Source organism: Pseudophryne corroboree, chromosome 3 (assembly GCF_028390025.1).
Source record: "Pseudophryne corroboree isolate aPseCor3 chromosome 3, aPseCor3.hap2, whole genome shotgun sequence".
Lineage (NCBI taxonomy): Eukaryota > Metazoa > Chordata > Amphibia > Anura > Myobatrachidae > Pseudophryne > Pseudophryne corroboree.
In genome coordinates this window covers 9,762,727-9,834,815 of record NC_086446.1, presented here as the reverse complement: position 1 = coordinate 9,834,815, position 72,089 = coordinate 9,762,727, and the positions used below count along the sequence as shown (strand labels likewise).

The 72,089-nt window shown below is 52.0% G+C and overlaps 1 protein-coding gene across 2 annotated transcripts; it reads left to right on the top strand.

Annotated features, from left to right (window-relative positions):
• The first annotated feature begins 15,604 nt into the window (after positions 1-15,604).
• Positions 15,605-67,727, top strand: LOC135056988 (oocyte zinc finger protein XlCOF22-like). 2 transcript variants are annotated; one of them, XM_063962819.1, is made up of 5 exons: positions 15,605-15,687; positions 41,040-41,118; positions 41,237-41,334; positions 41,470-42,241; positions 63,633-67,727. In XM_063962819.1, exons 2-5 carry the CDS (start codon positions 41,085-41,087, stop codon positions 64,709-64,711), a joined length of 1,983 nt encoding a protein of 660 aa, XP_063818889.1. In that variant the 5' UTR covers positions 15,605-15,687; positions 41,040-41,084; the 3' UTR covers positions 64,712-67,727. The 2 variants fall into 2 exon arrangements, with proteins under 2 accessions (XP_063818889.1, XP_063818888.1); XM_063962818.1 differs by having other exon boundaries at positions 63,630-67,727.
• Positions 67,728-72,089: the final 4,362 nt, after the last annotated feature.

Below are 72,089 nucleotides of genomic sequence, written 5' to 3'. Positions count from 1 at the left end.
ATCCATGCCTTAACGGATCATGGCTGTTTTGGTGACACGAGAGGGACTTACCCAATATTAGGCATAGGGTTTTAATGTTATGGCTGATCGGTGTATATATATGTAAGGGCTAAATAAGTACAATGGTTTCACTTAAAATTGATTTTGTTTGAACAGTATACCGAAAGCCTACATGAGAGGTGTCTGAGGCTACTTTCATCATCACAGCTGTATAGAATTAAACGCTAAGAGAAGACCTTTCAGTTATTTACACCTCACCCTTTACTTCACATACAGTATATCACCTTGAAAAAGACTCTGACATAGTAGACACGTGTTGGTGAATGCTGAGTGTGGATACCTATCTCCTACTGCCCCTGGGTCTTGGACATATGTGTCTAATGCATGGCTGCTGTTCCCACAGAGCCCTAACACACAGCATTTTATTTATGTGTCTCTTTCCTGTAATAAGTTATCATTGCTCACCTGTGCTGATATCTGTAGGGATTTCCTCCTCCTTACACTGCTGATCACCCCTCACATACGTCTCTTCTTCTCCCTCTATATCTTCTGCCTTCATATCAGTCACATACGTCTCTTCTTCTCCCTCTGTATCTTCTGCCTTCATATCAGTCACATACGTCTCTTCTTCTCCCTCTATATCTTCTGCCTTCATATCAGTCACATACGTCTCTTCTTCTCCCTCTATATCTTCTGCCTTTATATCAGTCACATACGTCTCTTCTTCTCCCTCTATATCTTCTTCCTTCACATCAGTCACATACGTCTCTTCTACTCCCGCTGTATCTTCTGTCTTCATATCAGTCACATACGTCTCTTCTTCTCCCTCTGCATCTTCTACCTTTATATCAGTCACATACGTCTCTTCTTCTCCCTCTATATCTTCTGCCTTCATATTATTCAAATCGTCTTCACCCTATACAAAGCAGCAATAGATGAAGACATTAATAATAGAGATTCCTTTAATGTATTCAAAGTATGTGTGAGAAAAACAAGACATGACATAATACCTCTGGTAAATGATACAGTACCCGGTGTATCCGGTGTATGACAAAGACAGCACAAACGTTACATGGGCAACTGCAGGATTGCGGCTGAAGAGAATCCAGGCCAGGTGTTACTGTTGGCCAGGGTTGAGAAGCAGCTGATTGCAGGCACCTGTCAGTTTGTGCTAAAAGGGTTTCAGACACAAGAAGCCATGCTCCTGATGGTGGACAAGCTGCCCAGGTGATAGGCCAGTCTCACAACTGAGTGTAGGGTTTGGCTTGGGAAGGCGTTGTTGACCTTTAACCAGGTTTTACGCATGCAACTTGAATTTAGGCAGGTATAACATGAGCAATAGCTTTATTAAACTGGAACAGTGGATCACTGCTGATGCTGTAAGAAAAAACGGATTGGTGACCAGAATGCAACTGGGATGTTGCCCAGAATGGAACTGGAAGAATAATCGGAATGGATCCGGAACAGTGACCGGAAAGCAACCAGAATACTGACCAGAATGGAACCGGAATGGACTGAAGTGCTGACTGGGCTGGGTTCGGAATGATGACACTGGAGAGTTCTTGGAAGATGCAGATGTACTTGCAGAGAATGGAGAACGCCATGGAACTGGAATGAACTGAAGTGCTGATTGGGCTGGATCCGGAATGATGACACTGAAGGTCCTAGAGAGATGGAGATGTGGTCGCAAATATACTTGGACTTAACAATCACCAGGCTGTAACTGGATTAGAGCAAAAAAACGAGTATGTAAGAGTTCAGCACAGAGCTGTTACTTCCTGAGAAGAGACTGTTGTACTGACTGCCTGATGTCAGCAGGAAATCACCTTTATACCCAATGGTGCTCAAGGACTGGATGCTGCAATCACCTGGCTGGAAGAGGCTCCAGGATTGGACAATGAAGGATCAGCTGACAGAATCCAAGTTGATAGCGCCCAGGTCCAGTTTTGGAGGGAACTCTGGATTAAGTCCAAACACCAGGAAGCAGACATCATGCAGGATAATGCTGTGACGGTGGGCAGCGGCAGCAGACACAGTGCAGAGACTGCGGCAGCCGCTGGTACTTCACCCCTTCCTAAACCAGAAGCGATGCATGGAAGCAGTGCGACCAGCCCTCTGTGCCAATCAGGACAGACATTGCAAAGGCAAGAAAGTTTTAGTACTCTGAAGAGTAACAGCCCCCCCCCCCCACACACACACACACCCTTTATACGTGGCCGCAGGACACCTTTATGGCTTTCATGGAAACTTGGAATGAAAGTCCTGGATCAACTTTGGTGGAAAAATGTCTGTAGCATCTGTCCAAGAGCACTCTTCTGGACTGTAACCTTTCTAATCAAGCAGACATTGGAGTTTTCCAAAATAAATGAGGGCGTCCAGAACTTTGGAAACCTCATATTCAACACCATGTTGGTTTTGGACCAGTTAGGAATGAGAGGTTTGAGTAACAAGATATGGAATGCATTGAAAATCTTTAGAAATGGAGGCAACTTGAGCTTGTGTGAGACTGGAATAGGAAAAAAGGCACCATATAACGAGGTGCAAACTTCACTGATGGAACTTTAAGCCTTACATTCTTTGTAGAGGGCAATACTCGATCACCAGGCTTACTAGGGATCACTCGTCTCTTCTTGTCAGCAAATGTTTTTTTGTTTTTTTTGTAAACATTTTTATTGACAGGAAAATTGTAAACAGTGAACAATTCACACATTTTCAAGACAGATATCAAATAAAATCAGCTTACAGACAAAAAACATATTCGGGGGTTACCATTGAGAGGCAAGGAAGTACAATATCAAAGATATAGCTGTTGGGTGAGAGTGGAAACAATAAGTTCCCAGGTTAGATCTAAAAGGGGTGGCCAGAGTCTAATATTGTCATGTTATACCACGTGGTAAGTTGGAAGCTTTGTAGTAAAAGTGTCTTAGTCTCGGGGGGTAATGTTGTGATATAAGGTAACCAGATGTAAAAAAAAACAGCAGTACGTTTTTCTTTCTGTAAAGAAACTTCCGACCAATCTGCTGTAAACAAGTAGGATAATCTAGGGTATAAAAGAGTGATAGGTACCGGGTCGGGGGATATCCATTGGGATAATATCGTCTTTTTGGCTGTGGTAGCCAGCTTGTTGAGTAATTTTAGGTTGCCACTGGACAAACCACTGCTAGAGACAGTAGGGACTATACCCCAGAATACCTATGTGTCGCTAAAGGTACAGGGTAGATGTAGGTCATGATTAATATAACTGTGAAAGGCAGTCCACAGGGAGTGAACTAGGGGACATGACCACAGACAGTGCACTATATCGGCATCCAGGGTACCACACTTAAAACAGGCAGACGTGTCTGCCTGTCCTATTAAAAATTTGAGCTTGGGGGTGAAGTTTGACTACGTCAATTGTAAGATCCAGTCAAATATGCTGAGCATGATGTACAACCTATAGCACTGTTTGGTGACTGTTTCCTGATTTGTGCCAGTTATATCAGTATCTAGAAGACTGGTTCCTGGGCATTAATACCAAAGATATTCCTAATATGTGTCAGAGTCACGTTATGATGTGGAATGAGGATGCAATATAACCAAATGGTCATTATATCCAACCAGCTAGTTCTTCTTCTCATTACCTTTTATCTGTAGATTCACATCCACAAATTACAAGCATATTTCTTTTCTTTACTTCCCACTGCTAACTTATTCTGTGGACTCTCATCTATGATTCAGAGGGGTAACCCTGTGCCTAACATAGACAGCAGATCCACAATCTATTTCTATCTCTTGAACCCTCTATAATAGGTGCACTCTCATTGGTGAGTCGGCTATTTTGTGTATAACAGCTTTTACTATTATACCTCACCGCATGAGCCCAATCTCGTCCGATCTTGGAAGCAAAACGGTGTTGGGCTGGGTCAGTACCTGAAGGGGAGACCCTCAGAGAATATCCCGGTGCAGTAACTCTGTTGCCTACTACGACTTTTAACACCAACAGCAGGATCACCACTTTTTCTTCCTTCCTAAATTTTCTAGAAATTTCTCTGACATCATAAAATAGCCCGTGGAGGTAGGAACCAGTCACAGAGAGGTACAAACAGGATATATGTATATTGTTTTGAATACATGTGCATGAGGTACTCCTGATACTAAGATCTGACCTATTAGGACCTTATTAGGACCAATTAACACAAGCTCTGCTTGTGCTGGTATGGCATGGTTTAGAGGATGAACCAGTGTCCACAACTCCCTGCCAGTCTATTTCCGGAATAGACGAACCAGAACACACTCTCATTTTATATACAATTTTTTTTATGTATGTCTGTATTCTTGTTTTGTGTACATTAATCAGATGATGGATCAATGAAGTTTAAATGAGTATTAAATATGATTATTAAAGGTTATGTTTTAAACTTATTTCTTCAATTTAACACAAATAAGAGTGCACCCACACAAGAGTCTTCTGTAATTAATTCCTATCACCACTCTTTCTCTCGACTCCGGGTGCACCACCAGGTGTCTCATCAGAGATCTACTCTTTATATAGATACAACTCTGGTACAAAAGTATTATTTGAATTTAATAGGACTGGTGCGGAATCACACTCTTTCACATGATAAGAAGCTGTGTATGTGTCAGTAAGGTAAATGTTTCTAGTTGCAGGAATTGGAATATATAACAGTGTCCATTTTTATGCCAATCCCTAAAAATCGTGGATGTGAGGTGAGGGTGAAAGTTGGGATTACCCCACAATGGCAGAAATATGGATTGGTAACGTAGTAATTTCAGTCTAGGGCACAATGTGTGCCAGGCGACACAGGCCGAGTTAATTAAGCATTTGTTTTTAATTGCGGGTAGGAGAGTCTGGGGTGGAGAATGCAATAAAACAACTAGATTCCAGCCAGGTGTAAAAGCTTGGTCTAGGTGGCTGTTTGAATATGTTTGGGTGCCACTAATCCAGTCAGAGGCTACTCTGTAATTAGCCACCAATGCATAAGATTGTTGGCAAATTAAGTCCCCCTAGTTCACGTTTCTTTTGCAGTTTAAATAGGGATATCCTGGGGTGTTTGTTTGCCCAAATGAATTTGGAGAGAGCCTTATTTAAAATTGACATCATACATTTGGACGGGTACTGTATATAGGTAAAGTTTGGAGGACATATAAAAATCAGGGGAAACAGATCATTTTAAAGAGATGGCAGCGCCCAATATATGTCAAGGGAAGGTGAGCCCATTTTGAAAAGTCTAATAGAGCTCTTTGAATAAGTGGGTTATAATTACAATCATGTAGTAGGGACGGGTGTCGTGGTATTTGTATACCTAAGTAGGTGAGACAATTATTCTAGGCCCATCGAAATGGGAAGGTGCCATACCATCCTCGCTGCCCTTCTGGAAAAAAGGCCAACGCTTCCGTCTTAAGATAATTTATTTTAAATCCCGAGACCATTTCAAAATCTGTCAATAAAGCAAGGACTCTTCGGATTGCTGTTTTGGGCTTTGAGAAGTAGAGGAGAACGTCAAGTCAGCAAATGTTTTATACCTGACAGAAGCTTTGAGCAGAGAAGAGCGAACATCTTTCCAGATTTTTTTAAACTGCAACAATGTTTGATCAGCCGCTGGAATTTGACATGCTGGAAGAGGCTGGAAATCTGGAACTCTTGGATGAAGTCCATAGTTGGCAAAGAAGGGTGTAGTTCCTGAAGATGAATGATATTGATTGTTATGGCAGAATTCTGCCCAAGGAAACAATTCAGCCCAGTTGTCTTGCGAAGAAGATACATACAAGCGAAGAATTTATTCCAAATACTGGTTGACTCTTTCTGTTTGACCGTTGGTTTGAGGGTGGTATGCAGAAGAAAACTTGAGCTGTACCTGCAAAACGGCACACAAAGAGCGCCAGAACTTGGTAATAAATTGGACTCCCCGGTCAGAGATGATTTTACTGGAAGACCATGAAGACAAAAGATTTCTTGAATAAAAAGTTGATCAAGTTTTGACGAAGGAAGGCTGGTGAGAGGAACGAAGTGGGCCATCTTGGTGAACCGGTCAACAACCACCCAGATGGTGTTGAATTTGTTCAAGAGAGGCAAGTCTGTGATAAAGTCATAGATAAATGGGACCACAGTTGATGTGGTACTGACAAAGGGATTAACTGCCCAGCAGGAGTTTTAAGATTAATCTTGTGCTGGGCATACTTGGAACATGAAGAAACGAGTCTTGGACGTCCTTCTTTAAAAAGGGCCGACAGTAGGATCTAGTAAAGAACTCTTTTGCACTCCTGCATGACCTGCAAAACGGGAAGAGTGAGCCCAACGTAACAACATTTTGCGTAACCTAGGCTTGACAAAAGTTTTCCCTGCAGAATTTGTGGGAATTCCGACTGCAGAAAACACCACAGGATCAATAATTAAGTGTGTTTCACTAGAGGTAACCTCATTTTCCTGCTCCATGCAATGAGAGAGAGCGTCAGCTTTCAGATTCTGTACTCCAGGACGAAAAGACAACTTGAAATGAAAACATGAGAAGAAAAGCGCATATCTGGCTTGCCTTGGGTTTAAACAGTGGGCTAACAGATTATTATGATCAGTCAGAAAGGAAAATATAATTTTGGTTACCTACCGGTAAATACTTTTCTTGTAGTCAGTAGAGGATGCTGGGGTCCACATTAGTACCATGGGATATAGCCGGGTACACCAGGAGCCATTGGCACTTTAAGAGTTTGAGAGTGAGGGCTGGCTCCTCCCTCTATGCCCCTCCTACCAGACTCAGTTTAGAAAATGTGCCCAGAGGAGCCGGTCACAGCTAGGGGAGCTCTCCAGAGTTTCTCTAGTAAAGTTTATTTTAGAGTTTATTATTTTACAGGGAGGCTGCTGGCAACAGCCTCCCTGCTTCCTGGGACTAAGGGGGGGGAGTAATGTCTGCCCCGCGGGGTCTGAGCAACTATCTCTGCCGACAGGACACTGAGCTCCTGAGGGGATAGATCGTTCCCTGCCACAGGGGATCGCTCACCCCAACAGCATGCCACCACCCCCTTACAGAGCTGAAGACCAGTGGCGAATGAGTCACCGACCCCCCAAGCAAGCGGGGGGCCGGTGTGAAGATGGCGGCATCAGGGTAGGAGCGCAGTATTAACTGCGCTGCGGAGGCTCAGTGGTGCATAGTGCGGAGCTGTGAGGGGAGCCCTGAGCCAGCACCTACACCATACACTGGTCACACAGCCTGTCGGGGTCCCGGGATCTCAGCCAGCATAATCCTTGGAAGAGCGGGAAGACAGTGCCATTTTGGGGGCGGAGCTTCTCCTCAGAGCGGACCCAGCAGCGTTCAGCACCATTTTCCTGCCTGCACAACGCTGTCAGTGAAGAGCAACTCCAGCTATCTCTCACGGTACCAGGGGGTTGTAGAAGGGGGGGTAGGCTGCAAAACGACTGTGTAACCTATTAAGGTGCACAGTCAGCGCTGATAGGGGGTCTCCCTTTATATTAAAAGCACTGTGTGTGGGTTAGCGCCATTCTTCCAGAGCCAACTTTATATCGAGAATTATTGATCTCCGATGGAGTATTTAAACTCTGCTGGTAGGACCTTGCAGGAGAAGAAACCACAAGTGTGAAGATGGCCAACTTGAGATCACTGGGAGAGTACTGCACCAACACCTACAGAGGAAGAGTCTACTTCAAAATGAATGGTTAGAAGACAACAGGTTGGCGTAATACAGGAGCAGTGATGAATTTAAGTATTTGAAAAGCTTTTTTTTGCATCATCTGACCAGCAAATGGATTAGCACTCTTCTAAATGAGAGCGGTAATGGGTGCCGTGATAGTAGAAAAGTATCTGATAAACTTACGATAATATTTGGCAAATCCGAGGAAGCATTGTACTGCTTTAAGGGTTGTTTGAAGTGGCCACTCCTGAACTGCTTGGAGCTCTTCAGAATTAATTTATAGTCCTGAACCTTATATCCCAGGAAGGGAATTGACTTGATTTCAAAAACACATTTTATGAGCTTGCAGTAGAGACGATTAGTTCTGAGACGTGTCAGTACTCCTTTGACTTGCCAACGATGGTCAACCAGATTGTTGGGAAATATCAGCATGTCGTCTAGGTATACTACTACATGCTTGTATAGTAAGTCACGGAAAATCCTATTGACATAATTCTGGAACACGACAGGGGCATTGCTGAGACCAAATGGCATTAAATGTGGTCTTCCACTCGTCACCCTCTCGAATGCAGATTAAGTCTTAAACCCGACACAGGTCTAAATTGGTAAAGATGGTAGCACCGCTGACTCAATCAAAAAGTTCTGGAATTAGAGGCAAAGAATAACGATTCTTGAAAGGAATATTGTTTAAACCTCTGTAGTCAATGCAAGCACTTAATCCACTGTCTTTCTTTTTCACAAAGAACCCCGCGCCAGTGAGTGAGGTAGAAGGTCAGATGAAACCTTTCTCAAGATTCTCCTGGATATATTCTTCCATGACCTGTGTCTCTGAAATAGAGTGGATAAGTACGGCCCCGAGGTGGAGATTTTCCTGGGACTAGATCAATTGGACAATCATGATGGGGAGGAAGAATGGCTCCACTTGCTTTGCTGAACACATCTGTGAATTCTTCATATGGATGAGGTGGAGTATCCGGATGAGACGGAAATGTTGAACATGCTGGAAGAACTTGTTGCAGGCAGGACTTAAAACAGGAGGACCCCCCAGGCGGTGATTTGTGAGGTTTTCCCATCAATTTGGGGGATATGCTGGCAGAGCCAGGACTACAGAATGTGATGCCCTGGGTATAACAAGAAAATGTAAAAGGTCAGAATGCAAGACCCTACTTTTGACTTGTAAAGGTTGAGTCTGGTGGGTAAAGGTGCCACCTGGAATATGACTCCCATCAACAGCGGATAAGAATACTGAGTTAACTGGATAATCTAACCCTGTGCAACCTCCTGATGTTCTGGGGGTGCTGCCAGGTGCTGGACCGGTCCTGCAGGAGAAGCCTGATCCTTGACTGGATCCATTAGGCCAGTACAAACTGTCACGCCTGAGGGTAGGGTTTGGCTTGGGCAGGCGTTTGTGGGCGAAACTGACTTGGAGGAAGTGTGAATGAAGTGAGAAGGCTTTAACCAGGTTTTGCACATGACACTTGAATTTAGGAAGGTATAACATGAGCAACAACTTTATTAAACTGAAACGTGGATCACTGCTGATGCTATAAGAAAAAATGGATCGGTGACCAGAATGCAACTGGGATGTTGGCTGGAATGGAACCAGAACAGTAACTGCTATGGATCCGGAACGGTGACCGGAATGGAACCGGAGCGGACTGAAGTGCTGACAGGGCTTGATCCGGAACGATGACGCTGGAAATCCTAGAGAGATGAAGATGTAGTAGCAGATATACTTGGACTTAATCTCCAGGCTGTAACTGGATCAGAGCAAACACTTAGGTTGTAAGAGCGCAGCACAGAGCTGTCACTTCCTGAGAAGAGACTGTTGTACTGATGCCTGATGTCAGCAGGAAATCACCTTTATACCCAATGGTGCTCAGGGATTGGATGCTGCGATCAGCCGGCTGGAAGGGGACCACTGTTTTTGATCCTGGACCTTAGGGTCCACTGGAGAACCTGTGTTTGTGCATTGTGAAGACTCTGTGAACCTGCTTTGCTGTACCTGACCTGTGAATTCTGCACCTGCCTGTGTGACTGCCTGTGGTTGAAAATAAACATATCTTGGATTTTACTCTGGTCTACGTGACTCTGGTCATACAGGGTATACGCTTATATCCCATAATCTTGCTGAGCTTCAAGTGGTAAAGTGACATGAGATACTGGTCACCAAAACAGAGGATGTATATACAAAAGTGCGCCCTCTGCTGGTATATGGGTGCATTCCGCACACCATCGCGTTTGCCTGTTGAATAAGCATAAGAATAAAATATCTCAGATCAATATTTATCATATAAATGGTTAGAAAAAGATTGCTAAGGAGGTGGCTCATATGCTGGAATATATAATATCATCTTATTTGAGCGCTTAAAAATTATTTGTTAATATAATTAGCGCCTGAATTTTTGTATTTTATACTTTTCTGCGCTGGACTGTAAAGGGCAGCGTCTTTGTGTTGATCCAGTATGTATCTTCCCTAAATCCCACCTACCTGATCCTCCTGTGGGATCTTGTGATTCTCCTCTGTACAATCCTGGGAATACAGAGGACCGGGAAATCTCTCTGGGGTATCTCTGTTACTGGGCCCATCTGTAGGAGACACAGTGAATGAGTATAGTGCATATACAGTGGGGCAAAAAAGTATATGGACAGCCACCGATTGTGCAAGTTGACCCACTTAAAAAGATGAGAGAGGTCTGTAATTTCCATCATAGGTACACTTCAACTGTGAGGGACAGAATCTGAAAAAAAAACTAGGAAACCACATTGTATGATTTTTAAACAATTTACTTGTATATTCTTGTGGAAAATAAATATTTGGACACCTACCAAGCAGAAAGATTTCTTGGTGAGAAGAGATCAACGGTTGGCGCTATTATTTAAAAATGGAAGAAATACAAGATCACTGACAATCTCCCTCGACCTGGGGCTCAATGTAAGATCTCACCTTGTGGGGTATCAGTGATCTTGAGAACGGTGAGGAATCAGCCCAGAACTACATGGGGGGACCTGGTCAATAACCTCAAGAGAGCTGGGACCACAGTCACAAAGGTTACCATTAGTAACACACTATGTCGTCATGGATTGAAATCCTGCAGCACCCGAAAGGTCCCCCTGCTTAAGCCATCACATGCCCAGGTCCGTCTAAAGTTTGCCAGTGACCAACTGGATGATCCAGAGGAGAATTGGGAGAATGTAATGTGGTCAGATGAGAGCAAAATCAAACTTTTTGGTATAAACTCCACTCGCCGTGTTTGGAGGGAGAAGAATGATAAATGGCATCCCAAGAACACCATACCCACTGTGAAGCATGGGGATGGAAACATCATGCTTTGGGGCTGCTTTCCTGCAAAGGGGACAGGACGACTGATCCGTATTAAGGAGAGGATGAATGGGGCCATGTATCATAAGATTTTGGGCAAAAACCTCCTTACCTCAGTAAGAGCATTGAAGATGGAACGTGGCTGGGTCTTCCAGCATGACAACGACCCCAAACACACCGCCCGGGCAACTAAGGAGTGGCTCCATAAGAAGCATTTCAAGGTCCTGGAGTGGCCTAGCCACTCTCCAGACCTCAACCCAACAGAAAATCTGTGGAGGGAGTTGAAAGTCCGTGTTGCCCGGCGACAGCCCCAAAACATGACAGATCTAGAGAAGATCTGCATGGAAGAGTGGGCCAAAATACCTGCTACAGTGTGTGCAAACCTGGTCAAGAACTACAGGAAACGTTTGACCTCTGTAATTGCCAACCGAGGTTATATTACAAAGTATTGAGTTAAGCTTTTTGATTGTCCAAATATTTATTTTCCGCAAGAATATGCAAATAAATTGTTTAAAAATATTACAATGTGATTTCCTAGTTCTTTTTTTCCAGATTCCGTCTCTCACAGTTGAAGTGTACCTAAGATGGAAATTACAGACCTCTCTCATCTTTTTAAGTGGGTCAACTTGCACAATCGGTAGCTGTTCAAATACAAATTTTCCCCACTGTATGTGTTTATCAAATGATCTCCCCTGTAAAATACATGACAGTCTCCTCTTACCCAGTGATGTGAGGGGCCGGTAATTCTCCATTATCACGTCCTTGTACAGACCCCTGTGGTCCTCTATATACTCCTCCTCCTGTATGGAGACATAGACAGTGACATCCTGACACCTTATAGGAACCTGACACACACAATGATACAATCATCACCCAGACACGTCCCCTGGTGTTACTGTATAATGCCCCATTCCCGGCAGTCACCTCTCCAGTCATCACCCAGACACATCCCCTGGTGTTACTGTATAATGTCCCATTCCCAGCAGTCACCTCTGCAGTCATCACCCAGACACGTCTCCTGGTGTTACTGTATAACAGGGATGAGGAACCTTCGGCCCTCCAGCTGTTGTTGAACTACACATACCAGCATGCCTTGCTACAGTTTTGCTGTTTGGTCATGCTAAAACTGTTGCAGGACATGCTGGGATGTGTAGTTCAACAACAGCTGGAGGGCCGAAGGTTCCCCATCCCTGATGTATAATGTCCGATAACCAGCAGTCACCTCTCCAGTCATCACCCAGACACGTCCCCCGGTGTTACTGTATAGTGTCCCATTCCCAGCAGTCACCTCTCCAGTCATCACCCAGAAACGTCCCCCGGTGTTACTGTATAATGTCCCATTCCCAGCAGTCACCTCTCCAGTCACCACCCAGACACGTCCCCCAGTGTTACTGTATAATGTCCCATTCCCAGCAGTCACCTCTCCAGTCATCACCCAGACACGTCCCCCGGTGTTACTGTATAATGTCCCATTCCCAGCAGTCACCTCTCCAGTCACCACCCAGACACGTCCCCCAGTGTTACTGTATAATGTACCATTCCCAGCAGTCACCTCTCCAGTCATCACCCAGACACGTCCCCCAGTGTTACTGTATAATGTCCCATTCCCAGCAGTCACCACTCCAGTCATCACCCAGACACGTCCCCTGGTGTTACTGTATAATGTCCCATTCCAAGCAGTCACCTCTCCAGTCATCACCCAGACACATCCCCTGGTGTTACTGTATAATGTCCCATTCCCAGCAGTCACCTCTCCACTCATCACCCAGACACATCCCCTGGTGTTACTGTATAATGTCCCATTCCCAGCAGTCACCTCTCCAGTCATCACCCAGACACGTCCCCTGGTGTTACTGTATAACAGGGATGAGGAACCTTCGGCCCTCCAGCTGTTGTTGAACTACACATACCAGCATGCCTTGCTACAGTTTTGCTATTTGGCCATGCTAAAACTGTTGCAGGGCATGCTGGGATGTGTAGTTTAACAACAGCTGGAGGGCCGAAGGTTCCCCATCCCTGCTGTATAATGTCCCATACCCAGCAGTCACCTCTCCAGTCATCACCCAGACACGTCCCCCGGTGTTACTGTATAATGTCCCATTCCCAGCAGTCACCTCTCCAGTCATCACCCAGAAACGTCCCCCGGTGTTACTGTATAATGTCCCATTCCCAGCAGTCACCTCTCCAGTCACCACCCAGACACGTCCTCCAGTGTTACTGTATAATGTCCCATTCCCAGCAGTCACCTCTCCAGTCATCACCCAGACACGTCCCCTGGTGTTACTGTATTATGTCCCATTCCCAGCAGTCACCTCTCCAGTCATCACCCAGACACGTCCCCTGGTGTTACTGTATAATGTCCCATTCCAAGCAGTCACCTCTCCAGTCATCACCCAGACACATCCCCTGGTGTTACTGTATAATGTCCCATTCCCAGCAGTCACCTCTCCACTCATCACCCAGACACATCCCCTGGTGTTACTGTATAATGTCCCATTCCCAGCAGTCACCTCTCCAGTCATCACCCAGACACGTCCCCTGGTGTTACTGTATAACAGGGATGAGGAACCTTCGGCCCTCCAGCTGTTGTTGAACTACACATACCAGCATGCCTTGCTACAGTTTTGCTATTTGGCCATGCTAAAACTGTTGCAGGGCATGCTGGGATGTGTAGTTCAACAACAGCTGGAGGGCCGCAGGTTCCCCATCCCTGCTGTATAATGTCCCATACCCAGCAGTCACCTCTCCTGTCATCACCCAGACACGTCCCCCGGTGTTACTGTATAATGTCCCATTCCCAGCAGTCACCTCTCCAGTCATCACCCAGAAACGTCCCCCGGTGTTACTGTATAATGTCCCATTCCCAGCAGTCACCTCTCCAGTCACCACCCAGACACGTCCCCCAGTGTTACTGTATAATGTCCCATTCCCAGCAGTCACCTCTCCAGTCATCACCCAGACACGTCCCCCGGTGTTACTGTATAATGTCCCATTCCCAGCAGTCACCTCTCCAGTCATCACCCAGACACGTCCCCCGGTGTTACTGTATAATGTCCCATTCCCAGCAGTCACTTCTCCAGTCATCACCCAGACACGTCCCCTGGTGTTACTGTATAATGTCCCATTCCCAGCAGTCACCTCTCCAGTCATCACCCAGACACGTCCCCTGGTGTTACTGTATAATGTCCCATTCCCAGCAGTCACCTCTCCAGTCATCACCCAGACACGCCCCCTGGTGTTACTGTATAATGTCCCATTCCCAGCAGTCACCTCTCCAGTCATCACCCACACATGTCCAGCAGGAGGCGTCTATTACAAGCAAATGCCATATGCTGCGGATCTCTCATTCAACATCGGGCTGAGGCCAGAAACAGAGTATGTCGCTGCCCCCGAGACCACCGTATACTCTCAATTACTGACAGTCTGCTGGTGCTGTGTGTTCTATGTCACAGGACCCGTTTGAGCGCACGCAGAACATAGCAAAGAGTATAGCACACCCTACTCCCCCTGTATAATGATAACAGGACACTACGGGCTGCTCCTCCTGTATAATAATAATAATAACAGGACACCACAGGCTGCTCCCCCTGTATAACAATAACAACAACAGGACACCACAGGCTGCTCCTCCTGTATAATAATAATAATAACAACAGGACACCACAGGCTGCTCCTCCTGAATGATAATAATAACAGGACACCACAGACTGCTCCTCCTGTATAATAATAATAATAACAGGACACCACAGACCGCTCCCCCTGTATAATTTTAATAACATGACGCCACAGGCTGCTCCCCCTGTATAATAATAATAATAATAATAATAATAATAATAATAATAATAATACCAGGACACAGCAGGTAGCTCCCCCTGTAATAATAATGATACCATAGACTGCTCCTCCTGAATAATAATAATAATAATAATAATAATCATCATAATAGTACACCACAGGCTGCTCCTCCTGTATAATAATAACAACAGGACACCACAGGTTGCTCCTCCTGTATAATAATAATAATAATAATAATAATAACAGGACACCGGAGGCTGCTCCCCCTGTATAATAATAATAAAAGGACACCACAGGCTGCTCCCCCTGTATAATAAAACAAACAGGGCACCACAGGCTGCTCCCCCTGTATATAAATAATAACAGGACACCACAGGCTGCTCCTCCTGTATAATAATAATGACAGGACACCACAGGCTGCTCCACCTGTATAATAATAATGACAGGACACCACAGGCTGCTCCCCCTGTATAATAAGACTCCATTACCTGATCTCGACGGCACTAGTAGGCTGCAGATGTCGATGAATACTCACTTCCTGTGTGTGGAACGCAGAGACCGGAAGTAAGGTGAGACGCACAACCCGGAAGTAAGTGGAACGCGCAGTCCGGAAGTATGGTGGAACGCAGCTGCCAGAAGTAGGGTGTAATTGGCACAGACTGCTTCTTGGTGACTAGCACCTCCCCTCTTACACTCCGGCCACAGCACCGTTCTCTGTAATGTTTCTTACCATACATGTCCTCAGTGCAGGAGGCCGGCGGCCATTTTCTTGTAGGCAAGTCCGGCAGCTGCAGCAGCAATAGGTTTCCTGGCCGTGTAGTGACGTCAGGAGTTGCTGCCATTTTCCCCTGGTCTGAGCTCCGCCTTCCTACTATTATTCCCACAAGGCAGCAGGAGCAGAGAGCAGCCATTGCTGTGTCTGGCAGCAGGTAATGATATTATTATTATTATTCTATAGGCTGAGCAGCTCTGGTGTCAGGTTCTGTACTACAGGGGGAGCAGCCTCTGGTGCCTTGTTATAGTGCAGCTGGAGCAGCCTCTGGTGCTGCATTATCCCTGTACAGGTGGCTGACACTCTAGTGTCCTATTACCGTAATACAGGCGGTCCAGACCCCGCTGTTACCGTAATTCAGGTGGCGCAGACCCAGCCATTACCGTAATACAGATGGCGCAGACCCCGCAGTTACAGGTGACGCAGGCGCTGCCATTACTGTAATACAGGTGGCGCAGGCCCTGCCGTTACCATAATACAGGCGGCGCATATCCCGCCGTTACCGTAACACAGGCGGCGCAGACCCCGCCATTACAGGTGACACAGACGCTGCCGTGACCGTAATACAGGTGGCGCAGAACCCGACATTACCAGCCGTTACCGTAATACAGGTGGCGCAGACCCCGCCGTTACCGTAATTCAGGTGGCGCAGACCCCGCCGTTACCGTAATACAGGTGGCGCAGACCCCGCTGTTACCATAATACAGGTGGCGCAGACCCCCGCTGCGCAGTTACCGTAATACAGGCGGCACAGGCCCCCGCCGTTACCATAATACAGGCGGTGCAGATCCCGCCATTACCGTAATACAGGTGGTGCAGACTCATCGTTACCATAATACAGATGGCGCAGACCCGCCGTTACCGTAATACAGGTGACGGAGATCCCACCCCTGCGATTACCCTAATAAAGGCGGCGCAGATCCCGAGGTTACCGTAATACAGGTGGCGCAGGCCCGCCACCGTAATACAGGTGGCACATACCCGCCGCTACCGTAATACAAGTGAGACAGACCCCGCCGTTACCGTAATACAGGCGGAGCAGACCTCTCCGTTACCGTAATACAGGCGGCACAGACGCTGCCGTTACCGTAATACAGGTGGCGCAGGCCCGCCGTTACCGTAATACAGGTGGCGCAGACCCGCCGTTACCATAATACAGGTAGCGCATACCCGCCATTACCGTAATACAAGTAACACAGACCCCGCCGTTACCGTAATACAGGCGGCACAGGCCCCCGCCATTACCGTAATACAGGCGGTGCAGACCCCGCCGTTACCGTAATACAGGTGGCGCAGACCCCGCTGTTACCGTAGTACCTGTAGCGCAGACCCCCACCGTTACCGTAATACAGGTTGTGCAGACCCCGCCATTACTGTAATACAGGTGGCACAGACCCCGCCGTTACCGTAATACAGGTGGTGCAGACCGGTTGTTACCATAATACAGATGGTGCAGACCCGCCATTACCATAATACAGGTGACGCAGACCCTACCCCCGCCATTACTGTAATACAGGCGGCGAAGACCCCTCCGTTACCGTAATACAGGTGGCGCAGACCCCGCATTTAGAGGTGACGCAGGGCGCTGCCGTTACCATAATACAGGTGGCACAGACCCCGCCATTACCATAATACAGGCGGCGCAGATCCCGCCGTTACCGTAATACAGGCGGCACAGATCCCACCGTTACAGGTGATGCAGATGCTGCCGTAATACAGGTGGATCAGAACCCGACATTGCCAGCCGTTCCCATAATACAGGTGGCGCAGACCTCAACGTTACCGTAATACAGGTGGCACAGACCCTGCCGTTACCGTAATACAGATGGCGCAGATCCACTGTTACCGCAATACAGGTGGCGCAGACCCACCGTTACCGTAATACAGGTGACACAGACCCCCCCCCCCGTTACCATAATACAGGTGAAGCAGATCCCCCCGCCGTTACCATAACACATGTGGCGCAGACCTCACTGTTACCGTAATACAGGTGGCGCAGACCCCGCCGTTATTGTAATACAGGTGAGGTAGATTCCACTGTCACTATAATATGGGTGACTCCTCATTCACAGCTACTCCTCACACTTGTGCCCCACTCTCCCCACAGCACCAGTGACAGGATCCCTCCCAGCCCCACTCTCCCCACTGTGCCAGTGACAGGATCCCTCCCATCCCTACTCTCCCCACAGCACCAGTGAGAGGATCCCTCCCAGCCCCACTCTCCCCACAGCACCAGTGACAGGATCTCCCTCAGCCCCACTCTTCCCACAGCACCAGTGACAGGATCCCTCCCATCCCCACTCTCCCCACAGCACCAGTGACAGGACAACTCCCAGCCCAACTCTCCCCACAGCACCAGTGACTGGATCCCTCCTCACCCCACTCTCCCCACAGCACCAGTGACAGGATCCCTCCCAGCCCCGCTCTCCCCACAGCACCAGTGACAGGACAACTCCCAGCCCCACTCTCCCCACAGCACCAGTGACTGGATCCCTCCTCACCCCACTCTCCCCACAGCACCAGTGACAGGATCCCTCCCAGTCCCGCTCTCCCCACAGCACCAGTGACAGGACAACTCCCAGCCCCACTCTCCCCACAGCACCAGTGACAGGATCCCTCCCAGCACTTCTCTCCCCACAGCACCAGTGACAGGATCCCTCCCAGCACTTCTCTCCCCACAGCACCAGTGACAGGATCCTGCCTCACCCTACTCTCCCCACAGCACCAGTGACAGGATCCCTCCCAGTCCCGCTCTCCCCACAGCACCAGTGACAGGACAACTCCCAGCCCCACTCTCCCCACAGCACCAGTGACAGGATCCCTCCCAGCACTTCTCTCCCCACAGCACCAGTGACAGGATCCCGCCTCACCCCACTCTCCCCACAGCACCAGTGACAGGATCCCTCCCAGTCCCGCTCTCCCCACAGCACCAGTGACAGGATCCCTCCCAGCCCCACTCTCCCCACAGCACCAGTGACAGGATCCCTCCCAGCCCCACTCTCCCCACAGCACCAGTGACAGGATCCCGCCTCACCCCACTCTCCCCACAGCACCAGTGACAGGATCCCTCCCAGTCCCGCTCTCCCCACAGCACCAGTGACAGGACAACTCCCAGCCCCACTCTCCCCACAGCACCAGTGACAGGATCCCTCCCAGCACTTCTCTCCCCACAGCACCAGTGACAGGATCCCTCCCAGCCCCGCTCTCCCCACAGCACCAGTGACAGGACAACTCCAAGCCCCACTCTCCCCACAGCACTAGTGACAGGATCCCTCCCAGCCCCGCTCTCCCCACAGCACCAGTGACAGGACAACTCCCAGCCCCACTCTCCCCACAGCACCAGTGACTGGATCCCTCCTCACCCCACTCTCCCCACAGCACCAGTAACAGGATCCCTCCCAGTCCCGCTCTCCCCACAGCACCAGTGACAGTACAACTCCCAGCCCCACTCTCCCCACAGCACCAGTGACAGGATCCCTCCCAGCACTTCTCTCCCCACAGCACCAGTGACAGGATCCCTCCCAGCACTTCTCTCCCCACAGCACCAGTGACAGGATCCCTCCCAGCCCCACTCTCCCCACAGCACCAGTAACAGGACAACTCCCAGCCCCACTCTCCCCACAGCACCAGTGACTGGATCCCTCCTCACCCCACTCTCCCCACAGCACCAGTGACAGGATCCCTCCCAGTCCCGCTCTCCCCACAGCACCAGTGACAGGACAACTCCCAGCCCCACTCTCCCCACAGCACCAGTGACAGGATCCCTCCCAGCACTTCTCTCCCCACAGCACCAGTGACAGGATCCCTCCCAGCACTTCTCTCCCCACAGCACCAGTGACAGGATCCCTCCCAGCCCCACTCTCCCCACAGCACCAGTGACAGGATCCCTCCCAGCACTTCTCTCCCCACAGCACCAGTGACAGGATCCCGCCTCACCCCACTCTCCCCACAGCACCAGTGACAGGATCCCTCCCAGCCCCGCTCTCCCCACAGCACCAGTGACAGGACAACTCCCAGCCCCACTCTCCCCACAGCACCAGTGACAGGATCCCTCCCAGCCCCACTCTCCCCACAGCACCAGTGACAGGATCCCTCCCAGCACTTCTCTCCCCACAGCACCAGTGACAGGATCCTGCCTCACCCCACTCTCCCCACAGCACCAGTGACAGGATCCCTCCCAGTCCCGCTCTCCCCACAGCACCAGTGACAGGATCCCTCCCAGCCCCACTCTCCCCACTGTGCCAGTGACAGGATCCCTCCCATCCCCACTCTCCCCACAGCACCAGTGACAGGATCCCTCCCATCCCCACTCTCCCCACAGCACCAGTGACAGGATCCCTCCCAGCCCCACTCTCCCCACAGCACCAGTGACAGGATCTCCCTCAGCCCCACTCTCCCCACAGCACCAGTGACAGGATCCCTCCCATCCCCACTCTCCCCACAGCACCAGTGACAGGATCCCTCCCAGTTTCGCTCTCCCCACAGCACCAGTGACAGGACAACTCCCAGCCCCACTCTCCCCACAGCACCAGTGACAGGATCCCTCCCAGCACTTCTCTCCCCACAGCACCAGTGACAGGATCCCGCCTCACCCCACTCTCCCCACAGCACCAGTGACAGGATCCCTCCCAGTCCCGCTCTCCCCACAGCACCAGTGACAGGATCCCTCCCAGCCCCACTCTCCCCACTGTGCCAGTAACAGGATCCCTCCCATCCCCACTCTCCCCACAGCACCAGTGACAGGATCCCTCCCATCCCCACTCTCCCCACAGCACCAGTGACAGGATCCCTCCCAGCCCCACTCTCCCCACAGCACCAGTGACAGGATCTCCCTCAGCCCCACTCTTCCCACAGCACCAGTGACAGGATCCCTCCCAGCCCGCTCTCCCCACAGCACCAGTGACAGGATCCCTCCCAGCCCCACTCTCCCCACAGCACCAGTGACAGGATCTCCCTCAGCCCCACTCTTCCCACAGCACCAGTGACAGGATCCCTCCCAGCCCCGCTCTCCCCACAGCACCAGTGACAGGACAACTCCCAGCCCCACTCTTCCCACAGCACCAGTGACAGGATCCCTCCCAGCCCCACTCTCCCCACAGCACCAGTGACAGGATCCCTCCCAGCCCCGCTCTCCCCACAGCACCAGTGACAGGACAACTCCCAGCCCCACTCTCCCCACAGCACCAGTGACTGGATCCCTCCTCACCCCACTCTCCCCACAGCACCAGTGACAGGATCCCTCCCAGTCCCGCTCTCCCCACAGCACCAGTGACAGGACAACTCCCAGTCCCACTCTCCCACAGCACCAGTGACAGGATCCCTCCCAGCACTTCTCTCCCCACAGCACCAGTGACAGGATCCCGCCTCACCCCACTCTCCCCACTTCACCAAGGATAGGATCCCTCCAGCCCCACTCTCCCCACAGCACCAGTGACAGGATCCCGCCTCACCCCACTCTCCCCACTTCACCAGGGACAGGATCCCTCCAGCCCCACTCTCCCCACAGCACCAGTGACAGGATCCCTCCCAGCACCATTCTTCCCACGGCACCAGTGACAGGATTCCTCCCAGCCCCACTCTCCCCACAGCACCAGGAACAGAATCTCTCCCAGCCCCTCCCGGCACCACTCTTCCCACAGCACCAGTGACTGGATCCCTCCCATCCCCACTCTCCCCACAGCACCAGTGACAGGATCCCTCCCAGCCCCACTCTCCCCACAGCACCAGTGACAGGATCTCCCTCAGCCCCACTCTTCCCACAGCACCAGTGACAGGATCCCTCCCAGCCCGCTCTCCCCACAGCACCAGTGACAGGACAACTCCCAGCCCCACTCTCCCCACAGCACCAGTGACAGGATCCCTCCCAGCCCCGCTCTCCCCACAGCACCAGTGACAGGACAACTCCCAGCCCCACTCTCCCCACAGCACCAGTGACTGGATCCCTCCTCACCCCACTCCCCACAGCACCAGTGACAGGATCCCTCCCAGTCCCGCTCTCCCCACAGCACCAGTGACAGGACAACTCCCAGCCCCACTCTCACCACAGCACCAGTGACAGGATCCCTCCCAGCACTTCTCTCCCCACAGCACCAGTGACAGGATCTCTCCCAGCCCCACTCTCCCCACAGCACCAGTGACAGGACAACTCCCAGCCCAACTCTCCCCACAGCACCAGTGACTGGATCCCTCCTCACCCCACTCTCCCCACAGCACCAGTGACAGGATCCCTCCCAGCCCCGCTCTCCCCACAGCACCAGTGACAGGACAACTCCCAGCCCCACTCTCCCCACAGCACCAGTGACTGGATCCCTCCTCACCCCACTCTCCCCACAGCACCAGTGACAGGATCCCTCCCAGTCCCGCTCTCCCCACAGCACCAGTGACAGGACAACTCCCAGCCCCACTCTCCCCACAGCACCAGTGACAGGATCCCTCCCAGCCCCACTCTCCCCACTGTGCCAGTGACAGGATCCCTCCCATCCCCACTCTCCCCACAGCACCAGTGACAGGATCCCTCCCAGCCCCACTCTCCCCACAGCACCAGTGACAGGATCTCCCTCAGCCCCACTCTTCCCACAGCACCAGTGACAGGATCCCTCCCAGCCCCGCTCTCCCCACAGTACCAGTGACAGGACAACTCCCAGCCCCACTCTCCCCACAGCACCAGTGACAGGATCCCTCCCAGCCCCACTCTCCCCACAGCACCAGTGACAGGATCCCTCCCAGCCCCACTCTCCCCACAGCACCAGTGACAGGATCTCCCTCAGCCCCACTCTCCCCACAGCACCAGTGACAGGATCCCTCCCATCCCCACTCTCCCCACAGCACCAGTGACAGGATCCCTCCCAGTTTCGCTCTCCCCACAGCACCAGTGACAGGACAACTCCCAGCCCCACTCTCCCCACAGCACCAGTGACAGGATCCCTCCCAGCACTTCTCTCCCCACAGCACCAGTGACAGGATCCCGCCTCACCCCACTCTCCCCACAGCACCAGTGACAGGATCCCTCCCAGTCCCGCTCTCCCCACAGCACCAGTGACAGGATCCCTCCCAGCCCCACTCTCCCCACTGTGCCAGTAACAGGATCCCTCCCATCCCCACTCTCCCCACAGCACCAGTGACAGGACAACTCCCATCCCCACTCTCCCCACAGCACCAGTGACAGGATCCCTCCCAGCCCCACTCTCCCCACAGCACCAGTGACAGGATCTCCCTCAGCCCCACTCTTCCCACAGCACCAGTGACAGGATCCCTCCCAGCCCGCTCTCCCCACAGCACCAGTGACAGGATCCCTCCCAGCCCCACTCTCCCCACAGCACCAGTGACAGGATCTCCCTCAGCCCCACTCTTCCCACAGCACCAGTGACAGGATCCCTCCCAGCCCCGCTCTCCCCACAGCACCAGTGACAGGACAACTCCCAGCCCCACTCTTCCCACAGCACCAGTGACAGGATCCCTCCCAGCCCCACTCTCCCCACAGCACCAGTGACAGGATCCCTCCCAGCACTTCTCTCCCCACAGCACCAGTGACAGGATCCCGCCTCACCCCACTCTCCCCACTTCACCAAGGACAGGATCCCTCCAGCCCCACTCTCCCCACAGCACCAGTGACAGGATCCCGCCTCACCCCACTCTCCCCACTTCACCAGGGACAGGATCCCTCCAGCCCCACTCTCCCCACAGCACCAGTGACAGGATCCCTCCCAGCACCATTCTTCCCACGGCACCAGTGACAGGATTCCTCCCAGCCCCACTCTCCCCACAGCACCAGGAACAGAATCTCTTCCAGCCCCTCCCGGCACCACTCTTCCCACAGCACCAGTGACAGGATCCCTCCCATCCCCACTCTCCCCACAGCACCAGTGACAGGATCCCTCCCAGCCCCACTCTCCCCACAGCACCAGTGACAGGATCTCCCTCAGCCCCACTCTTCCCACAGCACCAGTGACAGGATCCCTCCCAGCCCGCTCTCCCCACAGCACCAGTGACAGGACAACTCCCAGCCCCACTCTCCCCACAGCACCAGTGACAGGATCCCTCCCAGCCCCGCTCTCCCCACAGCACCAGTGACAGGACAACTCCCAGCCCCACTCTCCCCACAGCACCAGTGACTGGATCCCTCCTCACCCCACTCTCCCCACAGCACCAGTGACAGGATCCCTCCCAGTCCCGCTCTCCCCACAGCACCAGTGACAGGACAACTCCCAGCCCCACTCTCCCCACAGCACCAGTGACAGGATCCCTCCCAGCCCCACTCTCCCCACTGTGCCAGTGACAGGATCCCTCCCATCCCCACTCTCCCCACAGCACCAGTGACAGGATCCCTCCCAGCCCCACTCTCCCCACAGCACCAGTGACAGGATCTCCCTCAGCCCCACTCTTCCCACAGCACCAGTGACAGGATCCCTCCCAGCCCCGCTCTCCCCACAGCACCAGTGACAGGACAACTCCCAGTCCCGCTCTCCCCACAGCACCAGTGACAGGACAACTCCCAGCCCCACTTTCCCCACAGCACCAGTGACAGGATCCCTCCCAGCACTTCTCTCCCCACAGCACCAGTGACAGGATCCCTCCCAGCACTTCTCTCCCCACAGCACCAGTGACAGGATCCCTCCCAGCCCCACTCTCCCCACAGCACCAGTGACAGGATCCCTCCCAGCACTTCTCTCCCCACAGCACCAGTGACAGGATCCCGCCTCACCCCACTCTCCCCACAGCACCAGTGACAGGATCCCTCCCAGCCCCGCTCTCCCCACAGCACCAGTGACAGGACAACTCCCAGCCCCACTCTCCCCACAGCACCAGTGACAGGATCCCTCCCATCCCCACTCTCCCCACAGCACCAGTGACAGGATCCCTCCCAGCCCCACTCTCCCCACAGCACCAGTGACAGGATCTCCCTCAGCCCCACTCTCCCCACAGCACCAGTGACAGGATCCCTCCCATTCCCACTCTCCCCACAGCACCAGTGACAGGATCCCTCCCAGTTTCGCTCTCCCCACAGCACCAGTGACAGGACAACTCCCAGCCCCACTCTCCCCACAGCACCAGTGACAGGATCCCTCCCAGCACTTCTCTCCCCACAGCACCAGTGACAGGATCCCGCCTCACCCCACTCTCCCCACAGCACCAGTGACAGGATCCCTCCCAGTCCCGCTCTCCCCACAGCACCAGTGACAGGATCCCTCCCAGCCCCACTCTCCCCACTGTGCCAGTAACAGGATCCCTCCCATCCCCACTCTCCCCACAGCACCAGTGACAGGATCCCTCCCAGCCCCACTCTCCCCACAGCACCAGTGACAGGATCTCCCTCAGCCCCACTCTTCCCACAGCACCAGTGACAGGATCCCTCCCAGCCCGCTCTCCCCACAGCACCAGTGACAGGATCCCTCCCAGCCCCACTCTCCCCACAGCACCAGTGACAGGATCTCCCTCAGCCCCACTCTTCCCACAGCACCAGTGACAGGATCCCTCCCAGCCCCGCTCTCCCCACAGCACCAGTGACAGGACAACTCCCAGCCCCACTCTTCCCACAGCACCAGTGACAGGATCCCTCCCAGCCCCACTCTCCCCACAGCACCAGTGACAGGATCCCTCCCAGCCCCGCTCTCCCCACAGCACCAGTGACAGGACAACTCCCAGCCCCACTCTCCCCACAGCACCAGTGACTGGATCCCTCCTCACCCAACTCTCCCCACAGCACCAGTGACAGGATCCCTCCCAGTCCCGCTCTCCCCACAGCACCAGTGACAGGACAACTCCCAGTCCCACTCTCCCACAGCACCAGTGACAGGATCCCTCCCAGCACTTCTCTCCCCACAGCACCAGTGACAGGATCCCGCCTCACCCCACTCTCCCCACTTCACCAAGGATAGGATCCCTCCAGCCCCACTCTCCCCACAGCACCAGTGACAGGATCCCGCCTCACCCCACTCTCCCCACTTCACCAGGGACAGGATCCCTCCAGCCCCACTCTCCCCACAGCACCAGTGACAGGATCCCTCCCAGCACCATTCTTCCCACGGCACCAGTGACAGGATTCCTCCCAGCCCCACTCTCCCCACAGCACCAGGAACAGAATCTCTCCCAGCCCCTCCCGGCACCACTCTTCCCACAGCACCAGTGACAGGATCCCTCCCATCCCCACTCTCCCCACAGCACCAGTGACAGGATCCCTCCCAGCCCCACTCTCCCCACAGCACCAGTGACAGGATCTCCCTCAGCCCCACTCTTCCCACAGCACCAGTGACAGGATCCCTCCCAGCCCGCTCTCCCCACAGCACCAGTGACAGGACAACTCCCAGCCCCACTCTCCCCACAGCACCAGTGACTGGATCCCTCCTCACCCCACTCCCCACAGCACCAGTGACAGGATCCCTCCCAGTCCCGCTCTCCCCACAGCACCAGTGACAGGACAACTCCCAGCCCCACTCTCACCACAGCACCAGTGACAGGATCCCTCCCAGCACTTCTCTCCCCACAGCACCAGTGACAGGATCTCTCCCAGCCCCACTCTCCCCACAGCACCAGTGACAGGACAACTCACAGCCCAACTCTCCCCACAGCACCAGTGACTGGATCCCTCCTCACCCCACTCTCCCCACAGCACCAGTGACAGGATCCCTCCCAGCCCCGCTCTCCCCACAGCACCAGTGACAGGACAACTCCCAGCCCCACTCTCCCCACAGCACCAGTGACTGGATCCCTCCTCACCCCACTCTCCCCACAGCACCAGTGACAGGATCCCTCCCAGTCCCGCTCTCCCCACAGCACCAGTGACAGGACAACTCCCAGCCCCACTCTCCCCACAGCACCAGTGACAGGATCCCTCCCAGCCCCACTCTCCCCACTGTGCCAGTGACAGGATCCCTCCCATCCCCACTCTCCCCACAGCACCAGTGACAGGATCCCTCCCAGCCCCACTCTCCCCACAGCACCAGTGACAGGATCTCCCTCAGCCCCACTCTTCCCACAGCACCAGTGACAGGATCCCTCCCAGCCCCGCTCTCCCCACAGTACCAGTGACAGGACAACTCCCAGCCCCACTCTCCCCACAGCACCAGTGACAGGATCCCTCCCAGCCCCACTCTCCCCACAGCACCAGTGACAGGATCCCTCCCAGCCCCACTCTCCCCACAGCACCAGTGACAGGATCTCCCTCAGCCCCACTCTCCCCACAGCACCAGTGACAGGATCCCTCCCATCCCCACTCTCCCCACAGCACCAGTGACAGGATCCCTCCCAGTTTCGCTCTCCCCACAGCACCAGTGACAGGACAACTCCCAGCCCCACTCTCCCCACAGCACCAGTGACAGGATCCCTCCCAGCACTTCTCTCCCCACAGCACCAGTGACAGGATCCCGCCTCACCCCACTCTCCCCACAGCACCAGTGACAGGATCCCTCCCAGTCCCGCTCTCCCCACAGCACCAGTGACAGGATCCCTCCCAGCCCCACTCTCCCCACTGTGCCAGTAACAGGATCCCTCCCATCCCCACTCTCCCCACAGCACCAGTGACAGGACAACTCCCATCCCCACTCTCCCCACAGCACCAGTGACAGGATCCCTCCCAGCCCCACTCTCCCCACAGCACCAGTGACAGGATCTCCCTCAGCCCCACTCTTCCCACAGCACCAGTGACAGGATCCCTCCCAGCCCGCTCTCCCCACAGCACCAGTGACAGGATCCCTCCCAGCCCCACTCTCCCCACAGCACCAGTGACAGGATCTCCCTCAGCCCCACTCTTCCCACAGCACCAGTGACAGGATCCCTCCCAGCCCCGCTCTCCCCACAGCACCAGTGACAGGACAACTCCCAGCCCCACTCTTCCCACAGCACCAGTGACAGGATCCCTCCCAGCCCCACTCTCCCCACAGCACCAGTGACAGGATCCCTCCCAGCACTTCTCTCCCCACAGCACCAGTGACAGGATCCCGCCTCACCCCACTCTCCCCACTTCACCAAGGACAGGATCCCTCCAGCCCCACTCTCCCCACAGCACCAGTGACAGGATCCCGCCTCACCCCACTCCACCAGGGACAGGATCCCTCCAGCCCCACTCTCCCCACAGCACCAGTGACAGGATCCCTCCCAGCACCATTCTTCCCACGGCACCAGTGACAGGATTCCTCCCAGCCCCACTCTCCCCACAGCACCAGGAACAGAATCTCTCCCAGCCCCTCCCGGCACCACTCTTCCCACAGCACCAGTGACAGGATCCCTCCCATCCCCACTCTCCCCACAGCACCAGTGACAGGATCCCTCCCAGCCCCACTCTCCCCACAGCACCAGTGACAGGATCTCCCTCAGCCCCACTCTTCCCACAGCACCAGTGACAGGATCCCTCCCAGCCCGCTCTCCCCACAGCACCAGTGACAGGACAACTCCCAGCCCCACTCTCCCCACAGCACCAGTGACAGGATCCCTCCCAGCCCCGCTCTCCCCACAGCACCAGTGACAGGACAACTCCCAGCCCCACTCTCCCCACAGCACCAGTGACTGGATCCCTCCTCACCCCACTCTCCCCACAGCACCAGTGACAGGATCCCTCCCAGTCCCGCTCTCCCCACAGCACCAGTGACAGGACAACTCCCAGCCCCACTCTCCCCACAGCACCAGTGACAGGATCCCTCCCAGCCCCACTCTCCCCACTGTGCCAGTGACAGGATCCCTCCCATCCCCACTCTCCCCACAGCACCAGTGACAGGATCCCTCCCAGCCCCACTCTCCCCACAGCACCAGTGACAGGATCTCCCTCAGCCCCACTCTTCCCACAGCACCAGTGACAGGATCCCTCCCAGCCCCGCTCTCCCCACAGCACCAGTGACAGGACAACTCCCAGTCCCGCTCTCCCCACAGCACCAGTGACAGGACAACTCCCAGCCCCACTCTCCCCACAGCACCAGTGACAGGATCCCTCCCAGCACTTCTCTCCCCACAGCACCAGTGACAGGATCCCTCCCAGCACTTCTCTCCCCACAGCACCAGTGACAGGATCCCTCCCAGCCCCACTCTCCCCACAGCACCAGTGACAGGATCCCTCCCAGCACTTCTCTCCCCACAGCACCAGTGACAGGATCCCGCCTCACCCCACTCTCCCCACAGCACCAGTGACAGGATCCCTCCCAGCCCCGCTCTCCCCACAGCACCAGTGACAGGACAACTCCCAGCCCCACTCTCCCCACAGCACCAGTGACAGGATCCCTCCCATCCCCACTCTCCCCACAGCACCAGTGACAGGATCCCTCCCAGCCCCACTCTCCCCACAGCACCAGTGACAGGATCTCCCTCAGCCCCACTCTCCCCACAGCACCAGTGACAGGATCCCTCCCATTCCCACTCTCCCCACAGCACCAGTGACAGGATCCCTCCCAGTTTCGCTCTCCCCACAGCACCAGTGACAGGACAACTCCCAGCCCCACTCTCCCCACAGCACCAGTGACAGGATCCCTCCCAGCACTTCTCTCCCCACAGCACCAGTGACAGGATCCCGCCTCACCCCACTCTCCCCACAGCACCAGTGACAGGATCCCTCCCAGTCCCGCTCTCCCCACAGCACCAGTGACAGGATCCCTCCCAGCCCCACTCTCCCCACTGTGCCAGTAACAGGATCCCTCCCATCCCCACTCTCCCCACAGCACCAGTGACAGGATCCCTCCCAGCCCCACTCTCCCCACAGCACCAGTGACAGGATCTCCCTCAGCCCCACTCTTCCCACAGCACCAGTGACAGGATCCCTCCCAGCCCGCTCTCCCCACAGCACCAGTGACAGGATCCCTCCCAGCCCCACTCTCCCCACAGCACCAGTGACAGGATCTCCCTCAGCCCCACTCTTCCCACAGCACCAGTGACAGGATCCCTCCCAGCCCCGCTCTCCCCACAGCACCAGTGACAGGACAACTCCCAGCCCCACTCTTCCCACAGCACCAGTGACAGGATCCCTCCCAGCCCCACTCTCCCCACAGCACCAGTGACAGGATCCCTCCCAGCCCCGCTCTCCCCACAGCACCAGTGACAGGACAACTCCCAGCCCCACTCTCCCCACAGCACCAGTGACTGGATCCCTCCTCACCCAACTCTCCCCACAGCACCAGTGACAGGATCCCTCCCAGTCCCGCTCTCCCCACAGCACCAGTGACAGGACAACTCCCAGTCCCACTCTCCCACAGCACCAGTGACAGGATCCCTCCCAGCACTTCTCTCCCCACAGCACCAGTGACAGGATCCCGCCTCACCCCACTCTCCCCACTTCACCAAGGATAGGATCCCTCCAGCCCCACTCTCCCCACAGCACCAGTGACAGGATCCCGCCTCACCCCACTCTCCCCACTTCACCAGGGACAGGATCCCTCCAGCCCCACTCTCCCCACAGCACCAGTGACAGGATCCCTCCCAGCACCATTCTTCCCACGGCACCAGTGACAGGATTCCTCCCAGCCCCACTCTCCCCACAGCACCAGGAACAGAATCTCTCCCAGCCCCTCCCGGCACCACTCTTCCCACAGCACCAGTGACAGGATCCCTCCCATCCCCACTCTCCCCACAGCACCAGTGACAGGATCCCTCCCAGCCCCACTCTCCCCACAGCACCAGTGACAGGATCTCCCTCAGCCCCACTCTTCCCACAGCACCAGTGACAGGATCCCTCCCAGCCCGCTCTCCCCACAGCACCAGTGACAGGACAACTCCCAGCCCCACTCTCCCCACAGCACCAGTGACTGGATCCCTCCTCACCCCACTCCCCACAGCACCAGTGACAGGATCCCTCCCAGTCCCGCTCTCCCCACAGCACCAGTGACAGGACAACTCCCAGCCCCACTCTCACCACAGCACCAGTGACAGGATCCCTCCCAGCACTTCTCTCCCCACAGCACCAGTGACAGGATCTCTCCCAGCCCCACTCTCCCCACAGCACCAGTGACAGGACAACTCCCAGCCCAACTCTCCCCACAGCACCAGTGACTGGATCCCTCCTCACCCCACTCTCCCCACAGCACCAGTGACAGGATCCCTCCCAGCCCCGCTCTCCCCACAGCACCAGTGACAGGACAACTCCCAGCCCCACTCTCCCCACAGCACCAGTGACTGGATCCCTCCTCACCCCACTCTCCCCACAGCACCAGTGACAGGATCCCTCCCAGTCCCGCTCTCCCCACAGCACCAGTGACAGGACAACTCCCAGCCCCACTCTTCCCACAGCACCAGTGACAGGATCCCTCCCAGCCCCACTCTCCCCACTGTGCCAGTGACAGGATCCCTCCCATCCCCACTCTCCCCACAGCACCAGTGACAGGATCCCTCCCAGCCCCACTCTCCCCACAGCACCAGTGACAGGATCTCCCTCAGCCCCACTCTTCCCACAGCACCAGTGACAGGATCCCTCCCAGCCCCGCTCTCCCCACAGTACCAGTGACAGGACAACTCCCAGCCCCACTCTCCCCACAGCACCAGTGACAGGATCCCTCCCAGCCCCACTCTCCCCACAGCACCAGTGACAGGATCCCTCCCAGCCCCACTCTCCCCACAGCACCAGTGACAGGATCTCCCTCAGCCCCACTCTCCCCACAGCACCAGTGACAGGATCCCTCCCATCCCCACTCTCCCCACAGCACCAGTGACAGGATCCCTCCCAGTTTCGCTCTCCCCACAGCACCAGTGACAGGACAACTCCCAGCCCCACTCTCCCCACAGCACCAGTGACAGGATCCCTCCCAGCACTTCTCTCCCCACAGCACCAGTGACAGGATCCCGCCTCACCCCACTCTCCCCACAGCACCAGTGACAGGATCCCTCCCAGTCCCGCTCTCCCCACAGCACCAGTGACAGGATCCCTCCCATCCCCACTCTCCCCACAGCACCAGTGACAGGATCCCTCCCAGTTTCGCTCTCCCCACAGCACCAGTGACAGGACAACTCCCAGCCCCACTCTCCCCACAGCACCAGTGACAGGATCCCTCCCAGCACTTCTCTCCCCACAGCACCAGTGACAGGATCCCGCCTCACCCCACTCTCCCCACAGCACCAGTGACAGGATCCCTCCCAGTCCCGCTCTCCCCACAGCACCAGTGACAGGATCCCTCCCAGCCCCACTCTCCCCACTGTGCCAGTAACAGGATCCCTCCCATCCCCACTCTCCCCACAGCACCAGTGACAGGACAACTCCCATCCCCACTCTCCCCACAGCACCAGTGACAGGATCCCTCCCAGCCCCACTCTCCCCACAGCACCAGTGACAGGATCTCCCTCAGCCCCACTCTTCCCACAGCACCAGTGACAGGATCCCTCCCAGCCCGCTCTCCCCACAGCACCAGTGACAGGATCCCTCCCAGCCCCACTCTCCCCACAGCACCAGTGACAGGATCTCCCTCAGCCCCACTCTTCCCACAGCACCAGTGACAGGATCCCTCCCAGCCCCGCTCTCCCCACAGCACCAGTGACAGGACAACTCCCAGCCCCACTCTTCCCACAGCACCAGTGACAGGATCCCTCCCAGCCCCACTCTCCCCACAGCACCAGTGACAGGATCCCTCCCAGCACTTCTCTCCCCACAGCACCAGTGACAGGATCCCGCCTCACCCCACTCTCCCCACTTCACCAGGGACAGGATCCCTCCAGCCCCACTCTCCCCACAGCACCAGTGACAGGATCCCTCCCAGCACCATTCTTCCCACAGCACCAGTGACAGGATTCCTCCCAGCCCCACTCTCCCCACAGCACCAGGAACAGAATCTCTCCCAGCCCCTCCCGGCACCACTCTTCCCACAGCACCAGTGACAGGATCCCTCCCATCCCCACTCTCCCCACAGCACCAGTGACAGGATCCCTCCCAGCCCCACTCTCCCCACAGCACCAGTGACAGGATCTCCCTCAGCCCCACTCTTCCCACAGCACCAGTGACAGGATCCCTCCCAGCCCGCTCTCCCCACAGCACCAGTGACAGGACAACTCCCAGCCCCACTCTCCCCACAGCACCAGTGACAGGATCCCTCCCAGCCCCGCTCTCCCCACAGCACCAGTGACAGGACAACTCCCAGCCCCACTCTCCCCACAGCACCAGTGACTGGATCCCTCCTCACCCCACTCTCCCCACAGCACCAGTGACAGGATCCCTCCCAGTCCCGCTCTCCCCACAGCACCAGTGACAGGACAACTCCCAGCCCCACTCTCCCCACAGCACCAGTGACAGGATCCCTCCCAGCCCCACTCTCCCCACTGTGCCAGTGACAGGATCCCTCCCATCCCCACTCTCCCCACAGCACCAGTGACAGGATCCCTCCCAGCCCCACTCTCCCCACAGCACCAGTGACAGGATCTCCCTCAGCCCCACTCTTCCCACAGCACCAGTGACAGGATCCCTCCCAGCCCCGCTCTCCCCACAGCACCAGTGACAGGACAACTCCCAGCCCCACTCTCCCCACAGCACCAGTGACAGGATCCCTCCCAGCCCCACTCTCCCCACAGCACCAGTGACAGGATCCCTCCCAGCCCCACTCTCCCCACAGCACCAGTGACAGGATCTCCCTCAGCCCCACTCTCCCCACAGCACCAGTGACAGGATCCCTCCCATCCCCACTCTCCCCACAGCACCAGTGGCAGGATCCCTCCCAGTTTCGCTCTCCCCACAGCACCAGTGACAGGACAACTCCCAGCCCCACTCTCCCCACAGCACCAGTGACAGGATCCCTCCCAGCACTTCTCTCCCCACAGCACCAGTGACAGGATCCCGCCTCACCCCACTCTCCCCACAGCACCAGTGACAGGATCCCTCCCAGTCCCGCTCTCCCCACAGCACCAGTGACAGGATCCCTCCCAGCCCCACTCTCCCCACTGTGCCAGTAACAGGATCCCTCCCATCCCCACTCTCCCCACAGCACCAGTGACAGGATCCCTCCCATCCCCACAGCACCAGTGACAGGATCCCTCCCAGCCCCACTCTCCCCACAGCACCAGTGACAGGATCTCCCTCAGCCCCACTCTTCCCACAGCACCAGTGACAGGATCCCTCCCAGCCCGCTCTCCCCACAGCACCAGTGACAGGATCCCTCCCAGCCCCACTCTCCCCACAGCACCAGTGACAGGATCTCCCTCAGCCCCACTCTTCCCACAGCACCAGTGACAGGATCCCTCCCAGCCCCGCTCTCCCCACAGCACCAGTGACAGGACAACTCCCAGCCCCACTCTTCCCACAGCACCAGTGACAGGATCCCTCCCAGCCCCACTCTCCCCACAGCACCAGTGACAGGATCCCTCCCAGCCCCGCTCTCCCCACAGCACCAGTGACAGGACAACTCCCAGCCCCACTCTCCCCACAGCACCAGTGACTGGATCCCTCCTCACCCCACTCTCCCCACAGCACCAGTGACAGGATCCCTCCCAGTCCCGCTCTCCCCACAGCACCAGTGACAGGACAACTCCCAGTCCCACTCTCCCACAGCACCAGTGACAGGATCCCTCCCAGCACTTCTCTCCCCACAGCACCAGTGACAGGATCCCGCCTCACCCCACTCTCCCCACTTCACCAAGGACAGGATCCCTCCAGCCCCACTCTCCCCACAGCACCAGTGACAGGATCCCGCCTCACCCCACTCTCCCCACTTCACCAGGGACAGGATCCCTCCAGCCCCACTCTCCCCACAGCACCAGTGACAGGATCCCTCCCAGCACCATTCTTCCCACGGCACCAGTGACAGGATTCCTCCCAGCCCCACTCTCCCCACAGCACCAGGAACAGAATCTCTCCCAGCCCCTCCCGGCACCACTCTTCCCACAGCACCAGTGACAGGATCCCTCCCATCCCCACTCTCCCCACAGCACCAGTGACAGGATCCCTCCCAGCCCCACTCTCCCCACAGCACCAGTGACAGGATCTCCCTCAGCCCCACTCTTCCCACAGCACCAGTGACAGGATCCCTCCCAGCCCGCTCTCCCCACAGCACCAGTGACAGGACAACTCCCAGCCCCACTCTCCCCACAGCACCAGTGACAGGATCCCTCCCAGCCCCGCTCTCCCCACAGCCCCAGTGACAGGACAACTCCCAGCCCCACTCTCCCCACAGCACCAGTGACTGGATCCCTCCTCACCCCACTCCCCACAGCACCAGTGACAGGATCCCTCCCAGTCCCGCTCTCCCCACAGCACCAGTGACAGGACAACTCCCAGCCCCACTCTCACCACAGCACCAGTGACAGGATCCCTCCCAGCACTTCTCTCCCCACAGCACCAGTGACAGGATCTCTCCCAGCCCCACTCTCCCCACAGCACCAGTGACAGGACAACTCCCAGCCCAACTCTCCCCACAGCACCAGTGACTGGATCCCTCCTCACCCCACTCTCCCCACAGCACCAGTGACAGGATCCCTCCCAGCCCCGCTCTCCCCACAGCACCAGTGACAGGACAACTCCCAGCCCCACTCTCCCCACAGCACCAGTGACTGGATCCCTCCTCACCCCACTCTCCCCACAGCACCAGTGACAGGATCCCTCCCAGTCCCGCTCTCCCCACAGCACCAGTGACAGGACAACTCCCAGCCCCACTCTCACCACAGCACCAGTGACAGGATCCCTCCCAGCACTTCTCTCCCCACAGCACCAGTGACAGGATCTCTCCCAGCCCCACTCTCCCCACAGCACCAGTGACAGGACAACTCCCAGCCCAACTCTCCCCACAGCACCAGTGACTGGATCCCTCCTCACCCCACTCTCCCCACAGCACCAGTGACAGGATCCCTCCCAGCCCCGCTCTCCCCACAGCACCAGTGACAGGACAACTCCCAGCCCCACTCTCCCCACAGCACCAGTGACTGGATCCCTCCTCACCCCACTCTCCCCACAGCACCAGTGACAGGATCCCTCCCAGTCCCGCTCTCCCCACAGCACCAGTGACAGGACAACTCCCAGCCCCACTCTCCCCACAGCACCAGTGACAGGATCCCTCCCAGCCCCACTCTCCCCACTGTGCCAGTGACAGGATCCCTCCCATCCCCTCTCCCCACAGCACCAGTGACAGGATCCCTCCCAGCCCCACTCTCCCCACAGCACCAGTGACAGGATCTCCCTCAGCCCCACTCTTCCCACAGCACCAGTGACAGGATCCCTCCCAGCCCCGCTCTCCCCACAGCACCAGTGACAGGACAACTCACAGCCCCACTCTCCCCACAGCACCAGTGACAGGATCCCTCCCAGCCCCACTCTCCCCACTGTGCCAGTGACAGGATCCCTCCCATCACCACTCTCCCCACAGCACCAGTGACAGGATCCCTCCCAGCCCCACTCTCCACACAGCACCAGTGACAGGATCTCCCTCAGCCACAGCACCAGTGACAGGATCCCTCCCAGCACTTCTCTCCCCACAGCACCAGTGACAGGATCCCTCCTAGCACTTCTCTCCCCACAGCACGAGTGACAGGATCCCGCCTCACCCTACTCTCCCCACAGCACCAGTGACAGGATCCCTCCCAGTCCCGCTCTCCCCACAGCACCAGTGACAGGACAACTCCCAGCCCCACTCTCCCCACAGCACCAGTGACAGGATCCCTCCCAGCACTTCTCTCCCCACAGCACCAGTGACAGGATCCCGCCTCACCCCACTCTCCCCACAGCACCAGTGACAGGATCCCTCCCAGTCCCGCTCTCCCCACAGCACCAGTGACAGGATCCCTCCCAGCCCCACTCTCCCCACAGCACCAGTGACAGGATCCCTCCCATCCCCGCTCTCCCCACAGCACCAGTGACAGGACAACTCCCAGCCCCACTCTCCCCACAGCACCAGTGACTGGATCCCTCCTCACCCCACTCCCCACAGCACCAGTGACAGGATCCCTCCCAGTCCCGCTCTCCCCACAGCACCAGTGACAGGACAACTCCCAGCCCCACTCTCCCCACAGCACCAGTGACAGGATCCCTCCCAGCACTTCTCTCCCCACAGCACCAGTGACAGGATCCCGCCTCACCCCACTCTCCCCACAGCACCAGTGACAGGATCCCTCCCAGTCCCGCTCTCCCCACAGCACCAGTGACAGGATCCCTCCCAGCCCCACTCTCCCCACAGCACCAGTGACAGGATACCTCCCAGCCCCGCTCTCCCCACAGCACCAGTGACAGGACAACTCCCAGCCCCACTCTCCCCACAGCACCAGTGACAGGATCCCTCCCAGTCCCGCTCTCCCCACAGCACCAGTGACAGGACAACTCCCAGCCCCACTCTCCCCACAGCACCAGTGACAGGATCCCTCCCAGCACTTCTCTCCCCACAGCACCAGTGACAGGATCCCTCCCAGCCCCGCTCTCCCCACAGCACCAGTGACAGGACAACTCCAAGCCCCACTCTCCCCACAGCACTAGTGACAGGATCCCTCCCAGCCCCGCTCTCCCCACAGCACCAGTGACAGGACAACTCCCAGCCCCACTCTCCCCACAGCACCAGTGACTGGATCCCTCCTCACCCCACTCTCCCCACAGCACCAGTGACAGGATCCCTCCCAGTCCCGCTCTCCCCACAGCACCAGTGACAGGACAACTCCCAGCCCCACTCTCCCCACAGCACCAGTGACAGGATCCCTCCCAGCCCTTCTCTCCCCACAGCACCAGTGACAGGATCCCTCCCAGCACTTCTCTCCCCACAGCACCAGTGACAGGATCCCTCCCAGTCCCGCTCTCCCCACAGCACCAGTGACAGGACAACTCCCAGCCCCACTCTCCCCACAGCACCAGTGACAGGATCCCTCCCAGCACTTCTCTCCCCACAGCACCAGTGACAGGATCCCTCCCAGCACTTCTCTCCCCACAGCACCAGTGACAGGATCCCTCCCAGCCCCACTCTCCCCACAGCACCAGTGACAGGACAACTCCCAGCCCCACTCTCCCCACAGCACCAGTGACTGGATCCCTCCTCACCCCACTCTCCCCACAGCACCAGTGACAGGATCCCTCCCAGTCCCGCTCTCCCCACAGCACCAGTGACAGGACAACTCCCAGCCCCACTCTCCCCACAGCACCAGTGACAGGATCCCTCCCAGCACTTCTCTCCCCACAGCACCAGTGACAGGATCCCGCCTCACCCCACTCTCCCCACAGCACCAGTGACAGGATCCCTCCCAGTCCCGAACTCCCCACAGCACCAGTGACAGGACAACTCCCAGCCCCACTCTCCCCACAGCACCAGTGACAGGATCTCTCCCAGCCCCACTCTCCCCACAGCACCAGTGACAGGATCCCTCCCAGCACTTCTCTCCCCACAGCACCAGTGACAGGATCCCGCCTCACCCCACTCTCCCCACAGCACCAGTGACAGGATCCCTCCCAGTCCCGCTCTCCCCACAGCACCAGTGACAGGATCCTTCCCAGCCCCACTCTCCCCACTGTGCCAGTGACAGGATCCCTCCCATCCCCACTCTCCCCACAGCACCAGTGACAGGATCCCTCCCATCCCCACTCTCCCCACAGCACCAGTGACAGGATCCCTCCCAGCCCCACTCTCCCCACAGCACCAGTGACAGGATCTCCCTCAGCCCCACTCTTCCCACAACACCAGTGACAGGATCCCTCCCAGCCCGCTCTCCCCACAGCACCAGTGACAGGATCCCTCCCAGCCCCACTCTCCCCACAGCACCAGTGACAGGATCTCCCTCAGCCCCACTCTTCCCACAGCACCAGTGACAGGATCCCTCCCAGCCCCGCTCTCCCCACAGCACCAGTGACAGGACAACTCCCAGCCCCACTCTTCCCACAGCACCAGTGACAGGATCCCTCCCAGCCCCACTCTCCCCACAGCACCAGTGACAGGATCCCTCCCAGCCCGCTCTCCCCACAGCACCAGTGACAGGACAACTCCCAGCCCCACTCTCCCCACAGCACCAGTGACTGGATCCCTCCTCACCCCACTCTCCCCACAGCACCAGTGACAGGATCCCTCCCAGTCCCGCTCTCCCCACAGCACCAGTGACAGGACAACTCCCAGCCCCACTCTCCCACAGCACCAGTGACAGGATCCCTCCCAGCACTTCTCTCCCCACAGCACCAGTGACAGGATCCCGCCTCACCCCACTCTCCCCACTTCACCAAGGACAGGATCCCTCCAGCCCCACTCTCCCCACAGCACCAGTGACAGGATCCCGCCTCACCCCACTCTCCCCACTTCACCAGGGACAGGATCCCTCCAGCCCCACTCTCCCCACAGCACCAGTGACAGGATCCCTCCCAGCACCATTCTTCCCACGGCACCAGTGACAGGATTCCTCCCAGCCCCACTCTCCCCACAGCACCAGGAACAGAATCTCTCCCAGCCCCTCCCGGCACCACTCTTCCCATGGCGCCAGTGACAGGATTCCTCTTAGCCGTAACTCGTGTCAGATGGACCTCAGAGTATGTTCCTGGTTCCGAATTGGAGCTATGGGTATGTTATCCAGCTGTTCTGGGTAATGGAATGAAGCTCAGCGCAGAGACAGATTTAGACCTCATGGGGCCCTAAGCAAAACCGATTTGGGTCTCCCTTACTCAAATAATCCCCTTCGCTGCAGTCAGTGTATGCAAATCCCCCCCCCCCCCCCCCCCCCCACCTCCAGGCAGTCAGTGTATGCCATATCCACCCAATGGAAAAGTCAGATCCACATAAATGACATTGCAAGAAACAGATGTACAGATGGGTCCATGTTTATCTTGACATTTAATAGGATTAACTGAGACTGGACAGTCAGACTTAATCACCTGCTGTATTGTACTCTGTATTGTATTGCAGGTGAGAACAATAGATGAACGGTTTATGTTAATAAACCATGTTGTGCCTAGGTGCAGAAAACTAGTCAAGATAACCGTGGACCCATCTGTATTTATGGAAATGTTTTTCATTCTTAAGGCAATCTTAAGGGCCAGGAAAATAGTTTTATTACGGCACTGGGAGAGAGAGAACTGAACTGAGAATGAACATCTCTGTACATAAAAATTAATACTAATTAATAATTAAGGGATTAATAATTGGTGTATGTGTCTGGGTGATGATTGGAGAGGTGACTGCTGGGAATGGGACATTATACAGTAACACCAGGGGATGTGTCTGGGTGATGACTGGAAAGGTGAGTGCTGGAATGGGACATTATACAGTAACACCAGAGGTTGTGTCTGGGTGATGACTGGAGAGGTGTCTGCTGGGAATGGGTCATTATACAGTAACACCAGGGGATGTGTCTGGGTGATGACTGGAGAGGTGACTGCTGGGAATGGGACATTATGCAGTAACACCAGGGGACATGTCTGGATGATGACTGGAGAGGTGACTGCTGGGAATGGAATATTATACAGTAACACCAGGGGATGTGTCTGGGTGATGACTGGAGAGGTGACTGCTGGGAATGGGACATTATACAGTAACACCAGGGGACGTGTCTGGGTGGTGACTGGAGAGGTGACTGCTGGGAATGGGACATTATACAGTAACACCAGAAGACGTGTCTGGGTGATGACTGGAGAGGCGACTGCTGGGAATGGGACATTATACAGTAACACCAGGGGATGTGTCTGGGTAATGACTGGAGTGGTGACTGCTGGGAATGGGGCATTATACAGTAACACCAGGGCATGTGTCTGGGCTATGACTGGAGAGGTGACTGCTGGGAATGGGACATTATACAGTAACACCAGGGGATGTGTCTGGGTGACGACTGGAGAGGTGACTGCTGGGAATGGGACATTATACAGTAACACCAGGGGACGTGTCTGGGCGATGACTGGAGAGGTGACTGCTGGGAATGGAGCATTATACAGTAACACCAGGGGACGTGCCTGGGTGATGACCGGAGAGGTGACTGCTGGGAATGGGGCATTATACAGTAACACCAGGGGATGTGTCTGGGTGGTGACTGGATAGGTGACTGCCGGGAATGGGACATTATACAGTAACACCAGAAGACGTGTCTGGGTGATGACTGGAGAGATGACTGCCGGGAATGGGACATTATACAGTAACACCAGGGGACGTGTCTGGGTGATGAGTGGAGAGGTGACTGCCAGGAATGAGACATTGTACAGTAACACCAGGGGACGTGTCTGGGTGATGACTGGAGAGGTGACTGCTGGGAATGGGGCATTATACAGTAACACCAGGGGACGTGTGTGGGTGATGACTGGACAGGTGACTGCCGGGAATGGGGCATTATACAGTAACACCAGGGGATGTGTCTGGGTGATGACTGGAGAGGTGACTGCTGGGAATGGGACATTATACAGTAACAACAGGGGATGTGTCTGGGTGATGACTGGAGAGGTGACTGCTGGGAATGGAGCATTATACAGTAACACCAGGCGATGTGTCTGGGTGATGACTGGAGAGGTGACTGCTGGGAATGGAACATTATACAGTAACACCAGGGGACATGTCTGGGTGATGACTGGAGAGGTGACTGCTGGGAATGGGACATTATACAGTAACACCAGGGGATGTGTCTGGGTGATGACTGTATCATTGTGTATGTCAGGTTCCTATAAGGTGTCAGGATGTCACTGTCTATGTCTCCATGCAGGAGGAGGAATATATAGAGGAACACAGGGGTCTGTACAGGGACGTGATGATGGAGAATCACCGGCCCCTCACATCACTGGGTAAGAGGAGACTGTCATGTATTGTACAGGGGAGAGCAGGTATGGGGGCCCCTATATACACACATCATCTGATAATCACATATGTACACTGTACTCAGTTACTGTGTCTCTCCTACAGATGGACCCAGTAACAGAGATACCCCAGAGAGATGTCCCTGTCCTCTGTATTTCCAGGATTGTATAGAGGAGAATCACAGGACCCCACAGGAGGATCAGGTAGGTGGGATTTAGGGTCTTTCCAATAAACCAAAGTGACCATCACTATATGATCTGTAGAGGAGCTGTGTGTGTCTAATATTCTTCTGTTTTATCTCCGTACCATTAAAGTATTATTGATTTTTGGTTATTTAGAGTGAAGATCTGACTGTTATTAAGGTAGAAGATATAAAGGAAGAAGAAGAGACGTATGTAACTGATATGAAGGCAGAAGATATAGAGAGAGAAGAACAGACTGATATAAAGGCAGAAGATATAAAGGGAGAAGAAGAGACGTATGTAACTGATATGAAGGCAGAAGATATAGAGGGAGAAGAAAAGACGTATGTGACTGATATGAAGGCAGAAGATATAGAGGGAGAAGAAGAGACGTATGTGACTGATATAAAGGCAGAAGATATAGAGGGAGTAGAAGAGACATATGTGACAGATATAAAGGCAGAAGATATAGGAGAAGAAGAGACGTATGTGACTGATGTAAAGGCAGAAGATATAGAGGGAGTAGAAGAGACATATGTGACAGATATAAAGGCAGATGATATAGAAGGAGAAGAAGAGACGTATGTGACTGATATAAAGGCAGAAGATATAGAGGGAGAAGAAGAGACGTATGTGACAGATATAAAGGCAGAAGATATAGAAGGAGATGAAGAGACGTATGTGACTGATATGAATGCAGAAGATATAGAGGGAGAAGAAGAGACGTATGTGACTGATATGAAGGCAGAAGATATAGAGGGAGAAGAAGAGACGTATGTGACTGATATGAAGGCAGAAGATATAGAGGGAGAAGAAGAGACGTATGTGACTGATATAAAGGCAGGAGATATAGAGGGAGAAGAAGAGACGTACGTGAGAGGTCATCAGCAGTGTAAGGAGGAGGAAATCCCTAGAGGTACCAGCACAGGTAATAAAAGCATTACAGAAAAGAGTCACATATTCTTCTTCCTCAATCAGTACAACAATCTTTTATTCTACAACGTCCTCTGCCAGTACAAAATAAGGAGGCAAACCTTTCTGCCTAGTTAGACCACTCTTTTTCCCCTCACATCATGTCACTGTGTGTTACCAGCCCAGAGATCTGACCAGTCTCCTCCCCACACTCTCTGGTGTATCTCATAAATCAGGAGCCATCAGCCCCTATTATACTTCTTCTCTCCCCCTCACATCATATCACTGTGTGTTACCAGCCCAGAGATCTGACCAGTCTCCTCCCCACACTCTCTCGTGCATATCATACATCAGGTGCATCAGCCCCTTTTATGCTCCTGCTCTCCCCCTCACATCATGTCACTGTGTGTTACCAGCCCAGAGATCTGACCAGTCTCCTCCCCACACTCTCTGGTGTATCTCATACATCAGGAGCCATCAGCCCCTATTATACTCCTGCTCTCCCCCTCACATCATGTCACTGTGTGTTACCAGCCCAGAGATCTGACCAGTCTCCTCCCCACACTCTCAGGTGTATCTCATACATCAGGAGCCATCAGCCCCTATTATACTCCTGCTCTCTCCCCACATCATGTCACTGTGTGTTACCAGCCCAGAGATTTGACTAGTCTCCTCCCCACACACTCTGGTGTATCTCATACATCAGGAGACATCAGCCCCTATTTCTCTGACGTCCTAGTGGATGCTGGGAACTCCGTAAGGACCATGGGGAATAGCGGCTCCGCAGGAGACTGGGCACAACTAAAAGAAAGCTTTTAGAATACCTGGTGTGCACTGGCTCCTCCCACTATGTCCCTCCTCCAAGCCTCTGTTAGATTTCTGTGCCCGGCTGAGCTGGATGCACACTAGGGGCTCTCCTGAGCTCCTAGAAAGAAAGTTTATTTTAGGTTTTTTATTTTACAGTGAGACCTGCTGGCAACAGGCTCACTGCATCGAGGGACTAAGGGGAGAAGAAGCGAACCTACCTGCTTGCAGCTAGCTTGGGCTTCTTAGGCTACTGGACACCATTAGCTCCAGAGGGATCGACCGCATGGAACTGGCCTTGGTGTTCGTTCCCGGAGCCGCGCCGCCGTCCCCCTTACAGAGCCAGAAGCAAGAAGAGGTCCGGAAAATCGGCGGCAGAAGACATCAGTCTTCACCAAGGTAGCGCACAGCACTGCAGCTGTGCGCCATTGCTCCTCATACACACTTCACACTCCGGTCACTGAGGGTGCAGGGCGCTGGGGGGGGGCGCCCTGAGCAGCAATAAAAACACCTTGGCTGGCAAATATATCACAATATATAGCCCCAGAGGCTATATATGTGATAAATACCCCTGCCAGAATCCATAAAAAAGCGGGAGAAAAGTCAGCGAAAAAGGGGCGGAGCTATCTCCCTCAGCACACTGGCGCCATTTTCTCTTCACAGTGCAGCTGGAAGACAGCTCCCCAGGCTCTCCCCTGTAGTTTGCAGGCTCAAAGGGTTAAAAAGAGAGGGGGGGCACTAAATTTAGGCGCAATATTGTATATACAAGCAGCTATTGGGAAAAATTCACTCAATATAGTGTTAATCCCTAAATTATATAGCGCTCTGGTGTGTGCTGACATACTCTCTCTCTGTCTCCCCAAAGGGCTGTGTGGGGTGCTGTCCTCAGTCAGAGCATTCCCTGTGTGTGTTCGGTGTGTCGGTACGGCTGTGTCGACACGTTTGATGAGGAGGCTTATGTGGTGGCAGAGCAGATGCCGATAAATGTGATGTCGCCCCCTGTGGGGCCGACACCAGAGTGGATGGATAGGTGGAAGGTATAAACCGACAGTGTCAACTCCTTACATAAAAGGCTGGATGACGTAACAGCTGTGGGACAGCCGGCTTCTCAGCCGCGCCTGCCCATGCGTCTCAAAGGCCATCAGGGGCTCAAAAACGCCCGCTCCCTCAGATGGCAGATACAGATGTCGACACGGAGTCTGACTCCAGTGTCGACGAGGTTGAGACATATACACAATCCACTAGGAACATCCGTTACATGATCCCGGCAATAAAAAATGTGTTACACATTTCTGACATTAACCCAAGTACCACTAAAAAAGGGTTTTATGTGTGGGGAGAAAAAGCAGGCAGTGTTTTGTTCCCCCATCAAATGAGTGAATGAAGTGTGAAAAAGCGTGGGTTCCCCCGATAAGAAACTGGTAATTTCTAAAAAGTTACTGATGGCGTACCCTTTCCCGCCAGAGGATAAGTTACGCTGGGAGATATCCCCTAGGGTGGATAAGGCGCTCACACGTTTGTCAAAAAAGGTGGCACTGCCGTCTTAGGATACGGCCACGTTGAAGGTACCTGCTGATAAAAAGCAGGAGGCTATCCTGAAGTCTGTATTTACACACTCAGGTACTAGACTGAGACCTGCAGATAGTGCTGCTGCAGCGTGGTCTGTGACCCTGTCAAACAGGGATACTATTTTGCGAACATAAGAGCATATTAAAGACGTCGTCTTATATATGGGGGATGCACAGAGGGATATTTTGCCGGCTGGCATCCAGAATTAATGCAATGTCCATTCTGTCAGGAGGGTATTAGAGACCCGACACTGGACAGGTGATGCTGACTTAAAAGGCACATAGAGCCTTATAAGGGTGAGGAATTGTTTGAGGATGGTCTCTGGGACCTCGTATCCACAGCAACAGCTGGGAAGAAAAATTTTTACCTCAGGTTTCCTCACAGCCTAAGAAAGCACTGTATTATCAGGTACAGTCCTTTCGGCTTCAGAAAAGCAAGCGGGTCAAAGGCGCTTCCTTTCTGCACAGAGACGAGGGAAGAGGGAAAAAGCTGCACCAGTCAGCCAGTTCCCAGAATCAAAATTCTTCCCCCGCTTCCTCTGAGTCCACCGCATGACGCGGGGGCTCCACAGGCGTAGCCAGTTACGGTGGGTGGCCGCCTCAAAAATTTCAGCGATCAGTGGGCTCGCTCACAGGTGGATCCCTGGATCCTTCAAGTAGTATCTCAGGGGTACAAGCTGGAATTCGAGGCGTCTCCCCCCCGCCGTTTCCTCAAATCTGCCTTGCCGACAACTCCCTCAGGCAGGGAGGCTGTGCTAGAGGCAATTCACAAGCTGTATTCCCAGCAGGTGATAGTCAAGGTGCCCTACTTCAACAAGGACGGGGTTACTATTCCACACTGTTTGTGGTACCGAAACCGGACGGTTCGGCGAAACCCATGTTAAATTTGAAATCCTTGAACACATACATAAAAAAATTCAAGTTCAAGATGGAATCGCTCAGGGCGGTTATTGCAAGCCTGGAGGAGGGGGATTACATGGTATCCCTGGACATCAAGGATGCTTACCTACATGTCCCCATTTTCCATCCTCACCAGGAGTACCTCAGATTTGTGGTACAGGATTGCCATTACCAATTCCAAACACTGCCGTTTGGACTGTCCACGGCACCGAGGGTCTTTACCAAGGTAATGGCAGAAATGATGATACTCCTTCGAAAAAAGGGAGTTTTAATTATCCCGTACTTGGACGATCTCCTTATAAAGGCGAGGTCCAAGGAGCAGTTGTTGGTCGGAGTAGCACTATCTCGGGAAGTGCTACAACAGCACGGATGGATTCTATACATTCCAAAGTCACAGCTGGTTCCTACCACACGCCTACTGTTCCTGGGGATGGTTCTGGACACAGAACAGAAAAAAGTATTTCTCCCGCAGGAGAAAGCCAAGGAGCTGTCATCTCTAGTCAGAGACCTCCTGAAACCAAAACAGGTATCGGTGCATCACTGCACACGAGTCCTGGGAAAAATGATAGCTTCTTACGAAGCAGAATTCCATTCGGCAGGTTCCATGCAAGAACCTTTCAGTGGGACCTCTTGGACAAGTGGTCGGGATCGCATCTTCAGATGCATCGGCTGATAACCCTGTCTCCAAGGACCAGGGTATCTCTACTGTGGTGGCTGCAGAGTGCTCATCTTCAAGAGGGCCGCAGATTCGGCATACAGGACTGGGTCCTGGTAACCACGGATGCCAGCCTTCGAGGCTGGGGGGCAGTCACACAGGGAAGAAATTTCCAAGGACTTTGGTCAAGTCAGGAGTCGTCCCTACACATAAATATTCTGGAACTGAGGGCCATTTACAATGCCCCAAGTCTGGCAAGGCCTCTGCTTCAAAACCAGCCGGTACTGATCCAATCAGACAACATCACGGCAGTCGCCCATGTAAACCGACAGGGCGGCACAAGAAGCAGGATGGCGATGGCAGAAGCCACAAGGATTCTCCGATGGGCGGAAAATCACGTCTTAGCACTGTCAGCAGTGTTCATTCCGGGAGTGGTCAACTGGGAAGCAGACTTCCTCAGCAGACACGACCTACACCCGGGAGAGTGGGGACTTCATCCAGAAGTCTTCCAACTGTTGGTAAACTGTTAGGGAAAGGCCACAGGTGGACATGATGGCGTCCCGCCTAAACAAAAAACTAGATATTGCGCCAGGTCAAGGGACCCTCAGGCGATAGCGGTGGACGCTCTAGTGACACCGTGGGTGTACCAGTCGGTTTATGTATTCCCTCCTCTGCCTCTCATACCAAAGGTACTGAGAATAATAAGAAGACGAGGAGTAAGAACGATACTCGTGGTTCCGGATGGGCCAAGAAGAGCTTGGTACCCAGAACTTCAAGAAATGATATCAGAGGACCCATGGCCTCTACCGCTCAGACAGGATCTGCTACAGCAGGGGCCTGTCTGTTCCAAGACTTACCGCGGCTGCGTTTGACGGCATGGCGGTTGAATTCCGGATCCTAAAGGAAAAGGGCATTCCGGAGGAAGTCATTCCTACGCTGATAAAAGCCAGGAAAGAAGTAACCGCAAACCATTATCACCGTATTTGGCGAAAATATGTTGCGTGGTGTGGGGCCAGGAAGGCCCCAACAGAGGAATTTCAGCTGGGTCGTTTTCTGCACTTCCTACAGTCAGGAGTGACTATGGGCCTAAACTTGGGTTCCATTAAGGTCCAGATTTAGGCTCTGTCGATTTTCTTCCAGAAAGAACTGGCTTCACTGCCTGGAGTTCAGACATTTGTAAAGGGAGTGCTACATATTCAGCCCCCTTTTGTGCCTCCTGTGGCACCTTGGGATCTCAACGTGGTGTTGAGTTTCCTAAAATCACATTGGTTTGAACCACTTAAAACTGTGGATTTGAAATATCTCACGTGGAAAGTGGTCATGTTATAGGCCTTGGCTTCGGCCAGGCGTGTGTCAGAATTGGCGGCTTTGTCATGTAAAAGCCCTTATCTGATTTTCCATATGGATAGGACAGAATTGAGGACTCATCCCCAGTTTCTCCCTAAGGTGGTATCAGCTTTTCACTTGAACCAACCTATTGTAGTGCCTGCGGCTACTAGGGACTTGGAAGATTCCAAGTTACTGGACGTAGTCAGGGCCTTAAAAATTTATATTTCCAGGACGGCTGGAGTCAGGAAAATTGACTCGCTTTTTATCCTGTAGGCACCCAACAAAATAGGTGCTCCTGCTTCTAAGCAGACTATTGCTCGCTGAATTTGTAGCACAATTCGGCTGGAGCATTCTGCGGCTGGATTGCCGCATCCTAAATCAGTAAAAGCTCATTCCACGAGGAAAGTGGGCTCATCTTGGGCGGCTGCCCGAGGGGTCTCGGCTTTACAACTTTGCCGAGCTGCAACTTGGTCAGGGGCAAACACGTTTGCAAAATTCTACAAATTTGATACCCTGGCTGAGGAGGACCTAGAGTTCTCTCATTCGGTGCTGCAGAGTCATCCGCACTCTCCCGCCCATTTGGGAGCTTTGGTATAATCCCCATGGTCCTTACGGAGTTCCCAGCATCCACTAGGACGTCAGAGAAAATAAGATTTTACTCACCGGTAAATCTATTTCTCATAGTCCGTAGTGGATGCTGGGCGCCCATCCCAAGTGCGGATTGTCTGCAATACTTGTAGGTAGTTATTGCCTAACTAAGGGTTATTGTTGAGCCATCTGTTGAGAGGCTCAGTTATATTTCATACTGTTAACTGGGTATAATATCACGAGTTATACGGTGTGATCTGTGTGGCTGGTATGAGTCTTACCCGGGATTCAAAATCCTTCCTTATTTTGTCAGCTCTTCCGGGCACAGTATCCTAACTGAGGCTTGGAGGAGGGTCATAGTGGGAGGAGCCAGTGCACACCAGGTAGTCTAAAAGCTTTCTTTTAGTTGTGCCCAGTCTCCTGCGGAGCCGCTATTCCCCATGGTCCTTACGGAGTTCCCAGCATCCACTACGGACTACGAGAAATAGATTTACCGGTGAGTAAAATCTTATTTATACTCCTGCTCTCCCCTTAACATCATGTCACTGAGTGTGTTACCAGCCCAGAGATCTGACCAGTATCCTCCCCACACTCTCTGGTGTATCTCATATATCAGGAGCCATCAGCCCCTATTATACTCCTGCTCTCCCCCTCACATCATGTCACTGTGTATTAACAGCCCAGAGATCTGACCAGTCTCCTCCCCACACTCTCTGGTGTATCTCATACATCAGGAGCCATCAGCCCCTATTATACTCCTGCTCTCCCCCTCACATCATGTCACTGTGTGTTACCCGCCCAGAGATCTGACCAGTCTCCTCCCCACACTCTCTGGTGTATCTCATACATCAGCAGTCATCAGCCCCTATTATACTCCTGCTCTCCCCCTGACATCATCTCACTGTGTGATACCAGCCCAGAGATCTGACCAGTCTCCTCCCCACACTCTCTGGTGTATCTCATACATCAGGAGCCATCAGCCCATATTATACTCCTGCTCTCCCCCTGACATCATCTCACTGTGTGATACCAGCCCAGAGATCTGACCAGTCTCCTCCCCACACTCTCTGGTGTATCTCATACATCAGGAGCCATCAGCCCCTATTATACTCCTGCTCTCCCCCTCACATCATGTCACTGTGTGTTACCAGCCCAGAGATTTGACCAGTCTCCTCCCCACACTCTCTGGTGTATCTCATACATCAGGAGACATCAGCCCCTATTATACTCCTGCTCTCCCCCTAATATCATGTCACTGTGCGTGTTACCAGCCCAGAGATCTGACCAGTCTCCTCCCCACACTCTCTGGTGTATCTCATACACCAGACAGTGTTACATTTTGTGCATCTTTATATTCAATTTATAAGATTTTTTTACTGTGAGACCTATTTTGAGTGAACATCTGATTGTAAATATATGGTTGAGGTATCAATATATTGGTTTTACCATGTAGATGTGTCATTAGAAGAGAAAATTGAGGCGCAAGGTTTCCTTGAAATGTTATGGGAGTAGCATGCAGGAGCAATCTAAAGATATGCTGTGCACTAGATCCAATATATCCACTTTATTTGTTTACCTTGCGTAGGGGATCATTTCTTTTTCATCAACTAGGGGTCACTAGAGTACTCTTGGGGATATGGACGGGGCGTTAGCATGGATAGGCACATTTAAACATTAACTATAAATTAGTAACCCTCCATACTCCCAAGGTACCTCAGTGTTTTTTGTGCCTCACTGGGATAGCACACGTTGGAGCCTTCTCCGCACTTCTTTTTTTTTTTTAAAGATTTTTCCTTTTTTTTTTTGTAAATTCCCAATCCCTTCCCAGCTTACTGAGAAGCGTGGGTCCGGGTTTGGTGGGTTCTGCTGAGTGCAGTAAGGCTTGTCGGCGCTCAGGAGAGGAGCCCCGCCATAGACCTCATCAGCAGTAGCTGATTCAGCCTAAGGCTGCTGGAGCAGGACAGTGCTTAGGAGAGAAGCCCCGTCGGAGCCTCCATCTAACACAGGTAATAAGTGGGCAGGCAGCTCATACTGCCGCCGCTCCATGATTATACATTGTACCATGCATTCAACAGACCTTGCTGCCACCCCGCCATGTAGCGGAGTTAATATTTTCTATGATGCCCTCCCTCTGCAGCCCAGCCGCGGTCAGCATATACGCTGTGACCACTGGGCGCGCGCTGTGTCCCTCATCGGCCAGCCGCAGACAGCCACGCTGCCACCGCTGGGCGCCTGCTGAGTCTCTGATCGCCCAGCCACGGACAGCCATGCTGCCACCGCTGGGCGCCTGCTGAGTCCCTGATCGTCCAGCCACGGACAGCAATGTTGCCATCGCTGGGAGCCTGCTGAGTACCTGATCGCCCAGCCGCAGGCGGCCATGCTGCCGCCGCTGGTTGCCCGCTGTCCCGGCTTCCACGCAGTAAGCTTCCGCGCTGACCGCCCATCACCCCTGCTCTCACTGTTAGGATTTCTGGCCGTGGACAGCTCCCTCTGCTACTGCGGCTCGCAGTTCCTTCCCTGCCATTGCCTCTCACAGTTATAGGAGAGGTACAGGGGGGCGTTTAGTGTTTTGGGTGAAATAGCCATGTATACAGTTGCAGCATATGGTGGGGACAGGTGATGGGGTCCCTGGTCCAGCATTCCCCACAAATATGGGGGGATGACAATGGATTGTCAGTTATTCCAGCCTATTAAGTCTGGAACTGTGTTGGGAATGTTTCATGTGTAAACCTATTAATGTTTTACATAAAAAAAAGCACATGGTGGGACACCATTTTAAATGTTTCCTTCTATAGGAATTGCTCGGTCCTACAACACACGGCCACTGGAGGGTGCAGGGGTGTTTGTGGGAATTCTGTGAAGCACATACTTAACTGATTTTAGTGTGTACCAGGTACACTGCACTTCTGGCTTATACACACTCTAGTTAAATTTTTTTACTGCGTCGTAGGGACTTGTGTTTCACTGTCTGTAATCATGAGTAAAGCTAATGAAAAAATAAAAAAGCAGCTTCTTTGCGAGGTCCATGAGAGTGTGTTACCTGATGGAACTTCCCCTTGCACAGTGTGTCTTGCAAATACGGGTCCAAATACGAACCGCTACCCTGATCCTCCTTGGACGAAGATGGCAGGTGTGATGTCTGAGTTAAAATCAGAGCTTGCCGCTGCGCATAAAGTTTGTGAGGCGGCTAGGTCTGAATCTAGGGTAAAACCGTCTGAGCTGCCAGAGTGGGCTCAGGATATGTCAAGGACTTTGCAGAGTTTACAAAAGTCCAGGTCTAGCTGAATTCCTAAATGTAGTCATAGTTTTCCTCATACTTTACCAGTTTCAGCTGTGTTGCATTCTGACGATTCAATGCCAGGCCTTATATCTCAGGAGGAACAAGAGGAAGGTGAATTGGGCCAAGAGTCAGATAGTGAGGTCACTGATAGCCCGAGCATTGGTAATTTCATCAGGGCGGTACACCAGGTTCTAAATCTTACTGAGACTGAGGAACCTCTTTCAAATAATAACATTTTATTTGCTAAAAAACAGAGCAACTGTGTTTTCCTTATTCAGAATCTCTTAATGAGCAGTTAATGAAAGCATGGAAAAGTCCAGATAAACGGTTTTCGATGCCTAGGCAGTTTCTGTCTAACTACCCGTTCCCAGAGTCTATGACAACTAAATGGGAAAATCCACCAACTGTGGATTCCTCTGTTTCGAAACTTTCAAAAAAGTTAACCATACCAGTCCCCGCTGCAACGACACTTAAAGACCAGTCAGAGCGTAAGCTAGAAGCTATGCTAAAGTCAATGTATACAGCAGTAGGGGTGTTGCTTTACTTGTAGTTGGAGTTTGGGTTAACAAGGCTGTAGTTGCATGGGCGACACAGCTCAAGTTGAGCCTACAACAGGCTCTTCCCTTAGACCAGATTATACTTCTTGCTGATCACATCTTTGAATCTGCTGAGTATTTTGGATGTCGACCAGGTTTGTTCTCGGCTTTCAGCTTTGCTAGTTGCGGCCCGATGGGCGCTTTGGCTGCATTCTTGGCAGGCATAGGCGGAGTCAAAACAAGTATAGAAGCGTTGCCTTACACCGGCGAGATGTTATTTGGTCCTGAATTGGACAAATGGATTTCTCAGGCTACCTGGGGAAAATCTGTTTTCCTGCCATTGCCCGCAACCGTTCCTAAATAGAAATACACAGGCCCAGCGTTCAAATCTTTTAGACCTCAGTCCTTTCGAGGCCGTGCTAGAGGTACAACCATACAGAGTAGACGTGGTAGAGGACATGGTTTTCAACAAACCCCTAACTGTCGCCAGGATGCAAAGGGCGCTGACAAGCCAGTGCCATGATGGTCTTCCAGCCCATCTCATATCTTCAGTTGTGGGAGCACGCCTTCAGACGTTTCACTTGGCGTGGTTTCAGCCTTCCACAGATAGGTGGATCCGCAATTTGGTGTTCAAAGGCTACAAAATAGAGTTTGATTGTCTACCACCAATGCGGCTTTTCAAGACAGGCCTGCCGGTATCAGGAGACAAAAAGGCGGTTCTGTAGACTCGTAGATTCAGTCTCTCGTAGATTCAGCCGTTTTGATGCAGGTTCCAGTTAACCAATAGGGTCAAGGTTATTATTCCAATCTTTTGTAGTACCAAAGCCAGACGGCTCGGTGAGACCGATTTTGAACCTGAAGGAGCTCAATCAGTACGTGACTTACTACAGATTCAAGATGGAATCCCTGCGGTCAGTGATTGCAGGTTAAGAAACACTGGAATTCATGATTTCGCTGGATCTCAAGGATGTGTACTTACACATTTCAATTTGGCCACCGCATCAGATATACTTAAGGTTTGCAGTACAACAAAACCATTATCAATTTCAGGCACTACCGTTTGGCCTCTCATCAGCACCTCAGTTGTTCACAAAGGTAATGTCTGTGATGATAGCTCATCTCAGATCCCTGGGAGTCATAATAGTTCTGTACTTAGACAACCTTCTCATCAAGGCGCCGTCTCAACAAATACTCCTTAAACATGCCTAACTAACGTACAGTGTACTAGTTCAGCACTGTTGGATTGTCAAGCCTGGTTCCATGTCAAAGAATTAAATTCCAAGGAATGATTCTGGATATGGTGGATCAATGAATTTACTTGCCAGAACAGAAAGCACAAAGTATTTGTCATCTGGTACAGTTAGTGCTCAAACCACGGATAGTCTCGGTGCACTTGTGCATTCGACTGTTAGGAAAGATGGTGGTGTCTTTCTAAGGTCTCCAGTTTGGAAGATTTCACTCACAGCCTTTTCAGCTAGATCTTCTAGCACAGTGGTCAGGCTCTCATCTCCAAATTCAGCAGATGGTGAGGTTGTCTCCAAGGGCCACAGTATCACTACTCTGGTGGCTCCAAGTACAGCATCTCACCACGTGAAAACGGTTCGGAGTCTGGAATTGGATAATTCTGACAACGGACGCAAGTCTCAGAGGTTGGGCAGCAGTGGTCCCACATCGTCAATTTCAGGGTCTCTGGTCAGACCGAGAAAGATTACTGTCAATTAAAAATGTCCTGGAACTCAGGGCAGTCTACAACGCTCTGCGTCAGGCAGTTCAAATATTCCAGTCTCAGACTGTTCAGGTTCAGTCAGACAATGCAACGGCAATCGCATACATCAACAAACAAGGAGGGACTCGAAGTCACATGGCCATGCGAGAAGTTGCTTAAATCCTGAATTGGGCCGAGCATCACTAAGTGATATTGTCGGCAGTGTACATTTCAGTAGTGGACAACTGAGAAGCAATGCTCTGATTTCTCTTCAGAACGAACAAATCTTTCACCTAAAGGTTTCCGTGAAGCGGAGAAAAACTAAGTTTCTCTTACGTCCTAGAGGATGCTGGGGACTCCGTAAGGACCATGGGGTATAGACGGGCTCCGCAGGAGACATGGGCACTCTAAAGACTTTAGATGGGTGTGCACTGGCTCCTCCCTCAATGCCCCTCCTCCTCCCCCAGTTAGATCCTGTGCACAGAGGAGACTGGGTGCACTGCAGGGGAGCTCTACTGAGTTTCTCTGGAAAAAGACTTTTTGTTAGGTTTTTTATTTTCAGAGAGCCCTGCTGGCAACAGGCTCCCTGCATTGTGGGACTGAGGGGAGAGAAGCAGACCTACTTAAATGATAGGCTCTGCTTCTTAGGCTACTGGACACCATTAGCTCCAGAGGGTCGGAACGCAGGTCTCACCCTCGCCGTTTGTCCCGGAGCCGCGCCGCCGTCCTCCTCACAGAGCCGGAAGATAGAAGCCGGGTGAGTATGAGAAGATATAAGACTTCAAAGGCAGCAGAAGACTTCTGATCTTCTATGAGGTAACGCGCAGCGGTAACGCTGCGCGCCATTGCTCGCAACACACACACACACTGGCGGCACTGTATGGGTGCGGGGCGCAGGAGGGCGCAGGGGGGGCGCCCTGGGCAGCAATTATTAACCCTCTGGGGACACTGGCATAGATATATACTGCGGAGGCAGTATATTGCAAAAAACCCCGCCAGTATAAAGATTTGAGTGGGATCGAAGCCCGCCGGTAAGGGGGCGGAGCTTGATTCCTCAGCACTAACCAGCGCCATTTTCTCCACAGCACGCTGCAGAGAAGCTGGCTCCCTGGACTCTCCCCTGCTGAACACAAGTACAGAGGGCAAAAAAGAGGGGGGGGGGCACATTTAATTGGCGCAGTGAGTATATTTAGAAAAGCGCTGTACGGACTGGGATTTTATTCCAGTGTCCGGTGGCGCTGGGTGTGTGCTGGCATACTCTCTCTCTGTCTCTCCAAAGGGCCTTATTGTGGGACTGTCTCCATATATATATATATATATATATATATATATATATATAGAAAGAAGTGGGAATCAGCGGCACTCAGCAGGCGGAGTAACAGGTTAAAACGTCTTTAATGTGGTCCTACGCCGTTTCGGGGACTGCGCCCCGTCTTCAGGGACAAATCATACACAAGTGAAGACAAACACAAATCCTTTATATACCCTCCCAAACAGGCACTCATTGCTGGAATTCAACTCACCTGTCCAGGCGCCGGCGGCAACATCACATCCAGCTGCGGGGCATCCGAGACGCAGGGTAGTGACGCCAGCTTGTTGCGTCTAGCGGGGAACCTATCGCGGAAGTGTAGCTCCCGTTACTAGGCAACCCCCATATATATATATATATATATATATATATATATATATATATATATCTATATCTATCCCTGAGTGTGTGGGGGTGTCGGTACGTGTGTGTCGGCATGTCTGAAGCGGAAGGCTCATCTAAGGAGGAGGTGGAGCAGATGATTGTGGTGTCTCCGTCGGCGACGCCGACACCTGATTGGCTGGATATGTGGAATGTGTTAAATGCAAATGTGTCTTTATTACATAAGAGAATGGACAAAGCAGAGTCCAGAGAAAAGACAGGGAGTCAATCCATGGCTTTAGCTGTATCACAGGGCCCTCCAGGGTCTCAGAAACGTCCCCTGTCCCAAGTAGCAGACACTGATACCGACACAGATTCTGACTCCAGTGTCGACTACGATGAGGCGAGGTTACACCCAAGGGTGGCCAAAAGTATCCATTATATGATTATTGCAATAAAAGATGTTTTGCATATCACAGATGACCCCTCGGCCCGTGACACGAGGGTATGCATGTTTAAGGAAAAGAAACCTGAGGTAACATTTCCCCCATCTCATGAGCTGAACGCGTTATTTGTAAAGGCCTGGGAAACTCCAAACAAGAAACTGCAGATTCCCAAGAGAATTCTTATGGCGTATCCTTTCCCTGCACAGGACAGGTTACGGTGGGAATCCTCGCCCAGGGTGGACAAGGCTTTAACGCGCTTGTCCAAAAAGGTGGCGTTACCGTCTCCAGGCACGGCAGCCCTCAAGGATCCTGCTGATCGCAGACAGGAAACTACCTTAAAATCAATTTATGCACATACGGGTGCCTTGCTCAGACCGGCAATAGCGTCGGCTTGGGTTTGTAGCGCTGTAGCAGCTTGGGCAGATACCTTGTCATCTGACATTGATACCCTAGATAGGGATAGCATTTTATTGACCTTAGGTCACATTAAAGACGCAGTCTTATATATGAGAGACGCTTCGAGAGACGTTGGGCTGTTAGGTTCGAGAGCCAACGCCATGGCGATTTCGGCTAGGCGAGCCCTGTGGACCCGCCAATGGACGGGTGATGCCGACTCAAAGAGACATATGGAAGTTTTGCCTTACAAGGGGAGGTTTTATTTGGGGAAGGTCCCGTGGACCTGGTTTCCACAGCTACCGCGGGTAAATCTACTTTTTTACCTTATGTTTCCCCACAGCAAAAGAAAACACCATAATATCAGATGCAGTCCTTTCGGTCGCATAAGTCCAGAAGAGGTTGGGGCTCTTCCTTCCTCGCCAGAGGTAAGGGTAGAGGGAAAAGAATGCCTGCTACGGCTAGTTCCCAGGAGCAGAAGTCCTCTCCGGCTTCAACTAAATCCACCGCATGACGCTGGGGCTCCTCTGAGGGAGTCCGCGCCGGTGGGGGCACGTCTTCGACTCTTCAGCCACGTCTGGGTTCAGTCAGACGTGGATCCTTGGGCGATGGAAATTGTATCCCAAGGCTACAAGCTGGAATTCGAAGACGTGCCTCCTCGACGATTTTTCAAATCGGCTTTACCAGCTTCTCCCCCAGAAAGGGAGATAGTTTTAGCTGCAATTCAAAAACTGTGTCAACAACAAGTGATTGTCAAGGTTCCCCTAGTGCAACAGGGGAAGGGGTACTATTCAACCCTGTTTGTGGTACCGAAACCGGATGGCTCGGTCAGACCCATTCTAAATCTAAAATCCCTAAACCTGTACTTGAAAAAGTTCAAATTCAAGATGGAATCGCTCCGGGCAGTTATCTCCAGCCTGGAAGGGGGGGATTTTATGGTGTCACTAGACATAAAGGATGCATACCTTCATGTCCCCATATATCCCCCTCATCGGCCATACCTGAGATTCGCTGTACAGGACTGTCATTACCAGTTTCAGACGTTGCCGTTTGGGCTTTCCGCGGCCCCGAGGATTTTCACCAAGGTAATGGCGGAAATGATGGTGCTCCTGCGCAGGCAGGGAGTCACCATTATCCCATACTTGGACGATCTCCTGATAAAAGCGAGATAGTGAGATCAATTACAGAAAAGCGTGTCGCTCTCCCTGAGAGTGCTGCAGCAGCATGGCTGGATTCTAAATCTACCAAAGTCACAGTTGATTGCAATGACTCGGCTATCTTTCTTAGGCATGATTCTGGACACGGAACAACAGAGGGTTTTTCTCCCGATGGAAAAAGCCCAGGAACTCCAGTACATGGTCAGAGATCTGTTAAAACCGAAAAAAGTGTCTGTCCATCAATGCACTCGAGTACTGGGAAAAATGGTGGCGACCTACGAGGCCATCCCCTTCGGCAGGTTCCATGCGAGGACGTTTCAGTGGACAAGTGGTCGGGGTCCCATCTACAAATACATCAGAAAATAAGCCTGTCCCCCAGGGCCAGGGTGTCTCTCCTGTGGTGGCTGCAGAGTGCTCACCTTCTCGAAGGTCGCAGGTTCGGCATTCAAGACTGGGTTCTGGTGACCACGGACGCGAGCCTCCGAGGATGGGGAGCAGTCACACAAGGAAGAAATTTCAGGGACTATGGTCAAGCCAGGAGGCTTGTCTACACATCAACGTACTGGAATTGAGGGCCTTATACAACGGCCTACGACAAGCAGAGAATCTTCTTCGCGACCTACCGGTTCTGATTCAATCAGACAACGTCACAGCTGTGGCTCATGTAAACCGCCAAGGCGGGACAAGGAGCAGAGTGGCAATGGCGGAAGCCACCAGGATTCTTCGCTGAGCGGAAAATCACGCAAGCGCTCTTTCAGCAGTCTTCATTCCGGAAGTGGACAACTGGGAAGCAGACTTCCTCAGCAGACACGATCTCCATCCAGGAGAGTGGGGACTTCATCAAGAAGTTTTTGCAGAGATAACAAGTCAGTGGGGACTTCCACAAATAGACATGATGGCGTCACGCCTCAACAAGAAGCTTCGGAGGTATTGTGCCAGTAGCGGTGGACGCCCTGGTGACACCATGGGTGTTTCAGTCGGTCTATGTGTTCCCTCCTCATCCGCTCATCTCAAAAATACTGAGAATCATAAGACGAAAAAGAGTGCAGACAATACTCATTGTTCCGGATTGGCCTCGAAGGGCCTGGTATTCAGATCTTCAGGAAATGCTCACAGAAGATCCGTGGCCTCTTCCTCTCAGGGAAGACCTATTGCAGCAGGGGCCCTGCGTGTTCCAAGACTTACCGCGGTTACGTTTGACGGCATGGCGGTTGAACACCAAATCCTAGCGGGGAAAGGTATTCCGGAGGAAGTCATCCCTACTCTGATTAAGGCTCGGAAGGAGGTGACGGCGAAACATTATCACCGCATCTGGAGGAAGTATGTATCTTGGTGTGAAGCCAAAAATGCTCCTACTGAAGATTTCCATCTGGGCCGTTTTCTCCACTTTCTACAGACAGGAGTGGATATGGGCCTAAAGTTAGGCTCCATTAAGGTACAGATTTCGGCCCTATCAATTTTCTTTCAGAAGGAATTGGCTTCTCTCCCAGAAGTCCAGACTTTTGTAAAGGGAGTGCTGCACATCCAGCCTCCTGTTGTGCCCCCAGTGGCACCATGGGACCTTAACGTGGTGTTACAGTTCCTAAAATCTCACTGGTTTGAGCCTCTTCAAACGGTGGATTTAAAATTTCTCACTTGGAAGGTGGTCATGTTGTTGGCCTTGGCATCTGCACGGCGGGTGTCCGAATTGGCGGCTTTGTCTCACAAGAGCCCCTGATTTTCTATGTGTATAGAGCAGAATTAAGGACTCGTTCTCAATTTTTGCCTTAGGTGGTTTCATCTTTTCATATGAACCAACCTATCGTGGTGCCTGTGGCTACGGGTGACTTGGAGGATTCCAAGTCCCTTGATGTAGTCAGGGCCTTAAAAATTTATGTAGCCAGGACAGCTCGGGTTAGGAAAACAGAGGCACTGTTTGTCCTGTATGCAGCCAACAAGCTTGGCGCTCCTGCTTCTAAACAGACTATTGCTCGCTGGATCTGTAACACGATTCAGCAGGCTCATTCTACGGCTGGATTGCCGTTACCAAATTCGGTAAAGGCTCATTCCACTAGGAAGGTGGGCTCTTCTTGGGCGGCTGCCCGAGGCGTCTCTGCATTACAGCTTTGCCGAGCGGCGACTTGGTCTGGTTCAAACACTTTTGCTAAATTCTACAAGTTTGATACCTTGGCTGAGGAGGACCTCATGTTTGCTCAATCGGTGCTGCAGAGTCATCCGCACTCTCCCGCCCGGTTTGGAGCTTTGGTATAATCCCCATGGTCCTTACGGAGTCCCCAGCATCCTCTAGAATGTAAGAGAAAATAAGATTTTAAACCTACTGGTAAATCTTTTTCTCCTAGTCCGTAGAGGATGCTGGGCGCCCGTCCCAGTGCGGACTAAATTCTGCAAGACTTGTATATAGTTATTGCTTACATAAGGGTTATGTTACAGTTTTGATCAGTCTCTGGCTGATGCTGTTTTGTTTCATACTGTTAACTGGTTCGTATGTTCCAAGTTGTACGGTGTGGATGGTGTGGGCTGGTATGTATCTTGCCCTTAGATTAACAAAATCCTTTCCTCGTACTGTCCGTCTCCTCTGGGCACAGTTCTCTAACTGAGGTCTGGAGGAGGGGCATAGAGGGAGGAGCCAGTGCACACCCATCTAAAGTCTTTAGAGTGCCCATGTCTCCTGTGGAGCCCGTCTATACCCCATGGTCCTTACGGAGTCCCCAGCATCCTCTACGGACTAGGAGAAAAAGATTTACCGGTAGGTTTAAAATCTTATTTTTGTCTCAATTATGCATGCCCCAGCTTAATGGGGTTACATTATCTCCGTCGTCAGGATTTTCATCCAGGAGAATGGGCTTTACATCCAGAGGTGATTCCAGATGTTGGTCCAGCAGTGGGGTTACCCACGGGTGGATCTAATGGCATCTCGCCAAAATCATCAAACTGCCCAGTATGTGTCCAGAACAAGAGATCCAAAGGCAGTGGCTGTGGATGCTCTCACAATAGCGTGGCCATATACAGCCTCGTGTATCTGTTTCCACCATTTCCGCTGCTTCCTCGGTTGCTAAAGCGGATCAAAAGAGAATCCACGACCATCATACTAGTGTGGTTCTCGGATTTCCGTGGGCTACTCGCAGACGATCCCTGGCCGCTTCAGCTACGTCCAGACCTACTACAATAGGGTCCGTTCCTTTACCCTGATTTAGCGTGGCTGTGTTTGATGGGGTGGCTGTTGAAACCGCTCCCTTAAGACGAGAGGGCATTCCAGAGTCGGTTATACCAACCATGTTACGTGCTAGGAACCCAGTTACAGCAGCTCATTATTACAGGATTTGGCGAGCTTATATAGGTTGGTGTGTAGCTCGGAATTTTCCGACATCATCTTTCAAGTTATCCCGTCCTTTGCTATTTTTACAGTCGGGGTTAGATGGAGGACTACGTTTAGCTACACTAAAGGTGCAGGTCTCTGCCTTGTCAATTTCCTTTCAAAGGCGTTTGGCTCTTTTTCCAACAGTTCGCACTTTCCTGCAAGGTCTCCTTAGAGTTCAGCCTCCATTTATACCACCTACAGCGCCATGGGACTTGTAAATTCGCTCTACCAAAATACAATTTCACACCCTGACTTCAAGCGACAGCACTTTCCCTTTTACGATCAAATGGATTAAATTTCCGATTGTCCTTTGCGATGACAATGAATAAGAGTCAAGGACAGACACTTGCCAAAGACAGGCAATACCAGCCAGAACCAGTCTTCTCACGCTCTACGTTGCCCTATCTCGAGCAAGATCAAAGGAATATGTTGCAGTAAAGATCACTCACCAAGATGCACCTGGATTACCTGCCGCAAATGGATGGACGAAAAATATTGTCTCGGCTTTGAAGTCTTTTCCTGGGAATAAAACCAAGATCCTCTGGATATTGCATTATTGGACTACTTGTACTAATTGCATTTTGACTCGTTACTTGTATATGATGCTTACTGGATATTTTTCTTTCTTTACTACATCTTTTTGTTGAATCAGATCTTGCATTATGTCCTGGCCAAACAACGAACCAATAAAGCTGTGCAATTGTAATAGGTTGTGGCCAGGCTTCAGTCCCAATGGCATCTCCTCCTGATCAGTGGCTAAGATGGTGTCTGTGGCACTGAAAAGGTTAACCCTCAGGCTGTTATGCCATTTTCAAAATGTCTGTTGATGTTAATTTCAAACAAGTTACTGGCACCAGTCACCATGTTTAAAAATGCCTTTTTGTTATTGTGTGTAATGTGTGCAGCCTCCGATTACCTCCAGCGGGGCTGCATGATAACCCCCTTGTACATGCATAAAGAGTCACTGCAGACTGAACGTAGTCCGGGGCTGGCAGGCTGCATGTCAAACGCTGGAAACCAGGAATCTAGCTATGCATCCTGGGGTCTGGGGGAGTAGTATTTAGGCAGCTTGTGAAAAAAAGTACTGTATGACTGCTGGTTCCTCCAGTCCTCCTTCCCAGGGAACTACAGTGTCCTCCCTGGCCACCTAATTCATCAGAGAGAGCTGGCCAGCAGAATCAGCTAATTGTTTTCCTTGACGCCAAAGACCCCCAGCAGAATCCTGGAAGTAAAGTCTTGTAGTGAACCATCCCCTGCTCCAGACTTGCCAGCACCTGGGGTATGGTTACCTACCTGGTGGTCTCAGGCACAGAGGAGTGACCACTCCATCCTGTACGTAAGGGACAATGTTAAATGTGTGTATGAAGGGGGGCTTGTTCCCTGTGGTATTGTGTGTTAGAACAGGACACAAAAGAGGACATGCGAGCCCAGCTATGGGTGTCCTCAGAACATCAGGTAGGATTGTCTTGAAGAATATCTGTACAGTGTGGAGTAACTGTCTTTGTAAAGACATATCCTTTGAGCAATAAACATCTACTTGCTTAGCATATTGCAAAATGCTATTCAGTTCTCCGGCTGTTCTGGATTGAGCCCAGTGTCAACAAGCTAAAACCATGGACTCCATTCACTGTGGTTCCTTTAGATGTTCCAGTCCTACAGGTCCATTTGCTGGCTCTGGCCTGAGGAAAAGCTTCTTGCCTGTGACTCCAGGCTTAAGCACAAGCTTTCTGACCCAACTGCCGGACTCTAGGACAAGCTTTCTACCGGATATTCCAGACCTGAAGACTAGCATCCTGTCAAGGTCTTAGGACAAATCTTTTGCCATGATGGCTAGTGCCCAAGGTCTCCAGACCTTGTTTAAGGTTTCCCAGATGACTGCCTTAGCTCCTGAATGTTTAGCCACAGGGGATTCCACATATAAAAAGCTTTCACGTAATCTTAAAAAAAAAAATCTGGATGGATCTGTAGGGTACACCAGGAATTTGCTTTGTCAAAGGGGCATAGTGTTGCAATTCTGTGATGCTACCTGCAGCTTTTATTATGGGGTGCATTTGAGCAGGTCAGCTATTAAACTCTTCGACACCTCCTGCTCCTGCAATCGAAAAACCCCATTTGATTTAGCCAGTTGTGGCATTCCCTGCAGATTATTCTGTTTGGTCTTCCTGGAAAGAAGTTCCTTTTGGTTTCCACTGAAGTCCTGGGTCTTTTCTCTTTTTGTACGCCTAGAGGATTTTCTTGCATTGCACCTGGCTCTTTAGACATTATACTTCCACCGCAATCTCTTGATCTGCCCTAAATTATATATTGGATTTCATTCTGACTTACTGTTTTTTTCTGCCTTTACTTTTACACAAGGTTCTATTTTGTTTTTGTTTGTTTGGTTCTTGCATTTTCATGTTATACTTTCGGTATTTTATTATAATTTTTTTTTTTTTTGCTCTTCAACCCAGTAGTTCCCAAACTTTTGGGAATCATGTATCATAATTGTTTTCATGGCACCCCTAGGCCAAAAGTTTCTTATTGAGAAGTTTAGAAATAAATATTAAATTAAGTAACTTGTGTTTATATTAGAGATGAGCTGGTTCGGATGTAACTCCAGAATTAACGCCAGTTCGGTTTTTATCTTGCTGTTTCTTATTGGAAATCGAAAACACGTGACGTTCGTGAGCCAATAAGATGCCATTTTGAGAACCGAGTAAAACCGAACCCGCTCATCTCTAGTTTATATATCATCCTTAGGGTCAGTTGTGTGGTGAGGGAAAAGATTTGCTTCTGCTTGTCCACATATTTTATGATTGACAGCTCCCAGCACTGGTTTTACCTATTACATTGACCATAAATAATTAAAATGTGTCTTGAACCACCAATCCAAGGCACCCCTGCAAGTGTCCCGGGGTACCTCAGGATGCCACGGCACACAGTTTGAGAACCACTGCTCTCACCTAAAGTTCATATTTTTCAACTTGAAATGAAACAACTGATCCCTAATAGGATGAAAATTTGTTCCTCAGTGGAAAAAGAGATATGTATTTCCACATATTTATTTTCTTTCCAGCAGATGGACTCAAATGCATGAATACACCGAAGGGACATCTAATCTTGCCTACAGATTTTAAAACAGAAGATTTCATCACAAAAGATTCTACAGAAGACAATACTGTTACCCCAATTATCCATCCATTTCCTCACAGTGCAGATTTATCAACTGATCCCTCTTCTCATAAGGAACGTTCTCCTGATAACTCCAATATTGGTGCACATAGCACATGTCATAGAGGTGGTACAATATTTTCCTGTTGTGAATGTGGGAAATGTTTTACACAAAAATCAGGTTTTGTTAAACATCAGACAACTCACAAAGGGAAGAAACGATTTCCATGTTCTGAGTGTGGGAAATGTTTTACATATAAATCAGCTTTTGTTACACATCAGAGAAGTCACACGGGTGAGAGGCCATTTCCATGTGGTGAGTGTGGGAAAAGTTTTGCAAAGAAATCAAATCTTGTTAAACATCAAAAAACTAACACATGTATGAAACCATTTACATGCTCTGAATGTGGGAAATGTTTTACACAGAAGTCACATCTACTAGTGCATCAGATAACTCACACAGGTGAGAAGCTATTACCTTGTTCTGAGTGTGGAAAACAATTTAAACACAACTCAAATCTTGTTAAACATCAAAGACTTCACACAGGTGAGAAACCATTTCTGTGTTCTGAGTGTGGGAAATGTTTTACAGATAAATCAAATCTTGTTAGACATCAAAGACTTCACACGGGTGAGAAGCCATTTCCGTGTTCTGAGTGTGGGAAATGTTTTACAGATAAATCAAATCTTGTTACACATCAGAGAAGTCACACAGGTGAAAGGCCATTTCTATGTTCTGAGTGTGGGAAATGTTTTAGGCATAAATTAGGTCTTGACATACATAAGAGAACTCACACAGGGGAGAAGCCATTTTCATGCTCTGAGTGTGGGAAATGTTTTACACTCAAATCACATCTTTTACAACATCAGAGACTTCACACAGGTGAGAAGCCATTTTCCTGCTCTGAGTGTGGGAAATGTTTTACACAGCAATCACATCTCGCACAACATCAAAAAACTCACATAGATGAAAAGAAATATCTGTGATGTGATAGACATGTCAAAGCTAAAGTCATACAGTATATTAAAATGTTATTTAATTATACATACGTAATCACCAATATAATATCTGTACTGAGTACTCTTGTGGAACTTATTAAAGTCTCCTTATTCTATTAGATAACATCAACACTCTCCACTATAATAAAATACTATACTAATGGGTTATAAGTAATATAACAAGATGGCTTCCATTTGGACACAAAGCTGACAATTGCATTTTCTCTTTCAGTAAGGCTTGTGGAACCCTGGTCCATGCGGATTACAGATTGGGCTGAAGTTTGGCACTTAACGACTGTGGGGTCTATTCAATTCCTGTCGGAATTTCTGACAGGTTGAAAAAACTGCACTTTTCGCCATTTTTAGGGCGAATTTCGATTTGCCCTATTCAATCTAAGTGCTGTTTTTTCGACTTGTCGGAAATTCCAACATGTCGAAAAACAGGATTCGGAGAATTCGCCAACCGATACACCTGTTTTGGCGAATTTGCAGGCGCTTTCTACAGTTTTTTGTCCCATTTTCGCCCATGCCAATTCGACTTTTAAAAAAGTCAGATTGGCATGTCGAAAATGGGACAAAGGTAGGCGAAAACGCCTGCAAATTGAATAATGAACTGTCGGATCCTCTCCGTCGGAGAGGATCCGACAGGAATTGAATAGACCCATGTAACTTTAAAATGTAAGCTCTTCCCACACTGCAACCCCACCATGCCAGTGTTCTATATGTGTTTCATGGAGTAGGGCACGTTTTGTGAGGCTGCTATGTAGTAATTCTATTTTTCTTTATAGTTAGGTGCTGTGTGCTGTTTGTAGCAGTGCACAGTTTGAGTGCAGCGGCTGCAGGTGGCTGTACACAGCTTGTTGAACAGCAGCTGCACTGGGGGAGGGATTCGCCGCCAACGGGACCCCCGTGTCAGGTCTCTAGGTTTGTCTGTCCCCGGCGGGGGCGCTAGTGGGTCAGTGTTGGTCTGATGGATAAAACGTGGAGGCAATATAATAGACTTGCGCATAGGCGCTGATGTTTTATTGTCACTGAGCAGATTTGGATAACACAGTATAAACAGAAAACCGGTAATGGCATGACAATGGTTGATAACTGGATTAAATAGCTGAGGTCTCTTGCAAATAAAATGTGAAATAACAAAACTGAAGGCAGATGATATAACTAAAGTCCAATAGTACTTGATAGCACACAGTCTCTGTATAACGTAAGATTAAGTAACTTGAAAGGTGAAACTCCGGTATGTATAAGAAACACTCAGTCTCTATTAAGCACACAAGTCCAGATAGTTTTACTAGGCATAAGCAGGAAACAGTCTCTAAGCCTTCAATAGGAATACTGTAGAAATGCACAGATGGAACACAGATAGCCAGTGTACAAATGAGATGGTAATACGAACACCTGAGGAGAGTCTCTGCTGCTGGTGATTGTGGCTGGATGGAATTGGAGTCCGGAGTAAACAGGAGAGCTGTGAGAATGAAGACTGGTACAAATGGAAGTAACCACGGGGATCGCTGGAAACAGGAACCAGAAGAACTAAGGCACACGGTGTGTGACTTGTTGTCCGAGGCAATGTGAGAGAGCCACAAGCTGGAAGTTATACCTCCTGACCAGCAGTGATTGGACACAAACTGCAGGCGGAGATACTAACCGGATTGAACATCTGAATCAGCTGCGTGCAGGTGCCATGGTAACGTCCACACAGGCTGGACATCGGCACGCCGCAAAACCCACACAGGACCAGACTCAGGAGTACTCAGCAATGTGTAATAGAACGCTCGCGGTTACTACACCCACGCAGCTGCAACTGGGGCCAAGACCTCCGGAGGCCCGCACACCAGCGCGCTGGTGAGACGTAGCAGAGCGCCGATTCCTGACACCCCGCAGCGCTCCAGAGTCTCTGTGCAGACCACCTGGACCCAGGGACAGTGCAAGCCTTCACCCTTTTAGAGGGTGCTGCCCTGCGGCGCTGTCCCGGATGGTGCTGCCATCTTGCAGGGTTTTCCTCAGAGTGGCTCACTAATAGGAGCGTGCCAGAGACGGGCAGCCTGGCTGTAGGGGCATACTAAGTACTTTCCCCTCACAGGGATGTAGCACTTCAAGGAGAGTTCAGCCATGGAGTGGCAGACGGAGCCTACAGCTGCTGGTCTACCCTGCTCATTCCTGCTGTGCAGCACCGAGAAATGGAAAGTGAAGCTTGCTCGGCTGGACCCTGCAGGCTGTGATCGTGGCTGGTGCAAGTCTCTCCTCAGCTTTTCTGATGGACAAAGCCAAAACCGTCGAAGCAAAATGCTACTATGACTTTATATTTCACTTGCAGCCAATGTAGTCTTAAATGACCACGTGGACAGATAGACTCTGGAGCATTGTGCATGGATTGTCAGACAGGGTCTAGTGTCACGCAAGTTCTGACATGATGAGGTTGCAGGGGGAAGATCTTACATTTTAGTTACATTACTTTTAGTGCCAAACTCCAGCCCAACCTTCAATTATATGGTTCAGTGTCCCACAGCCTGCTTTAGAGAAAAGTATTCAACAGTAAGTGACCAGAATTCCTCCTATTTATCGTCATATTTAATGATGAAAGGTGTGATTTAGTTTATCTAATTAATTCATCAGGTATGGTTTCCTGCGGGTAATTCTTATTTTTGCTGTCCATGGGGCCATGTTTGATTTAGCAGTGGTTGGACCTGTGTCCATGGGGGCTACCTAGATATACCCCCTTCAGACTGACAGAGCCGGGTCACACCTGGGAATGTGTTCCTGGACGCCCGGGAATGACCCCTTTCACACTGGGATCGACCCAAGACAGCCCCGTTTACACTGATCCCGGGAAATCCCTGCAAATACATATGTATGTCATTAGAAATGGACATTTTTCTGGCTCACATAGATGAGGTCACAATAGGCAAGCAAAGGGAGGGGTATTGGGTATTAGAAAAGTCATCACATGTTTGGGTAATTACATTGTGTTTATTTTGTTCTAATAAATAATAGCATCCTTCACTGTGCCTGTTATCTGTCTCTTTATTTCCTCCTCCCCCCTTATGCTGAGCAGCTCTCTGATCTCTTGATCTGTCCAGGTGGCCATATTGCCTGTCTCCTTCACGTCCAGGGCTTCTCCTACGCTTTCCCGGGCTCTGGATGATGATATCATCTTTTCTGAGCCCAAGAAAGCTCCAATGAGAGGCCTTTTAACAGTCCCGTGTACTGAATACTGGGTAGGGCCCATTCACACTGCACCGCATCCCGGGTCGATTCCGGATTCAACCCAGGTCGCGACCTGGGATAAAATGCCGGGACGCTCGAACTGGGATATTCTTTCAGGACCCTTTCACACTGAGCAAATTCCCGGGTTGATGCGCGTTCATGTGCAATAAACTGGGAAATATTTGTCAGTCTGAAAGGGGTAATAGAGACACTTCACCAGGTGAACGATTTTAACTTTAATAAAAACGGTCACATCTGAAGCCTAATGCGTTTTGTAAAAGTTGAAGTGATCAGTGGATTATTATAATTTATTAATAGTTTCTTATATAGCGCAGCAAATTCCTTTGTGCTTTACAATAGGAAACAGTGATAACAAGTCTTGGTAATAACAGTCATAGAGGTAGGAAGGCCCTGCTCACAAGCTAACAATCTATAGGGAAGTAAGCATTGATACACAGGGATAGGTGCTTTCTATTGCATAAAGGTCCACCAGATTTTCTTGGTGGTTTTCACAAAGCAATGTTGGTCTGGGGTCAGGAGGATGGGAACGTGAAGAACGAGAACATATGTGAGGATATGAGTGGGCTCCACAGTGGGGAAGTAATTGGATTGGACTGTTTATGAAGATAATGTGGGTGGTTCCAGAATTTGATCATCTTGCCTGAAACGGTGAGGGTCCAGGGAACACTTGATGGTTTAGAGCAGTGATCTCCAACCCATAGCTCGCGAGCTACTGGTAGCTCGCCATAGTATTTTCGGTAGCTCACAGAGCGCACGGGCTTGGGCAGTCACTGGCACTCCTCCCTTCATTTTTAATATGGTGCCGGCCATCATCCAATCAGAGCTCGTGGACCGGCAGTGGCGGCACCTGATTGGCTGCCGGACCGCGAGTTTTGATTGGCTCACTTACCGGCATCATATTTTAAATGCCCGCCGCGGCCGGCGAAGACTCTGTCACCCTCACCGCTGCAGCTCTCCGGACTTCACAGGAGAGGCGTGCGCTGTGCTCTCCTCCCCTTCCGTCCCTCATACAGGAGGAGCAGCACCGGCGGCAGTAGAAGCCAGCAAGGGTTAGCACTGTGTGGGGCACTGTATCGGACACTACGGGGGGGGGGGCATTTTATCTGTAGCTGCGGGGGGCATTTTAAATGGCACTGCAGGGGAATTGTATCTGGCACTGCTTGGGGGCATTAACTCCGTGTCTGGCACTGCTGAGGGCATTTGTATATATGGCACTGCTGAGGGGCATTGTGTATCTGGCACTACGCGGGAGGGCATTACTTGTAGTTGTGAGGCCACACCCACTTTGACAGGAACGCATGCGCATTGGGGGGAGGGGGTAGCTCTTTCAGAGGTTTTATTTTCAGAAAGTAGCTCACACCCCAATTAAGGTTGGAGACTACAGGTTTAGAGAATAGAGGTGAGTTTTGTGCGTGGGAGGACATTCCACAGAGTAGGTGCAGCCCGATGAAAGTCCTGCAGATATGTGTGAGAGTGAATAATGAGTGTGGATGAGAGACAGATCTTGTGAAGAGCGAAGAGGTTGGGTTGGGAGATATTTTGAGAAAAGCAAAGAGATGTATGTTGGTGTCGTTTGGTTATTGGCCTTGTGTGTGAGTAAAAGTATTTTATATTGAATACAGCAGAATACCGGTAACCAATGGAGGGACTGACAGAGTGGATCTACAGATGATGAACATCTAGCGCTGCATTCATGTTGGATTGTAGTGGTGAGAGCCTATGTTTGGGAAGACCGGTCAGGAGGCTATTACAATAATCAATGCGGGATATGATGAGTGCATGGATTAGAGTTTTTGCTGTGTCTTGTTTAAAATATGGTCGTATTTTGGATGTTTCTTAGATGTATGTAAAATGATTTTGAGAAAGATTGAATGTGGGGAACAAAGAACAGTTCAGAGTCGAGGAGGACACCTAGGAAGTGAGCTTGTGGTGTAGGGATGATTGCGGAGTTATCAACATTGATAGAGATATCAGGTTGGTAACTACTATTGCAAAGAGAAAAAAGGCCTTTCTTGCGCTTATAACAAGTGTCAGCCCCTCGTCCCACAAGAAACCTTCACCGTGGAAGAATATACACCAAGAAAAAATCGTGAGGCAACCTGGCGCCACTTGTCACTTCTAGAGACTCAAAACAAATGCTTACACAATAGGGAATCCCACAAGAGGAAAAATTGCAGGTGAATCAACCTCCCATAGACTGAATGCTACAAAAATAGTGGAAAAACACAGTGTCAGGTCTCTGGATTTGTCTGTCCCCAGCGGGGGCGCTAGTGGGTCAGTGTTGGTGCGATGTATAAAGCGGGGAGGCAATATAAAAGTCCTGCGCATAAGCGCTGATATTTATTAATGTAAAGCAGATGGTACAATACTGAATATGATGGAAACCGGTAATGTAGAAAACTATGACAGATAACTGAATCCAAATAACATAAAAGTCTCTTGCAGCAGAACGTAAATAACTTGATAATGAAATGCAGGTGAAATAACAGAACTCCGGTAGTATTTGGAAATACACAGTCTCTGAATAACACAGGATAAACGGATAATGGTTATTAAAGCAGAACTCCAGAATATATGAATAACTCACAGTCTCTGTTAAAGCACAAGTCCATATAGCCACACTTAGGCTAAATCAGGAGACAGTCTCTAAGCCAGTGGATGTTATGTGGCTGATTTGCACAGATGGTATGCTGACAATTAGTGCACAGGTAAGTAATAAGAAAGAACACCTGAGGAGAGTCTCTTACTGCTGATAGGTTTGAAGCTGGATGTAGCTGAAGTCCGGAGTAACAGGAGAGCTGTAGAAATGGAATCTGGAACAAGTGAGGTATCCACAAAGGATCGCTGGAAACAGGAACGCAGGAACTGGGAGAACTAGACACAGGGTATGTGACTCGTTGTCCGAGGCGATGAGAGTGAGCCCCGGACAGGAACTTATACCCCTTGCTCTTCAGTGATTGGTCGCAGTGTTCGGGCTGGAAACTCAGGGCTGGATTGGAAGCAGGAACCACAGCAGCATCCACACGGACCGGATGCCGGCACACAGCGGAACACAAACGCAGGACCAGACTCAGGGGCACTCAGCGACACGGGAGATAACGCTCGCGGTCAGCGCATCCATACAGCAGCGACTGGGGCCATGACCTCCGGAGGCCTGCACACCAGCGCGCTGGTAGGTGAGACGCAGCTGACCGCCGATTCCTGACACACAGAACATAGTGTATTCCAATTGGCTTAATTCATATATTTTTATTGCTTCCTGGTCTCTCACATGGCATAAATGTTTAATCTGCACGTAGAGATCACAATCTTTGCATCATGGTGATTCAGCTTCATACATATGCACACAGCATAAACTCCAATGGACACTTAAAACGAGATAGGAAATAGTACAATACCGTCTGTGTATGGGTAAAAGGTATTTAATTAAAAAACACTCACAAACACAGATAGGATAACAGCATAAAACAGAAATTTTGGCATGGACATCAGGAAGGAGGAAAATCAGCCACCAGCAGCATGGAATATAATCACCACAAGTCCCGGTTTACTCAAGGTGTCCCCACGCTGTTAGTTCCGTTCTCCAGTTCTCCAATCAGTCCAGCACACCCAGTCCCCAGCTTAAGCGCTTTCGGATGCTATATCCTTCTTCAGAAGCGTAGGGGACAGACACGCTGAGCAGCTTTAAATAGCGTCCTCATCTCATACACCAACCACAGCTGTGGACGGATGCCCTCCCTCGGAGCGGGTCCGTAACACAGGAAGTGACACCTGCGTTCGGAAGGAGGGTTTTGTATATGTTACTCCGGGCGATGCGACTTCCGCCCTATGGAATGCAGACGTGCAGATTAAACATTTATGCCATGTGCGTGAGACCAGGAAGCAATAAAGATATATCAATTAAGCCAATTGGAATACACTATGTTCTGTGTTTTCGCACTATTTTTGTAGCATTCAGTCTATGGGAGGATGATTCCACTGCAATTTTTCCTCTTGTGGGATTCCCTATTGTGTAAGCATTTGTTTTGAGTCTCTAGAAGTGACAAGTGGCGCCAGCTTGCCTCACGTTTTTTTCTTGGTAACTACTATTGGCTGGTGGAAATATAATTAATTCTGTTTTGGAAATGTTACGTTT

Coding starts and splice junctions, on each gene's coding strand:
- LOC135056988 (XM_063962818.1), top strand. CDS start 41,085: ATGATGGAGAATCACCGGCCCCTCACATCACTGG. Junction 41,335..41,469: donor GGACCCCACAGGAGGATCAG/GTAGGTGGGATT, acceptor TTGGTTATTTAG/AGTGAAGATCTGACTGTTAT. Junction 42,242..63,629: donor CCCTAGAGGTACCAGCACAG/GTAATAAAAGCA, acceptor TTTTCTTTCCAG/CAGATGGACTCAAATGCATG.